General features: G+C 40.5%; 1 protein-coding gene and 1 pseudogene across 1 annotated transcript; both read right to left on the bottom strand.

Annotated features, from left to right (window-relative positions):
• Nucleotides 1-3,892: 3,892 nt before the first annotated feature.
• ZNF354C (zinc finger protein 354C) lies at nt 3,893-54,977 on the bottom strand. The gene is made up of 6 exons (XM_077138262.1): nt 54,792-54,977; nt 54,049-54,158; nt 52,569-52,655; nt 16,840-16,966; nt 16,352-16,453; nt 3,893-11,003 (listed from the first exon to the last, which is right to left on the bottom strand). The coding sequence occupies exons 3-6, from the start codon at nt 52,599-52,601 to the stop codon at nt 9,679-9,681; spliced, it is 1,587 nt and encodes a 528-aa protein (XP_076994377.1). The 5' UTR covers nt 52,602-52,655; nt 54,049-54,158; nt 54,792-54,977; the 3' UTR covers nt 3,893-9,678.
• LOC143664851 (ras-related protein Rab-2A pseudogene) lies at nt 28,425-49,172 on the bottom strand (annotated as a pseudogene).
• Nucleotides 54,978-72,089: the final 17,112 nt, after the last annotated feature.

Raw genomic sequence — 72,089 nt, forward strand, 5'->3', positions numbered from 1 at the left:
CCTATTTACAACTGAGCAGGACACTGTACATGGGGGTGGCCATAGGTCTCTGCCACACTGATTCTTTACCACACACTCCTAGCAATGGGGAAATGGTTAAATCTAAGTATTGAGTGAAGTGTACCCCTTGGTGGTTTCATTGGTTATTCTTGCCACGGGGGGAGCTACCATGGTGTTTTGGTTTGCTAAAGCTGCCAGAATGTAATGTACCAGAAATTGGCTTTTATAAAGGGAATTGATTAAGTTACACATTGCAATTCTAAGGCTATAAAAATGTTCAAATTAAAGCACCAACAAGAGGATACCTTCTCCAAGGAAAGCCAGCCAGTACCTGGAACACCTCTGTCAGCTGGAAAGGTGCATGGCTGGCATCAGCTGGTCCTTGCACTTGGTTCATTGCTTGCAGCTTCTGATTCCAGTGGCTTTCATTCTAAGCATCTGTGGGCCCTCACTTAGCTTCCCCAGTGCAAACTCTGGATTTCATCTCGTAGCTTAACATCTCCAAACATCTGTGTCTTGGTTTCATTTCTCTGCTCTCTATGTCAGTTCTGAGCTCTCTCTCTCTCTGTCTCTGTTCCTTTAAGAACTCCAGTAAACTAATCAAGACCTACCTTGAATGGGCAGGGCCACGTATTTCATGGAAATAATCTAATCAAAAGGTCCCACCCAAACAGTGGGCCTGCCCCCCCACCCCCAAACTGGATTAGGATTGAAAGAGTGTAGCTTTTCTGGGATAACAGTTTCAAACCAGCCATATGGTTGCTGAAAAGCATATAACAGCCTTAGCCAACTATACAGCTCACGCATTTAAGGAATCTTAAATTACCAATAGCATTGTCAAATGATGATTCCATCCTATTATGGAAACTGGTCTTACAAAATAGAATGGCTTTAGTCATTTTAACTGCAGCACAAGGTGGAACCTGTGCCCTTATAAACACAGAATGTTGTGTATATATTCCTGATCACTCACAAAATACTTCAGAAGATTTAAATCATATGCAAGAGCACATTTACAGTTTTGATCAATTATCTACTGAGTCCCTTTGTACTCAGTTTAATTCTCTTACTCAGCCTTGGTGATATTTCTTTATAGGATTATCTGTCTCCTATGTTGGATTACTACTATCCTGTTGTTTTTTATATTGCTGTGGTATATGAACACAATGCCTGCCCTATGGTAAGTGCACCCTGTTAGAGGGCAGTAAACTGTGGCGGCCCAGGCCCCAAGCCCTGTCCTACACAGCCCATAACAAACCTGCTTTAGCCAAGGACAAACATCAAGAAAGTAAACAATCTCTCCAGAGGGGGAAGAATGTAATCATGGATGTAAAAATGGCACTGATTTTACCTTACTGATAAATATCAATCCTAGTAAAACATCAGGTTTCAGGCCCTTTTAGTTTTTATACTAGAGACCCCATGTTCTCATACTATATGGAATGTGTTTGAAAATCATATACTAGTCCTTGCACATCTCCTGTTCCTTGCAGAACACTATTCCTCTCAACTGGCCACCACTGGAGAACCTCTTCTGTTCCTAAGTCACAATAAATCTGTTTTCTTCTGTGCCTGGCACGTTTTTCAGTCTTGCAGTAGCTCTTGCCCACGCTTTGCATGAAACCGTTCTGGACCTGAACATTTACAAATAATAAAATGACAGCCTTTACAGTGGAAAAAATGACAAACACGACTTTGACCAGGTCATCGAGGTTAACATCCAGTGTCGTCATGCTGCTACTACGCATCCATCAATATGATGCAATGAGGACACTTCACCTCTGTGTCATTCTCTCCTGAAAGCCGTAGCTCCCATCTAAACTGAAAAACATCAAACAACCCCAAACTGAGGGGTGTTCCACACAACATGTGACCGAAACTATTCAAAATACCACAGTAATGAAAAACACTAAGAGACTGAGAAACTATCACAAAGCCCAGGAGAAAGAAGGCATGACGATAATGTGACGTGGTGCTCGAGATGTGTGAGACACATCCTTCACATCTTCTGAGCTTTTTGTTTAAGTGCTCTGAGGCATCACTTTAGATCTTTCTGAAATCTTAAAAAAAAATTACTCATATTTGAGTTTCATCACAGGAGGATGACAGCCATGCAGTGGCCCGAATTTAATCTTTACTTAGAAGCTACTTAACTTTAGCATCTTCTGCTGTATTGGAGAGGTTGAGAATTTCCAAAACCATAAAGTCCTGGCTGCACTTTAACAATCTTTCCTGTGGTTTATATCTCTCCTCACATTGTACTATACGCAACAAGAAGTAAGGTGGCACCATAAACACTGCCTGGGTATCTCCTTAGCAAGATTCGATAGACACATTCTTCCCACATCACTGCAGGTGACAATGTCGCTGAACTGTCTGCCACTACATAATGAGGATTCTTCCTTCAGTTTTCTGAAGGAAGATTTACCTCACTTTTCTGCAAATTCTCATCTACAGCCTTATAAAAGACCCCAAGGCTTCTAATAAGTTTCTTCAAGGCACTTCATGTTTTCTCTAGCACACACCCACTTAGCTTGACACTACTGCTCTTCCTAAAATGTGTCATTTCTACATTTTAAGTTTTGGTTAAGGAAACACCACACCTCCAGTCAAAATAACACGTATAAGTCATCCATTGTTGCATAACAAATTACCCCAAAACTCAGCAACTGAAAGCATCAAACATTTACTATCTCACTATTTTATGTGGGTTAGGATTCCAGATGTTTGGCTGGGTGTCTCTGGTTCATTGTCTCACACATTGTGGGGTAAGCTTTTGGGTTGCAATCTTTCCTGAAGGCTCAACTGAGGGAGGATCTGCTTCCAAGCTTACATGATTATTGAAGACCTCAGTTCCCTGTTGTTGGTAGGGCCTTCAGTTCCTTCCACACAGAACTCTCTGCAAGTTGCCTGTCCTCATGATATGGCTGCTGGCTTCTCAAAGGATGAGTGATCTGAGAGTGCACAGATCAAATGGAAGCCAGTCCCCTTTGAACCAAGTATTTTAAGTGACATACCATCACTTCTGCCATATTCTATTCATTAAAATGTGAGTCACTCTGTATTTTAAAACTTCAAGTTCTGTGTGAGACCAAAGGAAGAGATGTTTATTTGGTGAAAAATTCATATCTTCTGCGGCACACTATTTTAATTTGTACAGTCTATTCGAACACCATAATTACATGGAGCCATGAATAGGGAGTGAGATCTTGTTGGTTTGTGCAGGATAGTGTGATGCCCCAATACATTCTAGAGTACTCTGGGCAGAAGATAGAAAAGTACTTGCAAAGTCCGTTTGAGGGACTTATGAAACATAATCCTGCAAACGAGACATGAAGACTACTCATGACAATGCCTGAGAGAACTCCTAGAGGACCTCTTGTTTAGATGTGGCCTCTAAGCCAACTCCGCAGGTAAATTCACTGCTCACCCCCATGTGGGACATGTCTCCCAGAGGTGTAAATCTCTTTGGCAATGTGGGACATGACTCCCAGGGATGGGCCTGGCCCTGGCATTGTGGGACTGAGAAAGATTTCTTGACCAAAAGGCAGAATCATAATGAAACAAAATAGAGTTTCTGTGGCTGAAAGATTTCAAATAGATCATTCTGGAAGTTATTCTTATGCATTATATAGACATCCCTTTTGAATTTTCAAAGTATTGGAGTAGCTACAGGGAAATGCCTGAAACCAGTGAACTGCAATCCAGTAGCCTTGATTCTCGAAGACTGCACAACTACATAGTGTTTTCAGTGCAACCATGTGATTGTGAGTCTTGTGAATGACTCACTCTCTCCGGAGTATGGACAGATAAGTAAGAAAATAAAGACAAAAAGTAGAAAAATAATAGGGGGCAAAAGGGGTATATGATATTTTGGGTGCTCTTTTTTATTTTTATTGCTTATGGAGTAACGAAAATGTTCAAAAATCAATTCTGATGATGAATGCACAACTCTGATGATATTGTGAACCACTGATTGTATACTTTGATTATATGGCATGTGAATATACCTCAATAAAATTGCATTTAAAAAAAAGTGAGTCACTAAGTCCAGCCCATGCCCCGTGTAGGGCATTAATCCCCATGTCTTCAAGGAGTCACATCAAATATCAGGATATCTGCTTAAACCCATCATTTTATTTCTACACTCTCTGTTCAATGGATCCACGTCAACAATATACACTGTCTTGATTATGCTATAAAATAGGACTTAAAAAGTTGGGTAGTTTTCCTTCAACTTTATTTTTTAAAAACTCGTTTTGACAACTGCAATCCCTTTACCTTCCCACATAAATTTTAGAATAAGCTTACCTGTATTTTTTGTAAATAATCTCTTTTTTTTTTTTTTTGGATGGGCAGGCACTGGGAACCCAATCCGGGTCTCTGGCATGGCAGGTGAGAATTCTGCCTGCTGAGCCATCGTCATACTGCCCTGTAGATAAATTTTGTAGCTCAAATTCCTATTGGAATTGCATTTAATCTGTAGATTAATGTGATAACTGAAATCTTAATTGTCTTTCAATCCATAAATATGAGATATCTTTGTCTTTAATGTCATTCATTAGGATTTACAGCTTTCAGCATAGAGACACTGAACTTATTTTATTACATTTTTACCTATATTTTTCATTTCCTTTCTTTTTGGGGAGTTATTACAAATGGTAATTTGTTTAAATTCATTTCCCATTGACAGTATATAAGTTAATTTTTCTGCATTGACTGTGTACCACATGAGCAAGCTAAACTCATCTCTTCTACGTGCTTTCTGTTGAGTGTTCTGTTGAGTGTTTGGATTTCCTAAGTTGACAATCATTTTATCTATGAATGGAGACTTTATCTTTTTCTTCCTAGATTGCACTGGCAAGGGCTTCAAGTATAATGCTGAATATGTGTTCAGAGTGGACATCCATCACTTGTTCTGGTCTTAAAAGGAAAGATTATTAATCATTGTTTATTAGGCTAGTTATGGATGTTTTGTAGATGCACTTTCTTAATTTTCTGAGTTTCTGCCATGAATGGATATTCAATTTTCTGAAATGCTTTTCCTAACATACATGGATATGATCATACTTTTTTTTCTTTCTTTTCATTTTGGATAATAATATATTGATCAATTTCAAGTTTACTAACTCTTCTGTCACCTTCATCCTGCTACTACCATTTCCATTTGGTTCCTTTTCTAATATTATCTATTCTCCTGCTGAGTATTTCAGTATTTCCATTCAAGAACATTCACATTTCTGGAAGCATTGTAATAATACCCACTTTAAAGTCTTTGTCTCTTATTCCAACATCTGTCTTGAGATTGGTGTCTGTTTTTTATCTTCATGAGTTGAAAACTTTGTTTTTCCACATCACATAATTCTGCATTGCATCCTGAATGTTTTGAAAATTATGAGACTGGATTTAATTCATCTTGGAGAATATAGACATATATATTATTTTCTTTTCAGCAGGCAACTGGCCTGCTTAGTTTAGTTTGCAACTTCCAGTCCATATTCCGTGGGCTGTAGTTTAGTTTTCAAAGCACTTGTAGTGAGCCCTATTTGGATCTACCCCATGTGGTCAATAACAGACCTGGGCAATGGTTTATCCTGTTAAGGTCTTATCTTTCCATGCATGCAAATTCTAGTCAGGGCTAGAACAGAATTTCCTATCAAAATTTATGATATCACTTTCCTAAGCTTCCTTTTCTAAAAGTGTCCACTCTGATACATTCCAGATCCTGGGGTCTGCTCCCCTTTCCTGGTTTTCTGGTGAGAAATCCAAGGCTTTCGATTCTCCATTTTGCTACACATCTCATGGACACAGCTACCTCCAGGTCCAAGCAGCAACATGGAAGGTGACGAGGAAAACAAAGGGGATTTTCCCGTGTCTCAGGCCCACAGATCCTCTGGACCCAGACAGGTTCCACTTACGCAAAGATTTAAGTACCTGCTCAGTCACCAGTCTTCACCCAAGGAATGCCTGGGAGTGCCAGATAACCTTTATTTCCAATTCTGGTTTCCTTCCCAAATTTGCCCATACCCATTACTTCTCAGGGTTCTCAGACAGTTGTTCAATGCATCTTTCTAGGGTTTTCAGTTACACTTGGTGGGAAAGATAAAATGGGGTAAGCACACTCCACCCTAAATTCATCTGGAACAGGACCCAAAGTAATTTTATTTCCAGTGATTATACCCCTAGAGAATTAATTCTTAGAAACTTTCTGAGAGTATACAGAATTATGACAGACTCATAATAACCCAATCAGTTTATGTCAACTCTTTATTAAACGTTTCAAAGACACAAAAAAAGCTCAAAGGATGACCAATGAACATATCTACATACTCCACAATGACTTAATAGTTGAATTATTTTTTACATGCTTGCTTCATGTTGGGCTTTCTCAGAAAAACTATTTGAAAATGTTGCACACATCATGAATTTTCAAACTTAGAAACTTCTACATGCATTTCCTAAGAACATTATCCTAAATAACCTCAATATCAATATCACTTCTAGGAAAACTAAGCATACAATATTATCCAACACTCATTTCATCTTCATATTTCCCCGATTATCCCCCATAATGTCTTTTGTATTTATTTTGTATTTTATGATTCAGAAGCCAATTAAGGATCACACCTTGAATTTGGTTATGCCTTTGAGTAACATAATTGGAAGAACCCATTTTTGTTTTATTACATGGGTTTTCAAGAGTCCAGATTAGTTGCCTTGCAGAATTCCCAAACTCTGAATCTGTATGGTTAGTTCCTTATGTGATTCTACTTGCTACTTGTATTTCTTTTAAACAGAAAGATAAGTATAGGAAAGATGCTTTGATTTATAGTCAGAATCCATCAGAGATGATGGTATATGCTCCATATTGCATCTCATCAGGATCCATAAACAGGTCCCACTATTAGTGAAACTTTGACTGCCAAGTCTCTCCATTACAAAGGTATATTTATTTTCTAACTGGTAAGTATCAGATCCTTTGACACTTTTAGTTTGCTAAAACTGACAGAATGAAATATACCAGAAGTGGATTGGCTTTTACAAAGGGGATTTATTAAGTTATAAACTACAACTCTAAAGCCAGAAAAATATCCAAATAAAGGCATCAAAAGAGGATACCTTCACTTCGGAAAGGCCAATCACCTCCAAGGTTTCTCTATCATACTGGAAGGCACATGGCGACGTCTGTTGGCCCTTCTCTCCTGATTTGGTCTTAAAATGGCTCTCATGGCTTCTGTGAGTTCTTCTTTAGCATCTCCCAGGGCATTCTGTCTCAAAATGTCTGCTGTCAGCTCTCCAAGCATCTGTGCTTTCTCCAAAATGTCTCCCTTTTAAAGGACTCCAGTAAGTGGATTAAGACCCACCTTGAATGGGCCGGACCACATCTCCATGGAGATAACCTAAAGTTCAACCCACAAATGAGTAGGTCACATCTCCATGAAAACAGCCTAATCAAAAGGTCCCACCCAACAAGAGGTCTGACCCCAGAAGATTGGATTAGAAGAAAAGGGCTTTTCTGGGGTACATAACAGTTTCAAACCAGCACAGACACCATGCAAGTATTATTCTCTAAAAATCCTTCACCTAATGAATTTCACCATTCACTGATAATTTTTTCCTGACTTACTTGCACTAAAGGTTGTAAAATGGTGATTTTTCTAAATCTATCATCCCATGTACATTAAAAAATGACATTCTTCAAATAATTATTATACCTTTCCTTTTCTTCTATTTTTATCATGTATTTATTTACTTCATGACATAATCCATTAGTTTCTTCTTATTCTTGATGTTTAAGCCGTCCCAAATTTGGCAGTGGCAGCTCCTTCAGGTTGGCTCCTCTGCTCTTCTGACATTATCTTAATAGGAGCTAAATGAAGTCTTCCTTTTTTTTTCATAAAAACATTCCAGGTACATTTGATGCTTTCACTATTCCACACACGGAAGTCATTTCTCCAAGTTGCCTGATGTGGAATATTATTTAGAAACCAAAATCAGGGTAGAAAGCATACTAACCGCAGCTGGATAACAAATATTTTTATCTACACTACCTTGCAAATGGCTGTATACATTGCTGAATAGTGAGGTCTTTTTAAAAGTTTCACTTTCCTTGTAAATATAATCAAACGTATAAAAAGATGCTTTCTGATGAATTAAAACAAATGAATTAGGAATTATATTATGCTGTACACTTGAGTCTATTTAATTCTAAAACCCTTCCTCAGGCAGAAGGCTCTATTAACCAAATTAAGATAATTTTTAAATAATACTAATTATGAAAGTCACACATACAATTGGAAGAAATAGGCCCAAATGGAATATGAAAGGTATCTTAAAGTGGTGGAAAACTTGGATAGCCAATTTGACCTGATGAATACAATGTTTAAAAATAAGGTATCCACTTATTTACAGAAAATAATTTCAGAAAGATGTATACCAAAACCAAACAAAAACCCAACCTTCTAATGAAATCCTTCAAAGCAATTACAGCATCTGGACTTCAGCTGGGTTTGAGGATACTAGAGCAGTTATAAAAAGAACAGGAATAAGCAGGAACTTGTAAAATAAAGGAAGGATTAAAAAAAATAATAAAGGATGGACATGGCTCTAATTCAATCATTATTATTAAAATGAGGAGAAAACCTCACAGACCAAAATATTAAGTCACTGCAATGGTTAATTTAACACAAAAGAATTGTTCTGGGACAAGAGGTTGAAAATTAACTTTAAATTACTGCAGGACACTGGAGCCTAAACTTAGATTCTAGCTTTTTCCATGCCCACTAAACTCAGTTTATTCACTGTAAAATGAAGAGCTAGTAACACTAAGCTAAAATCTCAGTTGGAGATTCTGTCAAATATATACATTTTGCAACAAATCAAGTGTTATCATGACAGTTTCTCCATTTGCTTCCTTACTGCCACCTTCTGTAATACATCAATCAATAAGACTCTTTCAGTAAGACAGGGTCGTACCAAATAAATAAATAGCATGGGAGTTGGAAAGAAGAGAACCGCCATTTGGGAAAATTTTAATTTTCAACAGTAAATTCAAGAAAAATGCATTTTTACTATCATCAAGGACTTTTGAAAACTGTACATACATTTCGACAGAATGTGTACATGTACACATATTGGCATGTGTATATATGTATCTCTATATAACTTGCTGATTAGGGGCAATGCATAAAAAGTGAGCTGGATTATTTTCATATGAAAAAGTTGAATTTAAAGAATTCTCTCTCTTTAGCTTCTCTTTATGAAAAGGAGTCCTTCCTATGCCTACCATTTAAAAAATAAGGCCCCACATGTATTTGCATTATTTATAATATCACAATGACTGCTTTTTAAAGAAAACTGACAAACAGTAGCTTACTTTTAGAATGGGAATAAATCTAATGAGAGAAAACTATTTTTGATGTTTTAAAGTTAGCTTTTACATTTTTTCTATGAATTAAAATATTTTGGGTTTTGAGAAATCATGGAATTTAATGGTTCTTATAAAAGGGTTGTAAGACTGTCCTCTTGGTATTTTCATCTATCAATGAAATCTCTTAGGAGTTGTGCCCTATTTATTATTTCCCTGATTATTCTTCAGTGAGAAGTCTTAGATTATTTGAAAGATGAATTTAAGTAAAGGTGGGGCTGTAGGTGAATAGTTTCCCATATTCCTTTCATTTATAAAGTTTTTTCTTCATTGTGAACTTTTTTGTGTCTAGAAAGGTTTGACCTATAACTGTAGGCTTTCCCACATTCCATACACTTAAAGAGTTTCTCTCCAGTATGGATTCTTTCATGTTCAGTTAAGAATGAATACTGGCTGAAAGTTTTACCACACTGACTACACTGATAGGGTTTCTCTCCAGTATGAATTCTCTGATGCCTATAAAGGTTGGATTTGCAACCAAAAGCTTTCCCACATTCTCCACATATATGAAGTTTTTCCCCAGTATGAATTTTCCGATGTTCATTAAAGGAAGTATACTGGTTGAAGGCTTTTCCACACTCATTACACTGATAGGGTTTCTGTCCAGTATGAATTCGCTGATGTTCAATAAGGGTCGAGATGCGTGTGAAGGTTCTCCCACATTCCATACATTTACACAACTGTTCTCCAGTATGAAGTCTCTGATGTTCAACCAAGGATGTAAACTGGCTATAACTTTTCCCACATTCATTACATCTATAGGATTTCAAACCTATGTGGGTCCTTTGATGTCTATGAAGTTTTGCTCTACAATTGAACGCCTTCTCACATTTGTCACATTTATACAGTTTCTCTCCAGTGTGAATTCTCTGATGTACAGTAAGGGTTGAACACTGGCTAAAGGCTTTACCACATTCCTTACATTGATAGGGTTTCTCTCCAGTATGTACTCTCAGATGTTTGATAAGAGCTGAACTACTGCTAAATGCTTTCTCACACTCCTGACATATATAAGGTTTCTCTCCAGTATGAATTCTCTGATGGGCAAGAAGGAATGATCTGTGGCTGAAGGTTTTCCCACATTCACTACATTTGTAGGGTTTCTCATGAGAATTAATTCTCGGGTGTTCAAGATGTAGGAGACTCTGGTTGAAGCTCATCCCACATTCATTATAAATATGAGGTGTTACTCCTGGGTAAAGTTGGAAGCATTTCATTAGATCAAAATTCTGTTCAAAATCTGTCCCAAAGGTATAATATATATTGGGTATCCCTTCTATAGGAATACTCTGCTGTGAAACAATAATTGTATTTAAAAATAAGCATTTCCCCAAGTCAAGACCTGCATGGTTTCCATTTCCAGAGGTGGCTCTACTGTGTAAGTCTATTGTTTGCCTGAGACAGTTCGTCTGTTGCTCCCGTTTTAACCAGGTCTCAAATTCCAAAGTTTCTCCAAATCTGATGTCTTTTTGACCATACTTAGTAGAATTTTTCGTTATTATTTCCTGAGATGTTTCTTCTATAACAATGTTCTGTGGGGGAGGAAATGCTTCTATTTCAGGCCAAATCTTGAAATCTGAAATGAATCAGAAGTATTAATGCCGTCCCGTTCTGGAAGAAAAAGATAGACTGATGTACTAGGGAGACAATGAAATTGGTAATAAAAGTAAAAGACTATTTATACCATCTGATCTCAAATAAGGGCTTGAATCCGGAGGACAAGAGGATGGAATAATGGAAAGACAAAGGAAAGGCTAAGTAAGTAGTGTGGGAAAGCGCACATGGCAAGTTAACACTGAAAATGAAGAGACTGCATCCTGGGAGAAATACAGTTTGACACAGAAGGACAGATGGAAGTGTATGAGAATACAAGAAGATGTAAGATGTAAAGTTCAGGTTGTAAAGCCCGTATGGTGGTACTATTGGATACTTCAGTTTATCCTTATTGCCCACTCTGAATGTACTAGGCAATGAAGTGGATACTTATCTTTACTTTCCCCTTTGCCTTGCTACTCACAGTTAAAATTCTGCTTTCTTATATTTTTTCCCATGCTCTTTCTAAAACCTAATACAAAACAATTGTGATTTCATGGTATGTTCTGTGGGAGGGGAAAGTGTTAAAAAGAAGATATTCAGTTTTTAAAAATTACAACATCCCTGAAGCATGACTACTTTGAGGATATCTGATCTAAATTTAAGATGCTGATTACATAGGAGAGGAAAAATATGGAATAAACACACCACATGTAACAATCTAACCCTTGTTATTGGAGGAATAACAATTTTTTCATACTATGCTCCCACCACTCCCCTGTTTTATTTGATCATGTGGAAAAATCATGTTCATGTCTTCTAACAAGCTCCTACCAGAAGGCTGAATTCTCTTTGTAGAAACCTTTGGAGCAATGAAAGTCTGCAAAGGCATTTGAAGTCAACAAGTCCTGAAGTTTTGAAATATGCCCAAGACCCAAGCTCACCTCTGACTCTAAAAGATTTGGCTTGAGCTGATTCTAAAGAACTTTAAAACCTGGATTTCATTAATCCATAACTGAAATAGATTCAAATGAGAGAATTATAATTAGATAAGTGTGTTTACATAAATAAGCTAGTGAACTGGGGTTATTACTGCTAATAAACTGTTGCTTAATCCAATCAGCTTTAGTAATTAGATATTGTATTGAGCTCTTTAATTGAAAAACTAGACAGGAACAAAAAAAAAGGATATAACTTCTCTTAGCTAATGATACCCATGGGATGACTGTTTGGATTTTCAAGGATTTATCCAGGTATTTTCACTTTTAAAAATCCAGTTAAGCACAATATGACCTTCTCTGCCCATCCAGAAATCTACTATAATATTCTAATCCTATTTTTCTACAAAAAACTTCTTAAGCTTTAAGCTCAAACTATCTTCTAATTACAATTTTTAAAACATTTATTTATATCACCCATTCTATTACTTAACTTACATATACAAGGTACGTTAAAATAATTAAAATGTTTGTTCAAGGAGAACAGTGGACATGAATTATGCTTATCTGGCAATCATTATGCAGAGGACAAGTATGCAGTCAAAATGTCTTAAACAAAAATGGAAAAGAACTAATGGAATAGGGTGATTTAAGCTGGGACAACTATTGTGAAGAGCAGGTAACCTTAGAGATGAACAGAAAAGTGATTCTCCTTTCTGACGCTGGACTCCTGAGACTCAGTCACTACTGAACAATCAGAAGCAACGAGACTATGAAATACATAAGTGACCAAACAATAATCCATTTTGCCATTACATGAAAAGCCTAGACTGTGAGCTTAGGTTTGAGGTTCAGAGAATTGGAAGATATTGGAAGATAGATATTGGAAGAAGAGATATTGGAAGAAACCAATATCAGCTACTTGTAAAGAATGGTTTAATGAAGGAGTTTGGACAGTAAAGGTGGAATGGATTTTGATAAAGAAAAAGAGGACCCAGTCAGGGAGACAGGAAGACAGTCTGATCAAGTCATCTGTGGGGAAAAACAAACCTGTTTTTTTGGGGGGGGGAGACAAACAACAGCCAGCTTTATTTCCACGCGCCAGGCATTGCTCTAAATGTGTTGCATGTTTTCTCTCATTCAAACCTAACCTCAGGGCTGTGAGGCTGGTAGAATTAACATATGCATTTTACTGATGAGGAAACAAGCCTGGGGAAGTAGCACTTTTGGGAAGCTGTCCTCTCAGGGGTCAATGCTGACCCAGCTGGCCCCTGAGCGAGAGGCCTGCCTGCCACTCACCCTGAACCCAGCCAAGGGCCGGGTGTCATCCCATGTGGGCTTTTCTCCCGTACGGAACCAAGAGAACCCATGACCCACCCAAGGTCCTACTGGGACTCAGGAGTCATGTTCCAGGGCCAGATCACGGGGTCCTCGCAGACTCTGACAACCCACCCCCCATGCACACCTCCATGGCTGTCAGGGGGGACCCTGATGGGACCCAGTTACAAGGATTCAAAGTGTTTTCCAGCTGTTCCTGGCAGAGAGACCCTCAGGACCCTGGTGAGGGGCAGGCCAGGGTGTCACTGAGTCAATTTTTGTTTCTTGATTTTGTAGACCCGGAAAAGAAAGGACCTTTAGAGACCCCTGGGGGCCAAAGTCCAGCTGCCTGCATTCTGGGCCAGTGGGTCTCCACCCTGCACGTTAGAGTTCCCGGGAAGCTTTTAAAAACATTTGATGCCCAACATCAAATACGGTCTAACAATCCCACTCCTGGAATTGAAAAGCAGGGACTCAAACAGATCGTTGCATCGCAATGTTCATGTGGCATTATCCTCAGCAGCCAGAGGGTAGAAACAACCCAACTGTCCATTGACAGATGAATGGACAAACAAAATGTGGTCTATCCATATGACGGGATATTATTTAGTCATAAGGAGCCATGAAGTTGTGAAATTATTCCACTTAAATGAAATATCTAGAACAGGCAAATCACAGAGACAAGAAGTAAAGTAGAAGTTCTCAGGGGCTGCTAGGGGGTAGGGCATGGGGAGTCATTGTTTCCTGGGTGCAAGGTTTCTGCTTGGAGTGACGAGAAAGTTTTGGTAATGGGAGGTGATGATAGCACAACACTGTAAATGTAGTTAATGCCACTGAATGTACACGTAAAATGGCTAAAATGGAAAATTTATAATAAATACAATTAAGAAAAGGAAAGTTGTAAAGCTCAGGCCCCAGCCCCACCACAGCCAAGAGCCACTCGTGGAGCTAGGGGAGGCTTTTGTGACTAAAGAAGGAAATCCAAGCAGGAATTAGTTAAAATTTTAATTAAGCAGGGTGAAGCCAAACTTACAGTTCCTGAACTACTGACAGAGGGAGAAGATAGAAAACAGGAGACATAAATCTGTGGGCAGATAATGAGAAGAAAGTAAATAGTCATGTTTGTAAAAGATGCAGGTGGGATCCGAGGACAGAACGGAGTCTGAAAGATGATGTGGCTCCACTAGCCTAGATGGACTGATGTGAGGCTCAACGACACTGAGGCCAATCATAGATGCAATTAAACCAAGTTCAACAAATCTTAATTAAATGCAATATATTAGATGCCAGAGTCACATAATCCAAACACTTGGTCTCTCCTCTCAATGGGCTCAATCTAATGAAGAAACTAAATATTGAAAAAAATAACTAAACTTCATTATGATAGCTACTGTATAATGAATGTGTTCAAGTCACTGGATAAATTGTTACACAGACACAGATGATGGAAAAATTAATGCTGATTGGGAAATGGGAAAGAAAAGGGTTACAGATAAAAGATGGAATTTTCCGGGCAGATGGATCTTGAAGGATAGTTTTCCAGTTTTCAAGATGGAGGAAGTAATTCAAGCTAAAGAAATAACATAAAAATGAGTACACAGCGTGGCCAGGACACGGAATTGTAGCTTAAGTGGCCAGTGATAAGGCTGGGAACAGGCGATAAAATATGTTTACTGCAACACTGAGGAATTCTACCTTACTCCATGGATAATGGGGAAACAATGAAGTCTCTTATGGATTAATATATGCTCAAAAAGATCATCCTGCTGGCACAGGAGGTGGATGAGGAAGAAAAGCTCCGAGAGGCTAAGTAACTTGTGTGAAGTCCTAAGGCTTGTAGGTGGTGTGGGTGGGCAACCAGACGTTAGGAATGCCTATATGCAATCCAGGCTCCGAGATGCTATGCTGGATGCCTATCTGGAGAAAACTGTATTTTAATAAAGAATGAGGGGAAAGAGATGCTAATGAAGGCAAGGCTCAAAGATTAAAGGTCAAATATCAAAGACAGAAGCAAAATATTGACAAATCTGGAAGTCACATGGTGAAAGAAATGGTACTGGTTATAAACAGTTACAGTGATTATATTTGGATGCTCTAGGTAAAATAATTTTAAAAGATAATAACTTAAAAAAAATAAAAGTAATGACACTGGTAATCTAGGTTTCCATCACTCTGCATTTTAGCTTACTAGCTCTGTGAACAAAGTATTTTAAACTCTCTGATTCTCTGTTTTTCAAATACAAAAACGATATCCAAATTTGGTAATCTTTAAGTGCTCCTCCAACTCTAACAATCTACAGTTTTATGTAAATATTGATTACATTAAGCAAGATTAGACTAGTATAGGTTAGAAAAGGAGTCAGCTAGCAACAGATCTGTGGGGCCAAATTCAGCTGCTGTACCAGTTCGTGTAAATAAAGTTTTATAAACACTGCCCTACCCTGTCACTTCAGTACTGTCTTTGGCTGCTTCTGTGCTATAAGGACAGGGGTGAGACCATATGGTCCACAGAGCCAAAAACAGTTGCTCTCTGGCACTTTATAGGAAAAGGTTGCTGGCCCATGGGCCAGAAAGAATACAGTGATTACTTTCCTGACATCTATCTGGTTGAATATAATTCTGGGAGATGCAAGCCCAATCTCTGAGGAGATAAGAAAAATGTGAGTTAAGAAGACAGAGATGATGATACTTTAAAGTATATGTCGATGAAAGAAATGAAAAAATAGTAAAGAACTCAAAATGTACCAACAGAGCATTTAAATGCGGAATATTTAAAATCTGTCAGACATGAACATGTGTGAATTAAGATAGAATAGAAACTGGAGAGCAAATGGTTAAAGATGTTAGAAAGAAAGTAAGTGAGGTTACAGAAAAAGGCAAAGGGATAGAGAATGCAGGAAGTTGTGTCAGCTAGATAAAACAAAAAACGCTTTGCTTCTCATTCTCAAGAATGGTATCAGAAAGATGCCAAGGTAAGAACTTTCTTGATGCATTATAACCAAAAGAGCTTCTTGCCAGGTGACCCTGAGCATTCCAGCAGGGCTCAGAATTTCTAAGAAAGTTCCCAGAGTGCTGTCTCCACATGACCTGCCCCTCTACAGAATGCTCATTTCTGCGGAGAGGTGCACTCACTCACCACAACAGGTGTCTCTAGGTATTTCTCTTTCCGCCACAGAGGGATCTTCTCCTTGCTCCAACTGGTAGATCAGCCTTGGCATTGACGATGGAATCTCTGCTCCTGAGGAAGGAAATGGAACGAGCACTTCAGAGGAGCTGCTGCAGCTTTCCAGGTGGATGTGGAGGGCGGGCAGGTTCAGTTCAGAAAGACCATAGGGCTCTGGCCACGAAGCCTCTAAAATGGGAGTTCCATATGTTTCTCAGAGTCTAAATTGGGATCTTGTCATTGGGAAACTGCAATGAACACATGTATTGGGAGGAAGGGCAGAATAAGGGGGGAAGTACAGTATTATGGGTATCACAGCAAACACACACAATCTTAACTCTACACAACTTCAACCCTTCAGAGGGGCACAGCAGGGTGTAAAACTTTCAGACTGTGAAGCCAAAAGAGGGAGCTAAGGTATTACTATAGCAGATTCTTCATTACAGACAAAACCACCTTACTCAATGAGATGAGGTTGTTGTAGTTTTCCAGCATCACCTCCCGGTACAAGGTTCTCTGGGCAGAGTCCAGGTGCAGCCACTCCTCTTGGCTGAAAAGCACAGCTACATCCCTAAATGTCACCGACTCCTGTAACAGCAAAGCCATTCCAAATCACCCAGGGCCATATTCTTACATGGCCACAGGCATACCCAGGAAGACGATGACAATGGAGTGCACAGTAAGCAATTTTGGAATGACTAAGGACTCTAAACATTTCATAGCAAGTAGTTAGCTATTGGGGATAGGGTCACCAATCAACTACACAGCAAATGTTTATTGAATACTGAAAGAGAACGAAGACTCATGTCAGATGTTGTGGGGGCAGGTAAAAAATAAGGCAAAATCCCTACCAATGGAGAATTTTAATCAGCCTGGAATCTTTTAAAGTGATGGAACACTTACATTTACTTCCCTCCTTCCACTGAAAATTCAAATTAAATGAAAGAAAAAAATAATATATTTAGAGCAATCCTGGAAAACTAGATAAAATACTATCAGCAGAATAGAAACAAAAGAATTTCTGAGGCATAAAGCAAATAAATATAATACCAGTTAACAATGAGTACATAAGTCTCATAACAATTCTATGAAGAAGATTATTTGTGCTGTCTTGAAATTGTTTTGTACCCCAGAAAAGCTCTGTTCTTCTAATCCTGATTCAATACTGTAGGGAGGGACCCTTTGATTAGATTGTTTCCATGGAGATATTTTCCACTCAAATGTTGAGTGTGACCTTTTGATTTGATGGAGCTGTGACTCCAACCACTCAAGGTGGGTCACTGATTAGTTTACTGGAGTCCTTAAAAGAGCTCATGGAAAGAGAAAACTCAGTGCTGACATAGAGAGCAGCTACCTAGACACAGACATTTGAACCTGCAGAAGGATATGCTCCAGGGGAAGCCAGAAAGTCTTCACAGGAGCTCAAAGAGCTGTTGTGAAACCAGAAGACAGGAAAGATGGATAACAGACATCCCTGTGTCCTTTCCCACGTGACAGAGAAACCCCAGACACCATCAGCCTTTCTTCAGGGGTAAGATATCTTTCTCTGGATACCTTAGTTTGGACATTATTAGGGCCTCAGAGCTGAGAACTTATAATTTAATAAGTCCCCTGTGTAGAAGCCAATCCATTTCTGGTGTATTCCATTTCCAGCAGCTTTAGCAAACAAAAATAGATTCTGATATCAGAGAAGTGGGGTGCCGTGTTCTTCAAATACCAAACATGTTGGAATGGCTTTTTACATGGCTAAGGGGAAGAATCTGGAAGAACTGTGAGGAGGTGAACAGGAAAGGCTTGGATTGCTTTGAAAAGACTGTTGGTGGAAATATGGACACTAAAGGTTCTTCCAATAAGGCCTTAGACAGAAATGAATGTGTTGTTGCAAAATGGAAGAAAGGTGACTCAAGTTTTAAAGTGGCAGAGAATTTCGCAAAACTGAATCCTAGTGTTGGATGGAAGGGAGAATTTGAAAGCAACAAGCTGGGATACTCAGCTGAGGAAATTCCCAAACTAAACGAAGCCTGGCTGCTTCTTGCACTCTACAGTAAAATGCAAAAGGAAAGGGATATGCAGAGAACTGAACTCCTGGGTACAATAAAACCAGAAACTGACGGTGTGAAAAATTCTGAGCTTCCAGAACGTGAGACTCCAGAGAAAAGTGCCCCATATGAAGATCTGACCAAACATGGAACCAGTCAGTCATTTCAGCACAAGCCAGGATTGGAGATGGAGTTATCCATAAGGGATTTGTGGAAGGTCCTACAGTCTGATGGTTGTGATCCCTGTGTGCTGCATGGAAAACCAATAAGTCTATTGCGAGTTCTGTATAAATGAAACCAAGGCCAGTCTGGACAGAAAGGGTGGGACCTTTTGATTAGATTATTTCCAAGGAGCTGTGACCCTGCCCATCCAAGGTGAATCTTAATAGTTTACTTGAATCTTAAAAGAACTGACAGAGAGAGTGCTCAGAGCTGATAAACAGAGCAGACATCTAGACACAGATGTTTGAAGATGTAGAAGAATGACGCCCCAGGGGAAGTCAGAAAGATGCGCGGGAGCTGAAAGAGCTGTTTGAAATGAGAAGCCAGGAGAGAAGAAAAGCAGAAGCTGCCATGGGCTTTCCCATGTGACAAGAGAAACACTGGAGGCCATCAGCTTTCTTCAGAGGTAAGGCATCTTTCTCTGGATGAATTAATTTGGACACTGGACATTTTTCATGGCCTTAGAACCGTAAACTTGTCACTTAATAAGTCCTCTTCATAAAAACCAATCCAGTTTTGGTATGTTGTATTCCACAAGCATTAGCAAAGTGAAACAGGTTGGGATTATGTTCAGTATCTATCACCGGACCTTGAGATGTAACTTGGCTCATTTACATGGAAAAGGGAGTTTTTAAGAAAAGTATGGAGTAGCACTAACGTCCCCGGGAGGGTGACATCACTAGTCTTGAAAAATGAAAAAAAGCAAAGGCAGCCAGGCAAAATTCTGGACCACAGCGAGTATCACCCTGGAAAACCAGACTGGTGAGAACACAGCTGCTGCTGTCACAGACGAGAAAGAGGTACAACTTTACCAGCACTTTCACTAGCACTAGAGAAACACTTCTTTTGCTGTTTCATTCCCCCTCCTTTCTCTAGAAATTCAAGACCACTACTGCCAACAAGCATCAGAGGTTACTGGACATTGTTCATTTCTCTGCACCCCTGGCTTCTGTCTCAAGGTCTATGGCATGCACAACTGACTGCCCATGCCGGGTCACACGTCTGTACCTCATCTGTAAGGGAGGCTGGGAAAGCAAGTTTGTGATGATTTTAGCTTCTAGAATGTGAGCTGGGCTATGTCTTCTATGAAGAGTCAAAAAGAAGGGAATTCCACAAACAAAGGAAGCTTGTTTAGATGTTAAGCAGTCAAAAAAAAAAAACTCTGATATACAGTAATTCCATATTTACTTGTATTTTAGGTGGGGGAGATGGCCTCTTTGGAAGAGCTGTCTGGCTCTGTTGGGACTAGAACAGGTGACATGAGATCCTGCTGTGGTAGTTAGGTTCAGGTGTCAACTGGGCTAGGTGATGGTGCCTAGTTCTGTTGCTTGTGGACTCATCTATGGCTGATTACACCTGCAGTTGGCTAAGGGGAGTACCTTTCGCAATGAGTGATGTTTAATTTAATTAGCTGGAGGCTTAAAAGAGAGAGGTCAGCAGACCGCTCAATGAAGCACAGCCATACCTCATCTCAGCCCTCCCAGCTCAGCCCAGACATTTGGAGATGCAGAAAGAAATAACCCCGAGGAAAGCTGGTGGCACCCAGAAGCCAGGAGAGAAGGCCAGCAGAGACCACCCTGTGCCTTCCCACTGACAGAGAACCTCAGATGAAACTTAGCTGCCTTTCCTCTGAAGAACCATAAGTTTTTAACTAAATAAATCCTCTTTTATTAAAAGCCAATCCATCTCTGGTGTGTTGCATTCTGGCAGCTTTGGCAGACTAACACAGATTTGGTACTGGAGAAGTGGGGTGCTGCTGCAGTTTGCAAATACAACATGCTGGAATGGGGTTTTGAATGGATAAGGGGAAGATTCTCAAAGAGTTGTGAGGAGCTTGATAGAGAAGGCCTGGAGTGCTTCAAAAGGACTGTAGACTCCAAAGATACCTCTGATAAGGCTTTAGACAGAAATTGATAGTCATGAGAATTCTGGGCTTCCAGAAAGCGAGACCCCAGTGAATAGGCCCCATGTGAGGTTTAAAGAAACCATGGAAGCAGCCAGCCATTTCAGAGAAAGCCAGGATTGGAGATTGAGTTATCCAGAAAGGATTTAAGCTCTGGAGCCAGACCCACACATGTGGAGAGGGTGAGTTTACCCTGGACGCAGAGGGTGGGCCTTCTGTGTCATTGTTCAGGAAATGTACCACCTCAGGCCTTAGAGAGGGTGAAGTGCATAAACTGGGGATTGCGGGGAGCCACCCCATTGCTCTGGAGGGGTTGAGTGTGTGCCCCAGAGTTGGCAGAGAGCCTGGGTGCAGGCCCAATGCTTGGAGAGGGTGGAGCCGAGAAAAAGGTGGTCTCTTCAATGTCCTTCAATGTTGCAAACTCCACGCCAGCATCTGGAAAGAGCAAGGCTGCCACACAGACCCTTGGAAAGGGTGGGACTGCCACTTGCTAAAGCCCTGACAATAAACGACTTTCAGACTTGCAAACCTAATGGAGTTTGCTCTGAAGGTTTTCAGAACTGCTTGGGTCTGGTGATGGCTGTTTTCCTTTTAAGTTTTCCCTATGGCAATGGAAACATGCATCCTATGACTACCCCTCCTTTGTATATTGGAAGTAGGTAAATTGTTATGAGTGTCACAGGTCCAGAACCAGAAGAAAATCTTTGCCTTAGGATAGACCATGCCTTTAACAGACTTTGATGAGATTTTGTACTGGTTTTAACTTTGTATTGTATTTGTATTGTAACTGAAATGGTTTAAGGCTTTTGTAATACTGTAATGGAGTGAATGTATTTTGTCTTTTAAAAAAACATGTCTTTTTTAGGGTCCAGAGGGTAAAATGTACTGATTTAAAAGTTTTATTACGTATCCTAGAAAATGCATTTTAATCCTGACCCAATCTTGAGGAGCAACCTTCTCTATTAATCCTGATTCAATAATGTAGGTTGGAATCTTTTGATTAGATTATCTCCAAGGAGACGTGACACGCCCAATCAAGGTGAGTCTTGATTAGTTTACTGGTGTCCTTTAAAAGAGGAAACATTTTGGAAAGGGTCAGATATGACAGAAACGACAGAAGCATTAGAGTTGACAGAGACTTCACAATAGAGCTGACACAGATGCAGAGCCCTGGAGAACAGAGACACAGATGTCCGGAGATGCTTGGAGCCCAGCAGACATAGCCATGAGATGTTAAGTAAGCCAGAGCCTGGAGAGAGCCAAGGGAAGTCAAGAGATGAAAGCCAGCCCTGGAGAAGTAAAGTGAGGAACCCCCACAGGAACAGAGGCTGAAAGCAATGGAACCCAGGAGCAGGGGACCAGCAGATGCCAGCACGTGACCGCCCCACTGACAGAAGTGTTCCAGACCCACCAGCGTTCCTTGAATTAAGGTATTTTTCCCTGAATGCCTTAGACTGTAAACTTGTAACTTAAATTTCCCTTTATAAAAGCCATTCCAGCTCTGGTATATTGCATTCTGGCAGCTTGCAAACTAATGCACTTGTCTCTGCCCAACTTGCACTGTAGGCTTGGGGAACTTGTCTCTAATCCAGAGTCCACACGGCGGAGAGCCTTACAGGGAGCGGCTGTGGAACTATGTCAAGTGTGACTGCACTCAGAGAAAGGCGGGAAGAGTAATCTCTCCCTAGAGCCAGATGAAACGGTTTCTAGATATGCCCTCTTCCTTATGGAAAGCATACATTCATCTCTATTTCTAGTCCCACCTGCCTCGGCATTATAACACTAACCACAAGATGACTTTTTCTTTTTAAATTTCATTAGCTATTTTCAAAGTACACTATGTACGAACTGTATGTGTGTACAGTTTTCTCAAAGAAAATATTTTTAAAAATTTAAAAAAAGAGATATAAGGTCTCCCACTTTGAATGCCCCCAGAAAACAATGATGGCTAAGAGAAATTATACATGTTCCTATTTATAAATACACATTATTATAGAATATACAGGCACAATTACAATTTATGAACAAAAACAGGGTTGAGCCATGTATCTGAACCCTGTTCCTGAATACACAGTTTGCAACTGCAGGGACAATTTACCTAGCTGTGCCACTTCACCGCCATTCTGGAGCGGTCACATGGAAGCTGTCCACTCCTGTTGAGCTCCCAGATATTTCCAATTATAAGGACAGAAATGATGCAGGGACAACTATCTCCGTAGCCTCGTTTCGCCCGTGTGCTCTCCTTTCTAAAGGCCTGATTCTCACCGCCCTCTATGACTTGGGGTCTATGGGGACAGACCTGGACATGGCAGCCGGAATGCATGACAGCCTCCCGAGGGATCTTTACTCTCTCCTGTCCCACCTCCCCCATTTTAAAGTTATGTGTGCTAATTAAAGACAAACTGGAATTTAAAAAGAAATTAAAATTGCATCTATTCCCATAAAAAGTTTTTTTAAGTACATAGGTTATAAATAATCACTTCAGAATAATCAGAAAATACTGAAGGCAAAAAGGGGAAATAATGTAAATCACAAACAAAACCCTACTGCTCAAACAACTTTTGCTCCTATTTCAATATATTCCAGCCTGTCGTCTCTACTTCCCCACACATGACTCCACCCAGGTCGGGAAGTGCCCAGAGGCAGCAGCCTCGGGATGGCTCCCACTTCCCACTGGGGACAGACTATAAAACCCTTCACAGCAGAGAGACAGCATCCCACCTACGCTCAACCAAAGACACAAGCCCAGAGGACCCACAGCAGGACCTGCGCTGTGAGGCGAGGTGGACACAAAGGGACGCAAAGAGGAGTTTCCAAAACGAAGCATCAGGGAAGAACTGCAAAATCTTCCTAAAAAGCAGCAAGTAGCCAGGAAAAAACATCTGAATCAACTGTTTTGGGATATGGGGACAGGGGAGGACATCTCAAGGTCCAGGTCATAGAAGGACGAGGAATCTGGGAAAACGTAGACAGAGATTGTGTATCCAGCCCTGGGTATGGGCGCCCATCCCTCACCCTGGAGGGAAATGGCAGCTGGAGGCCCCATTCTCGCCTGGGGGACAGCTGCAGACTGGGGAGCTGGGGAATACCATGCCACAAGGAAAGTATGCCCCACATTCAGCCAAATTTTGACCAGCGAGGGCCTAGGAACCCTCAGTTTCTGCCCCACCCTGTCAGATGCTGCGAGGGCTCCAGGAGATAGACAGCTTCTGAGGACGATTATGTTACTGGACAGCATTATCTGCTGGGCAGACCGGGAGCTCCAGGGGAGCTGCAGGGTTTTGCAGAGCTTCTCCACACCCTGTTCCAGTCCCATGGGGCTGGACTACTTACTGGCAAGGGTGTCGGGCCCTGCTCTGGCTGAGAAATACGGATGACCAAACTGTCAAAGCAACACCCTAATACAAACCAAGGAAATGATGAAACCTTAGACAAGAGAGAGAAATTCAAAACCCACCAAGATCTTCAGATCAGCAAAAAGCCACAAGGATCCTAAAACTCTCAAGAATAAATAACCCAATCAAAAGAACAGATCAAAATGTTGGAGGAGATACAGAAGCTAGAACTAATCAAAGATGTGCGAACCATCTCCAGAATCAATTCAAAGAAATGAAGGAAAATGTGTATAAAGAGATAAGGGATATTAAGAAGATGCAAGAAGAGCATAAAGACGTTGAAAGAATACATACAGAATTAATAGATTTAATGGAAATAGGTCACTGTTGATGAAATTAAAAATATACTACAGACACAACAGCAGATTTGATAAGAGAAGAAACAGTGAGCTAGAAGAAAGATCTACTGAATTTAAGCTAGGAGAGAAAAGTGAAAAATTTGAGCAGGGTCTCAGGGAAATGATTACAACACAAAGCACACAGATGTAATGGTGTCCCAGAAGAAGAAGGGAAAAGGGCCTGAAGAATACTCCCAGAAATAATGGCTGAAAATTCCCCAACCCTTATGAAAGGCATGAATATGGAAATCCAAGAAGTCTAACATACAAACAGAACAAATCTGAACAGACCCACTGCAAAACAGAGTGGGAATCTGGTTCTGGAAAGGCTTTTTTATTTCCACTTCTTAACAGCTCATTAGCTAGAAGTACCACCACTCTCAAGCTCCAGCACTATTCCAGGCAAGGGTGGAATTAAGGCATGTCTGAGAGACAAAGTAAATAGGTGAACCAGGTTAATTACCTAAAGCCTGTATCTTCCCCAAGAAAAGGGGGAGGAGCCTGGCTGAATTCTCCTTTAGAGAATTCAGGCTGAGGGTCTAGAAAACAGAAGTAACCTAAACCCTCAATCTACCTTGTCTCTGTCTCAACCACACCCCAGCACAGAGAGTCTGCTGAAGTTAAAGGCACCGCATCACTTTATAGTGGTGGGACCTGCAGGCAGACAAGCACCACATACCGGGTAGGACAGGAAAAACACAGAGTCTAGAGGCTATACAGGAAAGTCTGTCAACCTGTTGGGTCTCACCCTCAGGAAAACTGATGCAGGTGACTCTTTCCTCCTATGATGTGGGCCTACCTGGGCTTGGGAAATTTGACTGGGTGAATTATAACTGAGGAAACCCTCTTTAAAAAAAAGTTCCATGTAGGCAGGGCAAGAAAAAGAAAAACAAGAACTGAACAAGTCTGATCAGTTAAACAGAACCTATGTCGGAGGTCTAGAACACGCTAAACGGAATGTCAAAGAACAGATAGAGAACAAAGCCATCCAGCAACAAATCCTAGGTAAAAGAGTGAAAACAACCTCCAGAATAAACTAATTAAGGAAATCAAATGCCTAGTTGCCAGGAAAAATAATAATTCATAATAGGAAAATCAATGATATGGCCCAAAGGAACAAACCAACATTTCAAATGAGATACAAGAGCTGAAACAATGAATTCAGTATGTACAAACAGACATGCAAAATCCCATGAAAAATCAAAGAGTTGAGGGAAAATATGGCAAAAGACAAGATGTATATAAAGACGACACTGGGTGAACACAAAGAAGAACCTGAGGTTCATAAAAACAAATTGCAGACTGTATGAGACTGAAAGGCACAACGGGAGAGGAAAAAGACAATGGAGGGGGGGTGAGGGGGTAGTTCAGTGGTAGAATTCTCACCTGCCATGGGGGAGACCCAGGTTCGACTCCTGGTCCATGCACTCCCCCCCAAAAAAAACAGCAAATCAAAAAAAACAAACAAAAATTCAACAAATGGTGCTTCAATAACAGGATACTCACATGGAAAAATAACGGAATGCGACCTCGCCATGCAACATACAAAAAAAAAATAATAATAACCATGGATACCTAAAACAGTAGATTTGCAGAGGTAGAAGAAAGTGTCAGTGAACTAGAGGCCAGGACATCTGAAATCCTACACACACGAGAAGAGATATGGCAAAGAATGGAAAAACACGAGCAGGGTCTCGGAACCACATGACAACACAAAGCACGTGAATATAGGCATTACAGGTGTTCCAGAAGGAGGAGAAGGGGAAAGGAGGAAAAAGACTAATGGAGTAAATAATCACCAAAAATTCCTATCTCTTATGAAAGACAAAATTACAGATCTAAGAAGTGCAATGTACTCCAAACAGATTGTGAGGGAGAAAAACTGCCACCCAATAATTCTATATCCAATGAAACTGCCTTTCAAAAACGAGGTGGGGGGATTAAAATATTTTCAGACAAAGTTACTTAGAATTTGTGACTAAGAGACCAGCTCTACAAGAGATACTAAAGGGAGCACTAAAGGCAGACAGAAAAACACAGGAGAAAGAGGTCTGGAGAAGAGTGTACAAATGAAGACTATCAGTAAAGATAAAAAGAGAAAAAAATTAACATGACATATGTTTTAGTTTGCTAAACCTTCCAGGACACAACACACCAGAAATGGATTGGCTTTTAATAAGGGGATTTATTTAATTACAAACTTATAGTTCTTCAGAGGAAAGGCAGCTAGCTTTCATTCGAGTTTCTCTGTCACATGGGAAGGTAAACGGCGATGAATTCAGGCCTTCTCTCCTGGCTTCTGGGTTCCAGCAGCTTTCCCCAGGCCAGTTCCTTCCTGCATCTTCAAATGTCTGGACCGAGCTGCCAGTATTGAGATGAGGTCTGTTAAGATGCTGAGCTCTCTTCTGACCTCTCTTCTAAGTCTCCAGCTGATTAAATTAAACACCACTCACTGCATAGGCACTCAGCTGACAGCAGATGTAACCAGACATTGATGAGTTTCACATGCTGTGCCAGTCTGACTCCGCTGGGGACCCCAGAAAAGCCATATCCTTTAACCCTCATTTAACCTTGCTGGATAGGAGTGTTTGATTAGATGGGTTTCATGGAGATGTGTCTCTGCCCAATTAAGGTAGGGTTGCTTACTGGACTCCTTTAAGAGGGAATGATTTGGGGAAAAAGCTTGAGAGCCCAAGCAGCCAGAGACCTTTGGAGATGAAGGGAAACGCCCTGGGGGAGCCTCATCAAATAAGAAGCCTGGAGAGAAAGCTAGCAGATGTCGCCATGTTCACCATGTGCCTTTCAAGTTGAGAGCCAAACCCTGAACGTGACTGAACTTCTTGAACCAAGGTATCTTTCCCTGGATGCCTTCCTTAGATTGGACATTTCTATAGCATTGCTTTAATCTGGACATTTTCACAGTCTTAGAACATGTAAACTTGCAACTTAATAAACTTCCCTTTCTAAAAGCCATTCCGTTTCTGGTATATTGCATCCCAGCAGCTTGCAAACTAGAACACACCCTAATGATTCAAGTCCACAGCAATAGAAAGAGACACCATAACCTGGTCAAGTTGACATCAGAACCTAATTATCACAAAATATACAATTCAAAAGACAAAACTGTAGAAGAAAGTACTGACTTTACAGTTGTTTTATATGTAAGCTGCTGGAATGCAATATACCAGAAACAGAACAGTTTTCAAAAAGGGGAATTTATTAAGTTGCAAGTTCACAGTTCTAAGGCCATGAAAATGCCCAAATTAAGGCAAGGCTATAAAAGGGTCCAAATTAAGGCATCCAGGAAAAGATGCTTTGGTTTAAGAAGTCTGATGATATTCAGGGTTTCTCTCTCAGCTGGAAAGGCACATGGTGGCATCTGCAAGCTTTCTCTCCAGGCTTCTTCAATGGCTTCCCTGGGGGTGTTTTCTTTCTTCATCTCCAATTGTCTCTGGCTGTGTGCTCTCTGTTGGCTCTAAAGCTTTTTACAAAATGGTTCCCTCTTAAAGGGCTTCAGTAAGCAACCCCACCTTGAATGGGTAGAGACACATCTCCATGGAAACTAATCAAAAGTTATTACCCACAACTGGGTGGGCCACATCTACATGGAAACAATCAAAAATATCCCACCCAGCAATACTGAATGAGGCGTAAAGGACATGGTTTTTCTGGGGAATATAATAGCTCCAAACTGGCACAACAGTAATAACATTAAGTGTTAATAGATTAAACTCCCCAATCAAAAGACACACAGTGGGAGAATGGATTAAAAAACAGGACCCATCTCTATGCTGCCCACAGGAGACTCACTTTAAACCCAACGATAAAAAGATTCAAAGCAAATGTTGGAAAAACATATTCCCCACAAACAACAACCAGAAAAGAGAAAGGGTAGCTATGCTAATATATCCACAAAATTAGACTTCAAATGTAAAACAATTAAAAGAGAAAAAAAGGGAAAGTATGTATTAAGACAAGGAACAATTTAACAAGAAGATATAACAATTATAAATATTTATGCACTGAGCCAGAGCGCTCCAAAATACCTGAGGCAAACACTGACAACATTGAAGGGAGAAGTAGACACCTCTATCAAAATAGTTGGAGGCTTCAATTTCCAGCTTTCATCAATGGATACAACATCTAGTCAGAGGATCAATAAGGAAATAGAGATTTTTAATAATATGATAAATGAACTGTAGGAGCCAAAGGGTTAACAGAAAACCTGCGGAATTTATTGGGAGTGACTGGCTTCAAAGTGGCCTTGAGGAGGTCTGCTGCAAACAGCGAGCTCCCAGCCGTGAGCCTTATCTGGGGACAAAGGGAAAGAACATGGTCTGCAAACAGACTTGTTTTGTTCCTACTTTCGCACACGAAGTATGGAATGTTCCCTTTTTGCTACCCAGATATCCAGGAGGCTAGACTGAAAGTAACAAGAGAACAAGGGAGTAATATACTGAAAAAAACAGGCTTGGTCAGCAAAAGAGCTCTGAGAAATGATATAAAATAAAGCAGCTGGAGCTCTTCGGGGCTGCAGTCATCTTGTCTGTCTTCCGTGTGTGTCTGTGCGACCCATTCCGCAGGAAGTGTCCGCGTCCGTGTTTTTTATTTCGCAGGGTTGCTGAAACACGGCAACAATGAACTAGACTTAACTGACATTCACACAACATTGCACCCCCTGCAAAAGTAGGACACACACTTTCTCAAGTGCTCACGGATCATTCTAAGGATAGATCATACGCTGGGTGACAAAGCAAGCCTTAATAAATTTTAAAAGACTGAAATTATACAAAACACATTCTCGTTTCATAATGTAATGAAGTTGGAAATCAAAAACAGGCAGAGGACTAGAAAACCCACAAATATGCAAAGGCTAACCACGCATTCTTAACCAGTGGGTCAAGGAAGAAATTACAAGAGAAATCAGTAAATATCTCAAGGGAAATAAAAATGAAAATACAGCTATCAAAATTTATAGGATTCAGCAAAGGTGGTGCTCTGAGGGAAATTCATTGCCCTAAATACCTATATTAAAAAAGAAGAAACAGCAGAAGTTGAGAAGAAAGAACTTAAGTGTTCACCTGAAAGAACTGGAAAAAGAACAGTAAATTAACCCCAAAGCAAACAAAAGGAAAGAAATAACAAAGATTAGAGCAGAAATAAATGAAATTGTGACTATGAAAACAATAGAGAAAAATAAACAAAACTGGAAGCTGTTTCTTTGAGAAAATCAATAAAGTCAATGGACCCTTAGCTAGGCTGATGCAAATACATAAAAACAGAAATGGAAGAGGGGACATAAACACTGACGTGAAATAAAGAAGTAATCAGAGGATACTATGAGTATCTATCCTCATAAACTAGACAATGTTGATTAAATGGACAACTTCCTAGAAAGGCAGGAACAACCAACATTGACTTGAGAAGAAATGGACGACCTCAAAAGATCTATCACAAGAAAAGAGATTGAATCAGGCATTAAGAAGCTCCTTAAAAAGAAAAGTCCAGCACCAGATGGCTTCACAAGTGAATTCTACCAAGCATTCAAGAAAGAATTAGTGCCAACCCTGCTCAAACTCTTCAAAAACACTGAAGAGGAGGGAAACTAATTCATTCTATGAAGATAACACCACCCTGATACCTAAGTCAGACAAAAATACAGCAGGAAAGTAAATTTACATACCAGTCTCTTTAGTGAATATAGATGCAAAAATCCCCAACAAACAAGTTGCGAATCAAATCCAGCAGTACATTAAAAGAACTATACACCACGACCAAGTGGGATTTATTCCAGGTATGCAAGGCCAGTTCAACACAAGAAAGTCAACGAAGGTAATACACCATATCACCAAGTCAAAGCAGAAAAGCCACAAGATCATTCCAATGGATGCAGAAAAGGCATTTGAAAAAATTCAACATCCTGTCTGGATGAAAACACTTCAAAAGACAGAAATAGAAGGGAAGGAACTTCCTCAACATGATAAAGGGAATACACAAAAAACCCACAGCTAGCCTCATCCTTAACAGGGAAAGATCGAAAGCTTTCCACCTAAGATCAGGAACAAGACAAGGATGTCACTGTCACCATTGTTATTCAACATTGTGCTGGAAGTTCTAGCCAGAGCAATTAGATAAGAAAGAGATAAAAAAAAAAAAGGCATCCAAATTGGAAAGGAAGAAATAAAACTGTTTGCAGATGACATGATATATGTTGAAAATCCTGAAAAATCTACAGCAAAGCTACTAGAGCTAATAAATGAGTATAGATCAACACCCAATATCAGCAGTGTTTCTATACATTAGTAATGAGTGATCTGAGAAAGAAATCAAGAAAAAACTTTCATTTACAATAGCAACCTAAAGAATAAAATATTTAGGAATAAATTTAACCCTAAGGACACAGAAGACCTATACACAGAAAATGACAAGAAACTGTTAAAAGATATCATGGAAGACCTAAATAAATGGAAAGGTATACTGTGTTCATGGATTCAAAGAACAAATATAGCTAAGATGTCAGTTCCCCCAAACTGATTTAGAGATTCAGTGCAACGGCAATTAAAATTTCAATGACTTACTGTACAGAAATAGAAAAACCAATAACCAAATTTATTTGGAAGGAGCAGGGTGCCCCAAATAGCTAAAAATATCTTGGGAAAGAAAAATGAAGTAGGAGGTTTCACACTACCTAACTTTAAAGCACATTATAAAACTACAGTGGTCAATACAGCATGATACTGACTTAAAGACAGATAATACTGACCAATGGTATCAGACTGAACATTCAGAAATAGACTCTCTCATCTATGGTCAATTGACAAGGCAGTCAAGTCAACCCAACTGGGACAGAGCAGCCTCTTCAATAAATGGTGCTCGGAGAACTGCATATCAATATGAAAATGAATGAAAAAGGATTCGTATCTCAGACCCTCTACAAAAATTAACTCAAAATGGATCAAAGAGCTAAACGTTAGTGCTAAGACCATAATGTTTTAGAAGAAAACATCATACAGAACTTGTGATAGGAGGTAGTTTTCTAGACCTTATACCCAAAGCATGAGCAATGAAAAAAGAAATGATAAATGGAATGTCCTCAGAACTAAACTTTTGTGCATCAAAGAACTTTGTCAGAAAAGCAAAAAGCCTACAAAATGGGAAACAATATTTGAAAACTACATACCTGATAATGTTTTAATATCTAGAATATATAAAGAGATTCTACAACTCAACAACAAAAAGGCAAGCAACTCGATTAAAAAATGGGCAAAAGACTCGAACAGACACTTTTCAGAAGAGGAAATACAAATGGCTAAGATACATAAGAAAAATGTGCAACTTCACTGGCTGTTAGGGAAATGCAAAGCAAAACCCCAACAAAATATCATCTCACACCCAACAGAATGGCCATCATCAGAAAAACATAAATGACAAGTGCTGGAAAGAATGGAGAAAGGCACATTCATCCAATGTTGGCAGGAATGTAAAATGGTGAAACCACTCTGGAAAGCAGTCTGGCTGTTCCTCAGGAAGCTAAGTATAGAATTCCCATAAGATCCAGCAATCCCATTACTAGGCATCTATTGAAAAGAACTGAAGACAAGAACACAAAAAGACATTTGTACACTGATGTCTATAGCAGCATTATTTATGACTGCCAAGAGATGGAAACAACTCAAATTTCCATCAATGGACGAGTGGCCGAACAAGCTGTGGTGTATACCTGTGATGGAATATTATGCAGCAGTACTACAGATTAAAGTCATGAAGCATGTGATAACATGAATGAACCTTTAGGACACTATGCTGAGTAAAATCAGCCAGAAAAAAAGACAAATACTGCATGTTCTCACAAATATGAGCTAACACTAATGAGTGAACTATGAGAATTAAAGTTAAGGACACAGATTATGAGGAGATAGAAAGAGGGTAGAGATTGAGCATTTAGTGCTGAAGGAGTACAGAATGTGCAACAAAATTGATTGTAAAAATTCAGAAATGAACAGCACAATATTATTTGATGGTAGCACAACAATTTAAGTACACTGAATGAAGCTGAATGTGAGTACGGCTGAGGGAGAAGGACTGGGGGTATGTACGACACCAGAAAGAAAGAAAGAGGATTGTGCTGGTTTGAAAGGATGTATGTACCCTAGAAAAGCCATGTTTTAATAGTAATTCATTTTGTAAAGGCAGCCGTTTCTTCTAATCCCTTTTCAGTACTGTATATTTGAAACTATAATTAGATCATTTCCCTAGAGATGGGACTGAATCAAAAGTGGCTGTTAAACTGGATTAGGAGATGTGTCTCCACCCATTTGGGTGGGTCTTGATTAGTTTACTGGAATCCTATAAAAGAAGAAACATTTTGGAGAAAGCGGGAGATTCTGAGAGAGCAGAGAACGACAGAGCCACGAGAAGCAGAGAGTCCACGAGCCAGTGACCTTTGGAGATGAAGAAGGAAAACGCCTCCCGGGGAGCTTCATGAAACTGGAAGCCAGGAGAGAAAGCTAGCAGATGATGCTGTGTTTGCCATGTGCCCTTCCAGCTGAGAGAAAAGCCCTGACTGTGTTCGCCATGTGCCTTCTCACCTCAGAGAGAAACCCCTGAACTTCACTGTCTTTCTTGAACCAAGGTATCTTTCCCTGGATGCTTTTGATTGGGCACTTCTATAGACTTGCTTTAACTAGGACATTATCTCAGCCTTAGAACTGTAAACGAGCAACTCATTAAATTCCCCTTTTTAAAAGCCATTCCATTTCTGGTATATTGTATTCCGGCAGCGAGCAAACTAGAACAAGTATAAAGAGTGAGATGGTCAAAAAGAAGAGGCAAATACTTTCTCAATGGGAGAAAGTATTTGGAAATCACACATCGCATAAAGGTTTGATATCCTGTATACATTAAGAAATCATATAACTCAACAACAAAAGAACAAGCCACCCAATTATAAAGTGGGCTAAAGATACGAAAAAGCATTTTTCTGAAGAGCAAATACAGATGGCTAAAAAGCACATGAAGAGATGCTCATTTTCACTGGCTATAATGGAAATGCAGATCAAGACTACAATGCGATACCACCACCTCACACCTGTAAGAATGGCGCTATTAGACAAACAGGAAACTACAAATGTTGCAGAGGATGTGGAGAAATTGGGACACTTAGGCACTGATGGGAGGAACGCATAATTGTACAGCCACCAGGGAAGACAGTTAGGTTCCCCAGAAAACTAAATATCGAGGTGCCCTATGACCTGGCAAGACTACTACTTAGTATATACCCATAAGAGCTGAAAGCAGTGACACAAACAGACATTTGCTCACCAATATTCATAGCAGCATTATTCACAATCACCAAAAGAAGGAAACAATCCAAGTACTCATCAAAAGAAGAGTGGATTAACAAAATGTGGTATGTACACATGACAGAATATTATGCAGCAGTAAGACAAAACGACTCCTGAAGCACAGGACAAGATGGATGAGCCTTGAGGACACAATGCTGAGTGAAATAAACCAGAAACAAAAGATACTGTATGATTCCACTTTTATGTCCATGGTAAGGTAAAATTAGATGCTTATGATACAGAATATATAATACAGAGATACACAGAAGCTAAAGATGGGGGAATAATTAGCTAAAGAAGGTGAACTTAAATGTAAGGGAACAGACAGAAGTGAATGTGATTCAGCAGTGGATCTATAAGCAATATTACCATATTGAAGGCGAGCATCATTGAAAGGGGTTGTATAGACCTATATGTCCCAAGAATTAACACTACAAATATAAGTAAGTTCTTGCATGAACTGCTGCAAAGGTATAAATCTTGTACAAAGAGTGTATTATTTAAGGGTACAGGGGGAAAACTGCTATTGCACGCTATGTGCTGTCTTTAACAGTAAAACATCAACAGCACCATAGCAACACCAGGGGTAAATAATGGGGGAGGGACAAGAGTTAAGGGGAGATGTGGATTTTCAATTTGGTGAGAATATTATTATTGGCTATCCTTCTCTGGGAACAATGACATTATCTAAAATTGAGAGTGTTGATGGACTACTGACTTTGGACATTATACATGATGCCCAATGAATGGAGGTGGCTGAAGGATGTACTGACTGAGAAATAGATTGGTGAATGATGGTGTAGACATATGATTGAATATTGTGCTGCTACAATAAGGAACGAAGTTGTGAGGTGTGCAAAGATATGAATGAATGTGTGGGACATTTGATGAGACAAAATAGGCAGAAACGAATTTCTAAAATTTCTAAATGGTCTCATTTAGAAAATACTTGTAAGAAAATGGGGGCCTAGATCGTAAGCTCTTGTAACAGTCACATTTAGTCTGGAGTAGTAATTGTTATTTCTGGATTTTATAACCTGGCATTTAGAGATAAGAACGAAGGCAATCAGGTTGGGATTAAGGTAATTCAGAACACAGGGGTAAGGAAGACATTGTTTATATTTTAGAACTTCATCTACTCTTTGAGACCAAAGGAAGAAAGCTTATTTTATCCAGAACCTAAATTTTCTGTAGCACATAATCTAACTCAACCTGCCTGTATAGAACATTTAAACAATCCAAACACAGGGAACCCCGAATAAGAATGAGGGATTTTAATTCTGTATAGCTTAATAGAATGCCTGGATATATCCCAGAATATATTATGCAGATAATCAAAAAGTATATGCAGATCTCGAGGGGCCAAGATGGCGGCTTAGGAATGTGCGCGCTTTAGTTTGTCCTCCAGATCAACTACTAAATAACCAGAAACAGTACAGAACAGCTCCTGGGACCACATAAGTGACCGGACACACAGCGTACCCCAGTCTGGACCAGTTGGACTGGCTTTGAGCCCCCCCAGAACTGTGAGTTCCCCAAGTTGCGGCGGCTGGCTCTCCTTTCCCATAGGCTGCTTCCCAGAGGGGAAAAGAAAGAGACTTTAACAGTAGCAGGGGCTGAGCCCAACCAAACACCAATTGTGGCATTAATTAACAAACTATGACTACTAAAAATAGGCCCCCAGCTCAGGTGAACCTGGTCAAAGTGGAGGTCGCTCATTGGGCTGACGGAAAAAGAAAAAAGAAAAGAAACAGAGGTTTCTGTGGCTGTGTTTCTACAAAGGCTTGACTGCCTTTGGATACAGTAGGGCTTCTCAGGCTGCAACTGTCCCAGGCATAGGCAGAAACAAGCTCGTTTGAGGGCTTGTCTGGAGCCTGTGCCTTCTCCAGGGGAGGGGGTGGAGCCCAACTCAGGTGGAATCCCTCCCTTAAGGAACTCAGACCCCAGGGCTTGGTAATTTGAAGCCATTAAAACCAGCCTACAAACTCTCCTCTGTCTCCACCACACCCCCAGCAGAGAGAGTCTGTCAAAGTTAAAGGTACTGCATCATCTCATGCCAGTGGGAACTGCAGGCAGACAAGCACCACATACTGGGCAGGATACGAAAAACAGAGTCCAGTGACTTCACAGGAAAGTCTTTCAACCTGCTGGGTCTCACCCTCAGGGAAAACCAACACAGGTGACTCTTTCCCCCTGATAGGAGGACAGTTTGGTCTGGGAAAATCTGGCTGGGGCCTATAATAACTAAGTAGACCCTCCTAAGGGTGGGGTGGGGGTGGGGGGGAGAAAGGCACCATAGAAACAGGGCAAGAAACAAGAAAACAAGAGCCGAAAAATTCTCCTCTGTTACAAAAAACCTAAGCTAGAGGTCCAGAAAATGCTGAACTGAATGTCAAAGAACAGATGGACAACAAAGTCATCCAACAAGAAAACCCTAGGTAAAAGAAGTGAAAGCAATCTCCAGAATAAACTAGTTAAGGTAATTAAATGTCTAGACGCCAGCAAAAAATAACAAATCACACCAGGAAAAGTGAAGATATGGACCAGTCAAAGAACAAACCAACAATTCAAATGAGATACAGGAGCTGAAACAATTAATTCAGAATATACGAACGGACATGGAAAACTGTGGCATATTTCTCAGGGACTGGAGCCTAGCCAAACTTAAAATTTTTTAATGTTTCTCTCCCTCTCTAGGTTCACTCTCTGCCCCCCATATCTGTAACCTAGCTCACTGTTCCGCCCTTTCCCCTCTTGTCGTAGACCGCCCATTTCCATAGCCCACCACAAAACAACAGGCCTTCCTGTTATTCTCCATACTTCCCTATCCCCGAAACATACCCTTCTGCCTAGCAACTGCCTACTACCTTGCATGATTGGCTGCCTCAGTGTGAGGTGTAGACCCTTAGTTCCACCCCTCCTCCGAGTATACTTAAGCCTGTTGCTCGCCCAGCCCCGGGTCGTCGATAGAGCCCCGGAGTCTTCATACCCCAGAGGTCCCACTCTTCGGGTTCCCGGGTGACCCATCCCGGAGTGTAACAATAAAGGCTTAAAACCCGCATCTGGCCTGAGTGACGACTTCTTCGCGACCGCCGGCAGGGGAAAGACGCCGGCTTCGGCTTACCCAGGTTAATTTCCGCGAGCTCGCTCCCCAACCCCACCCGGTGTGCCAGCCGGCCTGACTGACTGGAGCTCTCCGACAGCAGAAAACCTCATTAAAAACCAAATCAATGGACTGAGGGAGGATATAAAGAAGGCAAGGAATGAACAAAAAGAAGAAATGGAAAGTCTGAAAAAACAAATCACAAAACTTATGGGAATGAAAGGCACACTAGAAGAGATGAAAAAAACAATGGAAACGTACAATGGTAGATTTTGAGAAGCAGAAGACAGGATTAGTGAATTGGAGGATAGGACATCTGAAATCTGACAAAAAACAGAAACTATAGGGAAAAAAATGGAAAAATACAAGCAGGGACTCAGGGAATTGAATGACAATATGAAGCACACAAATATACGTGTTGTGGGTGTCTCAGAAGGAGAAGAGAAGGGAAAAGGAGAAGAAAAACTAATGGAATAAATTATCACTGAAAATGTCCCAACTCTTATGAAAGACTTAAAATTACAGATCCAAGAAGTGCAGTGTACCCCAAAGAGAACAGATCCAAACAGACGTACTCCAAGACACTTAATAATCAGAATGTCAGAGGTCAAAGAAAAAGAGTGAATCTTGAAAGCAGCAAGAGAAAAACAATCCATCACATACAAGGGAAACCCGGTAAGACTATGCATAGATTTCTCAGCAGAAACTATGGAGGTAAGAAGACAGTGGGATGATATATTTAAACTACTAAAAGAGAAAAACTGCCAACCAAGAATTCTATATCCAGCAAAATTGTCCTTCAAAAATGAGGGAGAAATTAAAACATTCTCAGACAAAAAATCAATGACAGAATTTGTGACCAAGAAACCAACTCTACAAGAAATACTAAAGGGACACTAGAGACAGATACAAAAAGACAAAAGAGAGAGGTGTGGAGAAGAGTGTAGAAAAGAAGACTACGAGTAAAGGTAAAAAGAAGGAAAATTAGATATGACATATAAAATCCAAAAGGCAAAATGGTAGAAGAAAGTACTACCTGTACAGTAATAACACTAAATGTTAATGGATTAAACTCCCAAATCAAAAGACATAGACTGGCAGAATGGATTAAAAAACAGGACCCATCTATATGCAGTCTACAGGAAACACATCTTAGACCCAAAGATAAAAACATAGGTTGAAAGTGAAAGGTTGGGAAAAGATATTTCATGCAAATAACAATCAGAAAAGAGCAGGAGTAGCTATACTAATATCCAACAAATTAGACTTCAAGTGTAAAACAGTTAAAAGAGACAAAGAAGGATACTATGTACTAATAAAAGGAACAATTCAGCAGGAAGACATAACAATCATAAATATTTATGCACTGAACAAGAATGCTCCAAAATACATGTGGCAAACACTGAAAACACTGAAAAGAGAAATAGACACATCTACCATAATAGTTGGAGACTTCAATTTCCCACTCTCATTAACAGACAGGACATCTAGATAAAGAATCAATAAAGAAACAGAAAATTTGAATAATACAATAAATGAGCTAGACTTAACAGACATTTATAGAACATTACACCCCACAACAGCAGGATACACCTTTTTCTCAAGTGCTCATGGCTCATTCTCGAGGACAGACCATATGCGGGGTCACAAAGCAAGTCTCAATAAATTTAAAAAGATTGAAATCATACAAAACACTTTCTCAGATCATAAAGGAATGAAGTTGGAAATCAATAATAGGCAGAGTGCCAGAAAATTCACAATTATGTGGAGGCTCAACAACACACTCTTAAACAACCAGTGGGTCAAGGAAGAAATTACAAGAGGAATCAGTAAATATCTCGAAGCAAATGAAAATGAAGACACAACAGATCAAAACTTATGGGACGCAGCAAAGGCAGTGCTAAGAGGGAAACTTATTGCCCTAAATGCCTATAAATTTGATGACTGCCTTTTCCATTTCTGCAGAGAAAGTTGTAGGAATTTTTATTCGGATTGCAATGAATATGTAAATTGCTTTGGATAAAACTGATATTGTAACAATATTTAATCTTCCAATCCAAGAACACAGAATGTCCACTGACTTACATCTTGATTTCTTTCAGCAAAGTTTTATAGTTTTCTGTGTACAAATCCTTTGCATCCTTGGTTAAACTGATTTCTAGATATCTGATTCTTTTAATTGCTACTTTAAGTGAAATTTTTTTTGATTGCTTCCTCAGCTTGCTCACACCTATGCCTTGAAAAGCCACTGATTTTTGCATGTTGATCTTGTGCCCCATGATTTTGCTCAATTTTTTATTAGCCTTAGTCCCTCTGTTGTGGATTTTTAAGGATTTCCTATATACAGGATCATGTCATCTGCAAATAAGTAAAGTTTTGCTTCTCCCTTTCTAATCTGGGTGCTTTTTATTTTTTCATGTCTAAATGCAGTGACCAAAACTTCCAGTATAATGCTGAGGAACAGTGGTGACAGTGGGCATCTAACATCTTGTTTCTGATCTGAAAAGGGAAAGCTTTCATTCAGTCTTTTACTATTAAGTATGTCATCTGTGAGATTTTTGAATATTTTGTTCATCACGCTGAAAAACTTTCCCTCTATTCCCAGTTTTCTAGGTGTTTTTATCAAGAAGTGCTAGATTTTGTCAAATACCTTTACTGAGTCAATTGAAATCATGTCTTTTTTTCCTGAATTCTTTTAATGTGTTTTATTACTTTCATTGATTTTCTTCTTTTGAACCACCCTTGCATATCTGGAGATAAATCCCACCTGATCATGGTGTATAATTCTTTTAATGTACTATTGGATTTGGTTTGCTAGTATTTTGTTGAGAATTCATGCATCTATGTTCTAGTTTGTTAGCTGCCAGAATACAATATACCAGAAATGGAATGGCTTTTAAAAAGGGGAATTTAATGAGTTGCTAGCTTATAGTTCTAAAGCTGAGAAAATGTCCCATTTAAAACCAGTCTATAGAAATGTCCAATCAAAAGTATCCAGGGAAGGACACCTTGGTTCAAGAAGGCTGATGAAGTTCAGGGTCTCTCTCTCATCCAAGAAGGCACATGGTGAACTCAGTCACGGTTTCTCCCTGAGCTGGAAGGGCACATGGCGAGCACTACATCATCTGTTAGCTTCCTCTCCTGGCTTCCTGTTTCATGAAGCTCCCCAGGAGGGTTCTTGATGGACTCTCTGCTTCGTGCTGCTGCAGCATTCTCTGCTCTCTCTGAATCTCCTTCATTCTCCAAAATGTTTCCTCTTTTATAGGACTCCAGAAACTTAAAATGGGCAGAGACACGTTGTCACCTAATCCAGCTTAACAACCACTCTTGATTAAATCACATCTCCAGGGAGATGATCTGATTACAGTTTCAAACATACAGTATTGAATACGGATTATTCTACCTTTATGAAATGGGATTTTGATTAAACCATGGCTTTTCTACAGTACATATATCCTTTCAAACCAGCACACTATATTCCTAAGAGATATTTGTAATTTCCTTTTCTTGTACTATCTTTATCTGGCTTTGGTAAGGGGGTGGAATCAATCAGGGAGTGTTTCCTCCTCGTCAATTTCTTGGAAGAGTTTGAGCAGAATTGGTATTAATTTTTCTTGGAATGTTTGGTAAAATTCCCCTGTGATTCCCCAGATGGTTCTGGTCCTGGGGTTTTCTTTGCTGGAGATTTCTGATTAATATTCTATTTCTTTACTAATTATTTATCACTGTCATAAAGTGTTTCATAGTAAATTGGGCTTCTTGATGTACATATTCATGTCTTTTGCTAAGTTTGAGGAGTTTTCTGTCATTATTGCTTTGACTATTCCGTCTGCCCTTTTCTTTCTTCTCCTGGGACTGCCATAATGCATAATGCATAAAGCTTGATGGTGTCCTATGGGTCGGTCTCTTTAACTATGTTTTGCTTTTTATAATTCTTTTTTCTTTCTGCTCCTCAGTCTGATTCATTTCAATTGTCTTATCTGGCTGATTCTTTCGTCTGCCAGCTCTTACTTGCTGTTGAAATCCTCCTGGGAACTTACCATTTCAGTTTTTGTGGTCTTCAAATTTAGTAGCTCTGTTTGCCTCCTTTAAAAAATTTTTCTCTTTCTTGGGATTTTTATCCTGTTCATTCATTGCTTTACTGATATCCTTTACTTTTTTCCCTGTATTTTTCTTCATCTCCTTGAGCATAATGAGGATCATTTTTTTAAAGGTTTTGTTCAGTATGTTCACATTCATCTAGATTTTCATCCTCTTCCTTTGGATGGCCCGTCATTTCCTGTTGCTTTGCTTCTCTCTCTTTTTTTTCTTTCTTCACTTTTACACATAGGATTTTATTTTGTACCGCAATAACAATTTCACTACAAGCTGTTCTAATCTGCTAGCTGCTGGAATGCGATATACCAGAAACAGAATTGTTTTTAAATGGGGGAATTTGTTAAGTTGCAAGTTTACAGTTCTAAGGCAGTGAAAATGTCCCAATTAAAGCAAGTCTATAAAAATGCCCAAATTAAGGCACCAACAAGAGGTTACCTTCACTCAAGAAAGGGCGATGAAGTTCTGGGTTTCTCTCTCAACTTGGAAAGGCACATGGTGAGCATGCCTATGTCTGCTAGCTTCCTCTCCAGGCTTCTTGTTTCACGAAGCTCCCACAGGGGTGTTTTACTTCATTTCCAAAGGTCTCTGGCCGCGTGGGCTCTTGTGGTTCTCTGGCTCTCAAGCTTTTTCCAAAATGCATCCTCTTTTAAAGGTTAATACCCATAACTGGGTGAGTCACATCTCCATGGAGATAATCTAATCAACTTTGCAACCTACAGTGCTGAGCAGGCATTAAAAGAAATGGCTGCCTCCATGAAATGGATCAGGATTAAAACATGGCTTTTCTAGAGGACATAATCCTTTCAAACCAGCACAGGGCAAGGAGAAAAAGAAAAGGATAAAGCCACCACACTGTGTCAAGTACTAAAACCTTTCTATTTTTAACTAGTAGATCTATTGTCATATCCTCTTCAAAACAGACAAGGTGCTTACCATATTTTAAAGATTACAGGTTGGCACCAAAAGAAAATTTTTACATCGTCACTGTACATCAAGGTTGAAAAACTGTTCTGCATGAAAAATATACCTAGAAATCATGTGACTAAAAGAAAAAGAAAACATTATTGTGTTTAAGGAACTACCAAAATTCTGAAAATGTGCCATCTAAATGTGGGTACTCATTCTTCTGGGAGTCGCTTAGATGTAGGGATTCTTTGCTTCTGCCCTTTACACTCATTATACTGTTTATTTTATTTTTTTTGGCATGGGCAGGCTCCAGGAATTGAACCCGGGTCTCTGGAATGGCAGGTGAGAACTCTGCCACTAAGCCACTGTTACCTGCTCTATACTGTGTTTTTATCAACAGTATTGACTAAGGCAAACAAACACTTTTCTGAAGAGGCCTTAAGGAAACTGAGGACAAAACTGCAAACTTGTGGCATTAAAACAGTTTAAACACATACATAGCCTTTAGTAATGTATATTTAAGCATATTTTTCTTGGACTAGTAACAAGAAAAGATGAACATGCTTGTTAACAATGTCAAATAGTTTAAAATTCAGCGTTGAAACAATTACTAACAATGCTTCTGTAGCTTTAAGCTCTGCAAAATACAGAATTTATGCAAATGCATTAAAAAAATCAGCTTGGCAAATTCCACCCAAGCAGGATATTAAACTACATACACAGAAAGTAAATGATAAATAGAGAATTAAGAATCCCTTTGATTTTCCTTATAGCTATGAAAACCGACAAACTTTCTGAGGACAGTTCTATCATATTAAACATTAGGTAATATAGGCATTGGGAAACTTAACTACAACAAACTGATTTAAAATATTCAAGATGACTTGGTAGTGTTTAATACAATTCAGTTTGTAGTCAAGGGCACAAGACAACATTTGATAAAAATAATTACAACAACTGACCTAGAAATCAAATGCAAACAGATATGAATACAATCTCCAAAATCTGTTTTTTTTTAAGTGAATATTAACCATTTATTCAAAGTTATACAAGAATCTGAAGGATTAAAGTCTTCTATGACATAGAGCCATTTCAAATAGCTTCATTTCTCAGCTGAGCAGGAGAGAGGGTTGAAAGAACAAGTGAGTAGGCCCCATGGGCAGCTAGACAGTAAAATCAGACTCAGCAGCCTCCCCCAGCTTGCTGCCCTCCCTGATTGCATGCTGCGTCGCATTAGTAGTAGAATGCTGAGGGCCTTTACTGCCAAGTAAGACTCCTTCTTGGATTTTTTTCATAAATTGCTTTTGCTGTATTAATAAATGCCTCTTCTACATTGGAAGCAGTCTTCACAGAAGTTTCCATGAAGATAAGTGTATGTTCTTATGCAAAAGCTTCACCTTCTTCTTTTTTTACTTCTCTTCTAGATTCTAAATCACTTTCATTTCCAATAAGCATAATGAGCATGTTAGAATTGGAATGCTGGAGGGGCAACTTCTAATCCGGTTGTCAAGTGGTTGAATGTATCTCTCCTTGCAGTACAATACACTAGCAAAGCCCCTGCCATACCTCTGTAATATGACCTTGTGATGGAACACAAGGAGCCCTGCCCTGCCATATCCTGTATCTGAAGTATTTGTTTTCCATCTATAGTTATCATTTCAGCATGGAACACTACTCCAATAGTAAAGTCATGCCCTGGCTGATGCCTCTTGTCTGTGAACTGCAGCAATAAACACGATTTACCTACCTGAGTATCACCAATGATGTACCTGAAGAGGTAAGCACACGCCATGGCCGCGGCCACTTGGTGCCAGAGCACATGGCTCCTTCTCCATGCCCCTTGCTGCTCACCCTCAAAACTCCAGGCCACAGGAACTGCAGCCGTCGTCAGCTACCAGGAGCGAGGAGCCGAAGGGAAGCCAGAAGAACAGACACTGGCAAAGCGGACAGAGATGACACCCAGTGAGTCCAGGAGACAATAACCTCTTTATCTTGAAATCTTTTGATGCACACAGTGCATTTCAGTATTTTCAAATGTGAAGGCTGGTATTTATTCCATGAGATGTACATTTCTCGAGTTTGTAACCAGCTGGTGACATGGCATTTTCTGGAGCAGTAGCCCTCCTATGTGGAAAGCCCCTGAGGTGACTGCGAAGGTCAGGTCGTCCCTGTCATCTCTGAGCCTGTGTCTGGTCCTGGGCTTCTGCTTGCCAGTGGCCTTGAGTTCTCCTGTACAGGAGTCTGGATGCCTTCCTCGGAAGTAGGAGAGAGGCCTCCCTCTTCCAGGTATTTCACTGCCAGAATTAAAGTGGGCAGGCCTTGGCCCCAGACTGTCCCACTTCAATTGTTTCTTATACTGCTTTTGTTGCTCCAAGTGGCTTTATTTGGAGGGAAAATTCTGTGATGGGAAACATACTGGAGAGGAGTTTCGCAGGTCAGCATTTCCTAGCCACAATAAGGACAGGGACTCACAAAAGGTTCTGTGCTGGTTTAAAATTGATATGTACCCCAGAAAAGCCATGATTTCTTTCCTAATCTAATCTTGCAGGGACAGACTTATTGTTTAGGGTGGAAGCTGTGGATTGTTTCCATGGAGATATGACACATCCAGTTGTGGGTATACCTTTTGATTACATGGATGTGCCCAATTGTGGGTGTGGCCTTTTGATTAGATGGATTTGTGACTCCATCCATTCAGGTGGACTCACCCATTGATTAGTTTACTGGAGTCCTTTAAAAGGGGAAACATTCTGGAGAAATCTCAGATGCAGAGAGCCAACAGAAGCTAAACGGAACCAGAGCCAACAGAGACACAGACACCTGGAGATGCTTGGAGAGCCAACAGAGAGAGCAGATGCCTAGACACGGACATTTGGAGATGCAGAGCCCAGCAGACGTCGTCATGTGCCTTCCCATGATATGCTGACGAGCCAGAACCCAGAGCTGTGTCCTAAGGAGCTGAGTGATGCCCACAGACGCTTAGAGAGGAAGCCACTGGCACCAGAAGCTGGAAGCAATTGAACCGGGAACGAGAACCAGCAGGCGCCACCACGTGCCTTCCCATGTGACATCTTGAGTCAAGGTATCTTTCTCTGGATGCCTTAATTTGGACATTCTTATGGCCTTAGAACAGTAAACTTTTAACTTAATATATCCCCTTTATAAAAGCCATTCTACTTCTGGTATACCACATTCTGACAGCATTAGTAAACCAAAACAGGGACTATTAGTCAGCTCCAAACTACTCTGGAGACGAGACGAGGGAGGGGTTCAGAAGGTGCCATGAGCTTCTTCATCAGCTCCTCAATCTGACTTTCTGGACCTGCTCTGCAAATGCAGCCTTTCAGCTGTTCTCTGCAGCTTCTGAGCAAGCACACCATCTTTACATCTCCTCTCCTCTCCCGCCTTCCTCTTGGGCAGGTTCGGACAATGGTCACCCTTAGGGCCAGGATCCTGTGATCCAAAGTAGCTAATCAAAAGCTGTGATGAGTGATCAGCTCATACCCACCCTGGATCGTGGGGAAGTGAACTTTTAAGTACCTTTCTGGCACCTGGGAGGTATGCCGGGGGCCAGATTCCACTGGTGCCTGCTGCAAGAGCACAGGCTGGGTAATGCCTAACGTCCACATGGACGGGGAAATTTACTTTAATTTACCATCTTCTTCCTCCCACCTCTTTCCTGGATGAGGTACAGTGTTCTACTTGAGTTGCAAAATGTTTGATTCAGACAACTACTACCTGTTTAATATTGTTCTGGTGGAGGGACTGAGTCCTGAAGTTTCCTTTTCTGCCTTCCTCCCACAGTCCTCTTCTAGGAATACTCTGTATTTAAGCACCTGTACTACTAATGAAGTGATACAGCGTTATTTAAAAGTAGATATAAATTAGTTCTATCTTGCAAATGCTAAGGCAATAATAAAGAAAAAAATTTTTAAGACGTCTAGTGTGAAAAAGATCCATTGTTGCCAGGGTTTTAGGGGATTGAATAGGTGAAGCAAAGGGGATATTTTAGGGCATTGAAACTGTGCTGTTTGTAAACTGTTATGCTCCCCAGAAAAGCCATGTTTTTCAATCCTAATCCACACGTGTGGGAGAGGCCATGTTCTCTCACTCTGATTCAGTACCGTAGGGTGGGATCTTTTGATTAGGCTATTTCCAAGAAGATGTGACACACCCAATTGTGGGCGTGACCTTTTGATTAGATGGAGATGTTACTTCGCCCATTCAAGATGGGTCTTCTATTAGTTTACTGGAGTCCTTTAAAAGGGGAGACATTTTGGAGAAAAAACAGTTGCTGCAGAGCCGACAGAGACACAGATGTTTGGAAGTGCAGACACCTCAGGGATGTCAAGAGCTGAGTGCAGGCAGTAGCAAGACAGGAATCAGAGCCCAGCAGACACTGCCATGTGCCTTTCCATGAGATGCTAAGCAAGCCAGAACCTGGAGAGAGCCAAGGGAAGCCAAGAGAAGAAATACAGAGTTGCCCCAGAAAAGCTAAGAAAAGACCAGCAGAAGCCAGCCACGTGCCTTCCCATGGGACAGACACTGTCCTTTCTTGAGTCAAGGTATCTTTCCCTGGATACCTTAGTTTGGATATTTTTATGGCCTCAGAACTATAAGCTCGTAACTTAATAAATCCTGTTTATAAAAGCTGATCCATTTCTGGTATTTTTCCTTCTGGCAGCTTTAGCAAACTAAAATAGAAACTAGTCCATATGATACTATAATGGTGGATACATGACACTATGCACTTTTTTATTAAAACCCCCTGAATTTTACTACACAAAAGAGTGGACATTAATGTATCTAGAGTTTAAAAAAATCATTTAGAATATTTGGGAATCCCAGGATGAATGCAGACTGTGACAAAAGAATCTAAGTGAAATACAAATACATGAAACAGCCTTGTTGGAGTAGTTGTGAAGGATGGCAGTGGAGTTAGAAGGGTTACAAGAAGACTTACAGTTTTATAGGAGGAGTTAGTAGCCAGCTACAACTATGGAATACAGAGAACCAAGAGCCCAGCATTCAGAACTAATGAGCCACACATAAATTATACAAATTTGGAACTTATACTTAGGCCAACATCCTGCACTTGCAGTTAACTGCACCCTGCTTCTCTCAGAGAAGCTGGAGTCAGCCAACCAATTGTAAGCACAGACACAGAAGCCCCCAAACTGTCCTTAATTATTGACATAGCAAAAGACACACCCAGAAGTGGTGTTTTTCTGCCATTTTTGAACATGAAATGTATGAAATAGTATGTAGACAACATAGGATTATACAGCCCTAGGGATATGCTCATTAATTAGTAGTCAACAGATGATTACAGATGCAAAGGACACTAGCTTTATATAAAACACCTGGCCCCAAGCTACACAAGACTATATAAGCTAAGAACAGGACAGCTTAAGGTTTCCGATTTCTGGATGAGTATTGGACCCCTGTCTCTGCAGACACACATAAATTCTTTGAATCAGCTACTTTGAATTGTCATCGGCTCTCTCCAAAGGATGGTGGTTTTGCAACCTAACAACTTCACTGAAGAGGGGGTTGGGGGGAGGGGCACAGGTGCTGACCTAAGTAACTCTGAAAGTGAGTGGTATCTGTAATAGTAAAGGTAAAAGGAACTCAAATAGCACTCCACACTAGGTGATAACATTTTTTCCCATGGTGGTATAGGTTAACAATTCAGATATTGCTATACATGTAAACTGGAACTAAACAACAGAGTAAATAGATGGAAGATGGTAGACACCAGGTTGCTTATGTTGGAGGAGGGATTTACAGACAAGCAAAGGAGGACTAGAATGACCTATGTGATAACGGGTTAAAGGTGCAAAGAGCAACATAAACTCAGCTTAGCTTAACACAGAAATGGATGATTACACATATAAATATTTATAGATGTGTGTGTATATATGTATACAAATGTATATATACATAATTTCCTTGTCCTGTCAAATGAGAAGGTACCCCAGTAGCAAGGAGCAAACTTGGGGCCCAGATTTGTTTCCGAATACCATTCTCCAAGAGAAGGACCCAGGCTCTTCAGAGGAATAGATGGTTCTAAGGAAGATGAGTGTGGAGCAATTTGTAATGGCAGAAAGTAATGAAGCATGCAAACAAAATACAAAACAAATGTTCTAGTTTGCTAGCTGCTGGAATGCGATATACCAGAAACAAAAGTCTTTAAAAGGGGAATTTATTAAGTTGCAAGTTTATACAGTTCTAAAGCCATGAAAATGTCCAAATTAAAGCAAGGCTATAGAAATGTCCAATCTAAGGTAACCAGGGAAAGACATCTTGGTTCAAGAAAGCCCATGAAGTTCAGAGTTTCTCTCTCAACTAGACAGGCACATGGTGAACATGGTGACATCTGCTGCTTTCTCTCCAGGCTTCTTGTTTCATGGAGTTCCCCCAGGGGTGTTTTCCTTCATCTCCAAAGTTTCTGGCTCTGTGGATCCTTGTGGGTCTCGCGGCTTTTTCCAAAATGTTTCCTCTTTCAAGACCCACCTGGAAAGGGTGGAGCCACATCTCCCTCTGAATAAAGGTTAATACCCACAACTGGATGTGCCACATCTCCATGGAGACAATCTAACCAAGTTTCTAACCTACAGTACTGAATAGGGATTAAAAGAAATGGCCACTTCACAAGACAGACCAGGATTAAAACATGGCTTTTCCAGGGTACATAATCTTTTTAAACTGACACAGCAAACCAACCAAAAATTCCCACACTGGCCGGGTTATGTCAGAAGGACAGAAGAGTCAAATGGAAGAGTTCCCAATTGCCAAAGGTGAAATAATTTGAGCAAAAAGTAAAATATTACTGGATTATAACCAAATAAAATAAATATTCATTAGTCCATGCTAATATAAATTACTGAACAAATAAATGGGGAGATGAGGCAATTCTTTTGTGCAGAATTCCAAATAATTTCTGTAGATACTGTACCCTTGAGGATGTGGAGCGTAGCTCGCTACTCCCTGAGCGTGAACTAGTTTGTGACTTCCTTCCGATAAGTACAACACATGGGAAAGTGGAGAAAGAAAGTCTGACAAGCACAATCTCAGCCAGGCTATCAACTGTAATATCAAAGTGATAAGCCGTGTGTGGTAGTTAGATTCACTTGTCAACTTGGCCAGGAGAGCGTACCTAGTTTTGTTTCTACAGACATGAGCCAATGGTACGTGAACCTCATCTGTTGCTGATTTACATCTGCAGTCGGCTAGGAGGCGTGCCTGCTGCAATGAAGGACATTTGACTTAATTGGCTGGTGCTTAAATGAGAGACTGCAACGTAGCACAGCCTAAGCAGCTTGGCATTCCTCATCTCAGCACTCAGCTCAGCCCAGGCCTTTGGAGATACAGAAAGAAGTAACCTCGGGGAAAGTTGTTGGAACCCAGGGGCCTGGAGAGAAGACCAGCAGAGACCACCCTGTGCCTTCCACATAAGAAAGAACCTCAGTGGAAAGTTAGCTGCCTTTCCTCTGAAGAACTAACAAAATAAATTCCCTCTTATTAAAAGCCAATCCGTTTCCGGTGAGTTGCATTCTGGCAGCTAGCAAACTAGAACACCGTGTTACTAGTTTACAATTTTGTAATGAGAAAAACACTGGACAAATTCTAATGAAGGGGCATTCTACAAAATATCTGACCAGCATTCCACAAAACTGTCAAGGCCATCAAAAGCAAATAAAGTCTGAAAAACCGTAAGTACCAATAGGGAGAGCCTAAGGAGACATGACAATTAAACATAATGTGGTACCCTGGATAGGATCCTAGACTAGAAAAAGGATGCCAGGTAAAACTAAAGAAATCTGAGACTAGACTTCAACTAATAATAGCATATCAATACTCGTTCATTAATTGTAAGAAAGGAACATTAATGTAAGATGTTAATAATAGGGAAGTTGGGTGTGGGGTGTATGTGTTCAGCACTCTGTACTATATTTGCAATTTTCTGTAAATTCTAAAAAATAAACATTGTTTAAAAACAGAAACTGTGGGCGGGCCACGGTGTCTCAGCAGGCAAGAATGCTCACCTGCCATGCCAGAGGACCCGGGTTCGATTCCCGGTGCCTGCCCATGTTAGAAAAAAAAAAAACAAAACAAAACAGAAATTGTGACAATACCAAAAAACATTGCAGGGAAAAGAGATGTAACTCACAATCTATAACTATAAGCAACCAACTATAATCACAAGTTCCTTTTTCCAAAACTATAATCACAAGTATCTTTTTCCAAAAAATCATACACTACAAATTATATTTGTAAAATATGTGAAGATTCTACTTTTTCCAAAAATTATGCTCGATGACTAATGTTTCTGACAGAGTACAGAGGCGCATGTGCCCCTAAATGCCCTGAATGAGGAAAGAAGTTGAGACTGGACCCTGATCACTGAATTAATTCAAATGGGTCAACTGTGAAAAATAAGACCTGGGTTGCCAAGAGACTTATTCTGAAGAGTTAGAAGCAAACTACATTTCCATAAAAATTGGCTCTGGGTTGCAAACACTTCTCATCTGCCTTTTGCTAAAATCAAGCTGGTTCTTTCCAGTCTGGCGTGCTGGAAAGCTCAGTGATGAGCCCTTCCGCTGGGCAGCGGGGAGCCCAAGTAATAACTGTGGACGCCTCTGCACTGTCTTTCAGCTGCTCTTTATCTCTGGGTCTCCTGAAATCGCCATCTCTTTATAATTAAAGAATCAAAGTTAAGTCTAGCCAAGAGAGGAGAGGCCCAGTACATTTTGGCAAGTCCTAAAATAATGCTGCTGGTTCTACTATAAAAGGAGCAGCTAGCATTTATTGTAACCTTAATTTGTACCATGCTTTGTTCAAAGCACTTTACATGTACTTTCTCAGAGCATAATGCCAACAGCACAGGCGAGCCTGTCCAGGTGCGAAAGAAGCTGTGACCCTAACCAAGTTCCTTGCTTCTCTGTGCCTCAGTTTCCTCCTCTGTAAAATGCAGATAGCAATAGTACTCTAGTAAGGATTAAATGAGTTAATATACGGAAAGAATAAATATTTTTGTATATAGTAATATACAGCATCTGGCACCCAGTAAATATGCTTCTGATTACTAATTTTATTAACGTTCACACCAATTCTATGACATATGCTTATTACTAACCCTGCTTACAAACGAGGCACAGAGAAATTAAACCACCGAAGGTCCCACTCAAGGCCTGGGTTTGAACCCAGAGTCAAGCCCCAGAGTCTGCATTTTTACCCAGTGGGCTACTGCTACCTTCTGGGAAAGTAGCCAATGAACAACAGTAAGTCAGAGATTATATTCCAGAAGCTTTCAGATTGGCAGAGAGGAAAATCCACAGAAAGGACGTAACAAGGAAAAGGAGCTACTGTTAGGAGAAAGGTGGGACTTTCGTGTGGAAATGCTTAATAAGGTAGACAGAGTAAAGCTCTGGGAAAACAGATTTGGGAGAGCCCCTCAGAAAAGCAAGGGTTAAAGTAATGGAAATGAACATCCAAAGAGAAAGAGTAGGAAAAAAAGGGTCCTGGAGGGCAGTTTGAAGTAGCAGGAAAAAAAGAATCCAAAGAAAGTGATAAAGGCACTGGTTACAGGTAAGAGGGAAACTGGACACTTTAACAGCGTGGGGGCCTGGCGGAAAGGAGCGCCCAGAGATGCAGGAAGACCTTGGCGAAGCCCCAGCCCTGTCCTCTTTGGGCTGAGCCAAGCTGATCTTCTGGAATGTCCTTACTCTTCTCTCTGATACAACCTTCAGTTTCAGCTCAAAAATTACCCACTTATGAAAGACATACGATAAAGACTGAGATGGCATAATCTAGGAATGCCTAGAGTGCATAATGATAGTGACTAAATGCACAAATTTAAAAATGTTTTGCATGAGGAAGAACAAAGGAATGTCAATAATGCAGGGTGTTGAAAATAAATAGTAATTAATATTTTAAAGCTTTAACTTTTGTGTGAGAACAAACAAAAAATGTTTGTGTGGTACAAAATTTGTATTTCGACTAGTGCAGTTCCTAATATAACTTATGTGGACAGTTTAATTGAACACCATAAGTACATGAGATTTTGTAGTTTTGTCCAGAGTGATGCCCCGATAAATCCCAGTAGGATTTGAACAGTGAATAAAAAAGTACTTGCAAAGTCCCCTTGAGGGAATGGTAAGAAAGGGGGAAAATTCAACTTCCCCAAGTGGAATTCTTATTCTCACAGGCAGTGGGGACAACCAAAGCATGATGATGAATATACAACTATGTGATGAAAAAAAAGAATGTTCATATTGTATGTTGACTGGTTTTATTGATTAAAAAAAATTTTACCTATTTCTAGGATGTTTTCTGCAAATCTTCTTGGTTGTGATTCAATAACCATTTTTCTTCAGGTTAGTACCGTGAGCTCCCTAAAGATGAAGTGACAGCTGTCTTCTGTACACCCAGCCTTGCACGGCACTCACGACACATGTGCTCACAAAGTGTTTGCTGAGGGTCTCTTCCGGCCCTCCTGGGTTTTTGCCCCAGGTGAGACCACAGTCCTGTGAAGACCAAGGCTATGTCTACTCCTCGGTACTCCTCACCCAAGCCCTCACTGCAGCATGAATCGTGTGTTCAGAGTCGATTCAAGTTTTGTCAAGAAGTGAGTCTGGAGTGAAATGAGAGTGGCTTGGGGAAATTAGAGAGACATTCCTCAGCAGTCCCTCCATAAGCCTAGAACCTAGGATAACTTGCACGGCTCTGGTTTCTCCACAGTTTCCTATGGATAGAAAAGTACCTGGACAAAGAATGGGAAACACGTCCACCATCTCCAAACTCAGAAGGCAATTCATGAAAAAGACAAACTTCACTTACTGTCACCTGAGCAGGTAGCAAGTCCACGGCCATCTCCTTTCTTCTTATCTTCCTGTTGAGGGACAGCAGAGTGCTGACAAGGAAGGTCTGGAGAGGAAATCGGACACATGGGGAGTTCTGGTGTCAAGGGACGGCTTGGGGAGAGAAGTTACAACTGCTCATGATGTCCACCAGGTCCCAATAAAGCCAGTCCACGAAAATAACGTAAAGCAAGTAGGAATAGTGCATACCCAGCCCACGGAGCTCCAAGGCAACATACTCACCTCCATCTCCTCCCCTTACAGACTGGTGCTTTGCTGCCCCTTCTAAACACCAATTCCACACAACCTCATACCATCCACAGCGAATGACCCCCTCTCCCTAACACGCGATCCCAGTTGAGAGGGGTGGCAACCCCACCCGCCCTACAGCGAGCAGCCAGGCAGGTGCCAGAGAAGGCCTTGGCCACAGCTGCTTGTGCTGGCTCTGCATGAGTTTGCAGTGGGCTCATCAGCAGAATCCGGCAGGAGAGTGCGGCAAGCTGTGCATGCAGGGGGATCTGCTGCCGGCCCCACCCAGCCAGCAAAGAGTAATACAGATTTATAGGACACTCATTTCCTCCACTCAAGATTCTTGTGTGCTTTTCACATATGATTTCAATCATCACAACAACCTTAAAAAATACTGCTACCCATTTTACAGATGTGGGTGAAACAGAATCAGAGTGTCCTGGTTGTTACCGGACAAAGATGGCAGAGTCTTTTGCCCAAAGCACTCATATGGCCAATTCTAAGACACCAGGGTCTCAAAGAGAGAAAGAGTTTAGCATTAGGTGTGCAGCAAGAGAGCAGATGGCATTCCAGCCCAAAATCTGTCTCCTGGAATTCAGCAATTCTGATTGTTTTAAAGTATTAGAAGACGGGCAGGTTTTAGGATAATGATCACGGTGGCCCCACATGCAGTCATTTGAGGTGATCCAATTATTGAGCACGTGCAGGGTGATTACACGCTTAGTCAGGGAACACATGTAAGAACACAGCGGCCTTCATATGATGACGGGTGTGGTTTTTCGTATTACAATGAGGTACGGAGGACTTGCACGTTAAAGTCTAGAATGCGGTGATGTCAGGAGGACCCATTGGTCACATCCAGCTTAGGTTATGTAAGATAAACTTGAACTTGGGGTGGGTTAGTTCTGCTCTGAAGCAGGACCCTTCATTTATAAACATTAGTGGCTGTATTTAATGATCACAAGATTCCAAAGTAAAAAAACTGGATAAAAGGTACAAGTGAAGATTAGTCACAAGGTTTTTAGGATCATAGGGGCAGAGGCTATACAATCATCAGCAGAGTTCAAGGCAGCTGGATTACTGTCCGGAAATTCCAGCTATTTCCCTCTGATATACTCCAGTACAGCAGACAGCAAAAGGCCTAGCGACACAGTGATCCAGTATTCACCATCACCCCTTAGGTCCCGACTCCTCGGTTACCGGTGACTTACCCAAAGTCACAAAACCGTCACTAGTACAGGCAGGAAGGGAATCCGGGTCCAAGCCCAAGGCCCCAGCTGAACGTCAGCAGCTCAGCCGGCCTGCTGTGCTGTTTCTTCACCTGCAAGTGGTACACGGACTCGCTCGCTAAGCTCCCTGCGCCTGAGAACTGGGCGAGTTCACTTCTCTCGGGCGCCTACCCAGGTTAAGTTCCCTCCAGGCATCCGCCACTGCGCTGATTGTAGGGTCACCAGCAGTAAGGGCCACCCGAGGCTGCGCGGCGCACCTGGCAGGGCAGGTCCACGCCATTCCGGCCCGGCCCACCCAACCCGCACTCGCCGCCGCGCCTCTGCTGTGCCCACGCGCATCCTGCAACCCGCCGGGCCCGCCGGCTTCTCCGCGGTGGTCGCGCGAGGCCCGCGCTGCGCAAGGCCTTCCCCGGTGCCCGCGCGCCCCCCAGACCCGCACCCTCTGACCTGCCGGCTTCCCCACGGTGGTCGCGCGAGGTCCCCGCTGCGCAGGGCCTTCCCCGGTGCCCGCGCGCCCCCCAGACCCGCCGGCTTCCCCACGGTGGTCGCGCGAAGCCCGCGCTGCGCAGGGCCTTCCCCGGTGCCCGCGCGCCCCCCAGACCCGCACCCTCTGACCCGCCGGCTTCCCCACGGTGGTCGCGCGAGGCCCGCGCTGCGCAAGGCCTTCCCCGGTGCCCCGCCGCGCCCCCTCCCCGCGTCTCCCGGGTGCCCAGAGCCCCACGCACCGCCCCACTCATACGCAGAAGAAGCAAGCGGAAGCTCCTCGACCCGAGGCGGGCCCAGTCGGTGGATCCTGGACGCCAGCCCCAGCGGTCCGGGGAAAAGCCCCGCGCTGCACCCGCACGCCCACGAGCGCCAGAACTACGATTCCCGGCATGCCTCAGGCCCCACGCGGACTACCCTTCCCAGAGGGCGCCGCGACTTCCGGGAGGCGAACGGCCCCGCCCTGGCGAGTGCCCTGAGGGGCACCGGGGCGCGCGGTCAGCCGGACGCTACTGTCCTGAGCGGCACAGGGACGCACTGCTCCCGGGCCGGGCTGTCCGTGGGGCCGCTGCAGGGGCGCCTGGCCGCGGAGGATGGCAGGCCCCAGAAGTCACGGGACGCGGCGAGCGTGGGCGCCGCTGCTGGTGACGGCCCACTGGCGGCCCCGAGCGCGTGGGTGCCGGCGAGCGAAGGGCACGGACGGCGGAGAGCCGCGCCGCGTCTGCGCACGGCCACGCTGGGCCGCGCCGTCGGGGGCGCGGATGGCGGCCAGGGAACCGCGAAGCGGCCGCGCGCTGGCCCTCGCGCAGAACCGTTCGCTGGCCTCCCCCCCGAGCGCCCCGCCTAGAGGGGCCCGTCGGGGAGTTAGGCCCGCCCTCCCTGTCCTCTCCCGAGCTGGACCGGCGTCGCCCGCAGCCTTGTCGGGAAGCTGAACTAGGGACTTGCGGCAGGTCACCTGGATGTGGCCAGGCCTGTCTGCACGGGGCGCTGAGGAGTTGTCAGATGGCGGGACCTCTGGGTGTGCCTTTTTCTAAGTTGTAACTCCGCGTGGGCTGTGGACAGGGACCGCACTGCTGCAGGACGAGCGTATTTTCCGATCCTGTTGTTTTCGTCCTGCGGTACTGTACGGGAAACGTTTCCTTTTAGTGTTACTTGGTTTTTATACTTTGTTTAGCCACTTAAAAAAAAAATTCACTTAAAGCATAATTTACTTCAAATCCACTCCAAGTTGTATATTTATTTTCCAATGAAAAATTATAATTTATCTCCCAAAAGTATAGTGTACCGTACACAGAAAAGTTAAATAATAATAAGAGGAAAAAACATACCCAATACTCTGCCTACAAGAGAAGGTAACCAGAATTGCTGACTCCTTGCTGAGGTTGATGGTTACCTCCTGTGTATGTGTCCCTAAACAACAGATGGCTATTTTTGCAGGTTTTCAATCTTTATATAAATGGAATCTGCTATAAGTGTTCTGTGACTTCTTTTAGTGCCTCCACATGGACACTTTTTAGATTCCTCCATCTCAATCCATGCAAAGTTAATTCATTTTCACTGTTGTATCGGATTTCATCATCCAGTCATTCAAAACAAAATATACTGAATACCTCCTTGCCCCAGACATTGTTGTAGATGTGAGCAAACCTGGCAAAAACCTCTGCAGGTATGCAGCTTAAATTACACTGGGGGCAGGAAAGAGGGGCAATAAGCAAGAATAGGAGGTATGTTCTTAGTGAAGCATGCTCCCAAGAACAAGAAGGAACAGGAAGTGGGGTGGGAAGTGGTGTTAAGAAAGGATTCACTAGAGGATGAGCAGAGCTCAGTCCGTGCCTGGCAGAATGCAAGGCCCTCAGGTGAAGATTCCTGTCCTGTCTGAAGAACAGTAAGGGTACGTCGTGGAAGCAGAGGGCAGGGGAGAGGAGGCCAGACTGCAGGCCCTTCACTGGCGGGCACCAGAAGGGAATGCCCTGGGCAGGGGAGGCCCGCCTGTGGCTTCCGTTTTAAATGACCACTCTGCTGCACTGAGCAGCGTCCAAGGAAGGTGCAGACAGCCGCTTAGGAGACGTCAGTCGGGATCTCTGAGGAAAGACAGTGGTCTAGACTGAGTAAAAGTGGTAAGAAGTGAGATTCTGGGTATTTTGGAAAGTGGAGTTAATGTGTAGTGTGAAAGAAAGAGAGGAGTCAGAGATGATGCCAAAGTTTTAGACCAGAGCAATCTGAGGAAGGAAACCGCCATTAGCAAACTGGGAAGACTATGGGAAGAGCAGGTCTGGAGGGGCCGGAGTGGGTAGTTGGCTTGGAGAAAGATGTAACCACTGACTACAGTGGTTTTACTTCTAACTGTAGTTCTGTTAACTGAGAGGTTTATAACCTTGCTGTAGCCAGAGGCTTTCCTTCATAGCCCCTCAGGTGCACTCCTCATTTATAGTCAGCGTGTGCTTACCCCAGCTGGCTTTTGTCAGCTTTCAAGGGTTTCTGTGCCCAGGCCCGCACATGCCTTATGTTACAAAACATAAGCATTCAGCAGATGCTTACATAAACAATGTTAGCATCTCCACCTCCCTTTAAATTCTATAAAAACCCTAAACTCTTTAGACCCAGATTTGAGCAGTGCCTCCTGTCTCATTGCTGGTCAACCTTGCATTAAATTTTTTTCTTTTCTCAAAATCCTGTTGTCATGACATTGACCACTGTGTGTATCAGGCAGCAAGCCCTTGCTTGGTAACAAAGACAGCAGAAGATCAGTTATGGATATGTAAAATCTGAGATACCTACTGACATCCAGTAGAGATGTTACAGTCAATTGTATATATGAATTTAGAAATCAGGACCGAGGTCAGAGCTGGTGATATAAACTTGGTCCTCATTCACATTAAATGGTATTCAAATCATAAGATTAGAAGGGTAGGAGCAGGGAGGAAAAAGACAAAAACCGAGCCCTTGAAGCACTTTCTAATTTAAATATCAGGAACATGAAGAGGAACCAGGCAAGAAGAATTACAAGAAAATGTTGGAAAAATATGGTATCCTGAAAGCCAAGTACAGAAAAGTGTTTCAAGGAGGCGTGATCCACTATGTGAGATGCTGCTGGTATGTCCAGCGAGGTCTAAGAATTTACAATCACAGTGCTTTCAAACTTTAACATGCATGGAAGTAAGGATCTTGTTAAAATGCAGATTCTGAATCATTTGGTCTATGTTAGGGCCTGAGATTTAGTATTTCTTCCAAGTTCCTAAGTGATGCCATTTTGCTGGTCCTAAGACCACAGTGGAGTAAAAATAGACTCCTGGATTTAGCAATGCTGAAATCATTGGTGTCTTTGACAAGAGCAGTTTTGGTGGAGTGGTGGAGGCAAAACCACCACTTGTCTTTGACAAGAGCAGTTTTGGTGGAGGTGACAGGAAAAGGTTCAAGAGAGAATAGGATTCAGAAAATGAGAGACTGACAGACAAACAATGATACTGCAAAGATGGCAAATGTTAAAATTGGTAAATCTCAGTATCTGGAGGGTAGGGATGAGGGTACGTTGGAGTTCTCTATGTGGGGGTTGTATTATTTTTGCAACTTTCCTGTAACTCTGAATTTATTTCAAAATAGAAAGTTTTTAACAATGAAAGAAAAGGAATAGGAGAAAAATTGTGGGACAGTAGAAATAGACAACTCTTTCAAGGGAATTATTGTAACTTCCTTGAAGTGAGACTAGCTGGAGGGGGATGGGGCAGAAAGAAAATCTTGTTCTTAAGAGGGGAGAAATGACAACATGTTTGTATCCTAATGAAAGTAACTCAGAAAGGAAGGAGAAAATGAGATGTACCACAAAAAGGGAATAACTGCTGGAATAATGTCCATAAGTTTTAGCAAGAGGGGTTGGAACCTGAAGCACAAATGGTTGAGATGGCCTTAGAGAGGCACAAGGACAGTTCAGGCAGGTGATGAGAGATGAGCTGGAATCAGGGGCACAGATATAGTAGGTGGGTAGATGTGGTGAAAGCCTCGTGGATGTTCCCTTCTGATGTCTTCTGTGACTGCAAAATTTATCAAAGTCATCAGAAAGAGTACTGATCAGCATAAGGTGTTGGGTGGATGTTTTCATTCTTGGCTTCACATTGAAAACAATGGCGCGCTTACAGAAATGACATCTGGTTTTATTCTACAGTTTTTCAGATTTAATTTGGGCTCCGCTATGGTGTGGGTGTCAGGGTTGTGGGACCTGGCTCCAAATGGGGTCCTTGACCCACCAGCAGCATCACCTGGGAGCTTGCTAAAAATCATGTCCAACCCAAGATCTGAAACAGAAACTGCAGTGTAAGAAGATGATCAGGTAATTTGTATGGACATTGAAATTTAAGAATCACTAAATATACATGAGACTGTAATCCACATTTTCAACTTTATTAAGTAATGCCAAGTTGTTCTCAATAATTGTTAACACCAGTGTTGGAGAATTTTTTTAATTGGCCACTCATTTTTCTTCTTATTAAATGCTTCTTCATGTCTTTAGCCCACATTTTAATCGGATTGTTTATCTTATTTCTTTGTGGACATTCCTTATGTGTTCGGGTTGCAAATACCCTCTCCTAATTAGAAACTTTATTTTAAATCTCTTTATATTTTGTTGAAAAGATCTAAGTTTTATTATGATTAAACTGATAAATCTTCTAATTTCTGATTTCTAATTTCTGAGCCCTGTGTATGAAATGCTTCCCTAGCTGAGTTCATAAAAATTCTCTACTTTAATTTTTTTGAAAACTCACTGAATTCCAACCAATAGAGCACACAAGAAGATTTTTCAGCCCAATATATATCTTGAATGCTTACCTATATTTAAAAATGAATATCAAAAAAAAAAGAATATCTACCCAGGAATGCAAGAGTGGTTTAATATAAGAAATTCAATGAATATAATGCACCAAATTAACAGACAAAAGAAATAAAAAACACATGACTATCTCAATAGATGTAGAAAAATCTTTGATAAAATTCAACACCTTTTCATGATAAAAACACTGAAAGAAACTAGGAAGAGAAAGGAAACTCCTTAACATAATAGAGAGCATTTATGAAAATCCCAGAGCTAACATCACACTCAATGGTAAAAGATCCCCTAAGATCATGAACAAGAAAAGGATGCCCTCTTTCACCGCTGCCATTCAGCATTGTACTAGAGGGCCTATCCAAAGCGATTTGATATAAAAGGCATCCAGACTGGAAAGGAAGAAGTAAGACTATCTCTTTAGACAGATGACAGTATTCAATATATAGAAAATACCATGCAATTCACAAAAAATCTACTAATAAGTGGAATTCAGCAAAGCTAAAGGGTACAAGATAAATATGCAAAAATCAGTTGTTTCCATACACCAGCAATGAACAATCTGAAAAGGAAATTAAAAAACAATTTTAATTTTAATAGTACCCAAAAGAATAAAAAAACTAGGAATAAATTTTATCAGTGTGAATTATTTGTATAGTGGAATCTACAAAATAAAGCTGACAGAATTAAAGATGACAAATAAAATGGACATACACCTTTGTTCATGTATCAGAAGGCTTAACATTGCTAGGATGGCAATACTCCCTGAAGCAATCGACAGGTTTCTTTATAGAAATGGAAAAGCCAATACAAAAAATTCACATGGAATGGCAAGGGGCTGCAGATATCTAAAACAATATTGAAGAGGAAAAACAAAGTAGGAGGACTCACACTTTCTGATTTCAGAACTTACTACAGAGCTATAGCAATCAAATCGGTATAATACAGGCATAAGAAAAGACATACAGACCAATGGGATAGAAGTGAGAGCTCAAAAATTAACACAAACTTCTATGGTTGTCTGATTTTCAAAAAGGGTGCTTAAGACATTTCAAAAGGGAAACAACAGTTTCTTTAACAAACAGTGCTAGGACAAGTGGATAACCACATGCAAAAGGGTACGGGACCCTACATACCTCCACGTACAGACACTAGAACCAAATGGATCAACTAACTCAATTCAGGGGCTAAAACCATAAAACTATAAGAAAACATAGGGATACATCTTCATGACCTTAGATTGCAGTGATTTCTTAGATTTGACACAAACAGCATAAGCTACAACAAAAGAGTTAAATGGACTTATAAAAATGAAAAGTAGTTGTACACTGAAGACATGAAGAATATGAAAAAGACAACGTAGTGGGAGGAAATATTTGCAAATCATATATCCTACAAGGATTTAGTCTACGAATTACATAAAGAACTCCTAAAGCTCAACAACAAAAAAGACAAACAACTCAATTAAAAATAGGCACTGGGTTTGACTAGACATTTCTCCAGGAAAGATAAGCAAACGGCTAACAAGCACATAAAAAGATGCTCAACAATGTTGGTCACTAAGGAAATGCAAATCAAATCCACAATGAGATATCACTTCACACTCATTAGAATGGGTTTAACAACATAAAATTTTTTTAAAGTGGAAAATAGTATTGGCAAAGATGTGGAGAAATCATACACTGATGGTAGAGGGTAAATGGTACATCTACTTTGGAAAAGTTTGGCAATTCCTAAAAAAAAAAAAATACTGTATCCACAGATATATACCAAAGAAATAAAAATATATGTCCACACAGAAGCTTGTACACAAATGTTTATAGCATTATTCATAATGGTCAAGAGGTGGACACAACCCAAATGTCCATCAACAGGCGAATGGATAAATAAATTGTGGTATATACGTATGACATATTATTCAAGCATAAAAGATTGAAGTACTGAAACATGCTACAACTTTGATGAACCTTGAAAACACTGTGATAAGTAAAAGAAGCCATGCCACAGATGCTGTTTTCTTTTATATAATATATCCAGAATGGCAAATCCACAGTGAACAGAAAGTAGATTAGTGGTTATCAGGGAATGGGAGGTGGGGGGAATTTGGAGTGATTATTTAGTGGACATGGGCTGTTTTTCTAGAGGGATGAAAGTTTTTAGAGAGCAGTGGCCACTGCACAACAGTGTGAGTACACTAAATAAATCTGAATTGTATTTTAAAATGGTTAATTGTATTTTATGTGAATTTCACCTTAATAAACAATACCCAGTCAATAAAATTATGAGCTATGATCCTGGGACTTTCACATTTGGTTAAGATGGAGAAAAAGCAGATAGATTTACCCTCCCACTTTTAGCAACTAAAAAGCTTGGCAAAAATACATAAAACAATTATTCTCAAGATGTTGGACATGAAATAACAAAGGACAGTGATCCTTGAGAAACAGGAGATAAATGAAGTGAGTTCTATTATTGCTCCAACATGATGGTTAATTTTATGTCAACGTGGCTAGGTTATGGAGTCCAGTTCTTTAGTCGACCACTTGTCTGGATGTTGCTGTGAAGTTTGTAAATATAATTAGCATCTACAATCAACTGACTTTAGGGCAATTACCCTTGATAATGTGGGTGGGCTTCATCTACTCAGTTGGAGGCTATAAGAATAAGAACTGTGGTTTCCAGAAGAAGAAATTCTGCCTCAAGACTACAACATCTACTCCTCTCTGAGTTTCCCACCTTTTGGCCTCCCCTTCGGAATTTGGACCCAAGACTCTAACATCACTCTTAACAGAATTTCCAGCCTGTTGGCCTGTGCTGTGAATTTCAGACTTGCCATCCCCCACAATCACATAAGCCAATTCCTTAAAATAAATCTACAGGAAATAGAGAGTTTAAAGTGACAGGTTTAAAGCTCATTAAAATAACAAATACAAAACACCATAACACACAAAATCTTTTATAAGCAAGATCTAAATTATTGTGAAGGAGACCCAGTGTGCCAGTTTGAATCTGTTTTGGACCCTAGAAAAGCCATGTTTTAATTCTCATTCAATATTGCTGGGTGTGAGCTTTTTGGTTATTCCCATGGAGATGTTACCCACCCAATTGTGGGTGGGAACTTTTGATTAGATGGTTTTCACGGAGCTGTGTCTCCACCCATTCAAGCTTATTGGAGCCCTTTAAGAGGGAAAAAGCTTTAGAGCTCATGCAGTGAGAGACTTTTGAAGAGGACCCTCGGGAAGCGTCATGAAACAAGAAAAGGAGAGAAAGCTAGCAGATTTCACTGTGTGCCCTTCTACCTGAGAGAGTAACCCTGAACTTGATTAGCCTTTCTTGAGTGAAGGTAACCTCTTCACTTACCTTCAAGAGGTTTACCTTAATTGGATATTTTCAAAGCATCAGAACTGTAAACTTGCAACTTAGTAAATTCTCCTTTTAAAAAGCCATTCCGTTTCTGGTATATCACATTCTGGCAGCTTGCAAACCCAGCATTTGTCATGTATCAGAAAATAAGTAAAATGAAGAAAATTTATTCTTCAAGTTAACATAAAAGTATATGTATTCAAGATTTTTGTTCCAGGGGTGTTCTAGTTTGCTAGCTGCCAGAATGCAATATACCAGAAATGGAATGGCTTTTTTAAAAGGGGGAATTTATTAAGTTGCAAGTTTACAGTTCTAAGGCCATGAAAATGTCCCAATTAAAGCAAGTCTATAAAAATGTCCAAATTAAGGCACTACCAAGAGGCTACCTTCACTCAGGAACGGCTGATGAACGATGAAGTTCATGGTTTCTCTCTCAACTGGAAAGGCACATGGCGAGCATGGTGACATCTGCCAGCTTTCTCTCCACGTTTCTTATTTCATGAAGCTCTCCTGGGAGACTTTTCTTTCTTGATCTCCAAAGATCTCTGGCTGCATGGGCTTTGATTCTCGTGGCTTTCTCACTCTCATCATTCTCAAGATTTCTCCAAAATGCTTCAGTAAACTAATCAAGACCCCCGGAATGGGTGGGATAATCTAATCAAGTTTCCACTGTCTAGTGCTGAACAGGGATTAAAAGATCCACCAGATGGATCAGGATTAAAAACATGGCTTTTCTAGGGCATATAATCCTTTCACACCAGCACAAGGGGTAACTGTGGAAAGTGACAAATGAGATAAAGAGAGGAGATGACAAAATTAGCCAACTATATTGTTTTTCTTAAAATAATGAAAAAGCCAAAAGTATCCAAATTTTTTAACTTATGCTTCTAAAATAAACAAATATTAGTAATAATATTTTGAAAACCATAAATTTTATTTTCTTTTATCATTTGATAGCAAATTATTTGAATTCCAAGTTTCTATAATTAAATATAGGCTTATTATAATAAATAAATTCAGTTATAAAAAGAGAAATATAACATTTGTTATATTGGCCCTCACTACCTAATAGACATTACTTTTTGATGAATTTTCTTTTTGTGATAATTCCATGTATATACTCATGTACATAAACACCAATGCACACATGAACTCACAGTACATTGAAGGGCTTGTTATTTCAAGCAAGCCCTGGGTTTCCATTAACACCAAGAACAACAACAAAAAAGCTTGAGAGCCTCAAAATTCAAAATATGGAAACAAAGAGAATTTTAACATGTGAACATTTGGAATACAATATCTTTCTAACTATGAAGTACATCTATTCTTTTAAAATAGTCCTGGTGGTTATACTACATTTTTCAGAATACTAGATATGCTCTACTTTTCTAATTATAAAAGTGGAGTTAATTTAAATCTTCAGACTTTCTTTGTACATTAAACCAACTGCACATTTATTTTACTTTCTGTCCCATTAGTTTCTAACAGTATGAGCAAACAGACCACTATCATTAGCACCCAACTTTAATACTTCCATTTTCCATTTCTTCTCTCAGCTATTGTGCTGGTTTGAAAGGATGTATGTCCTCTAGAAAAGCCATGTTTTAATCTAAATCCCATTTTGTAAAGGCAGAATAATCCCTAGTCAATAGTGTATGTTTGAATCTGTAATTAGATCATCTCCCTGGAGATGTGATTTAATCAAGAGTGGTTGTTAAACTGGATTAGGTGACGACATGTCTCCACCCATTCGGGTGGGTCTTGATAAGTTTCTAGAGTCCTATAAAAGAGGAAACATTTTGGAGAATGAAGGAGATTCAGAGAGAGCAGAGAATGCTGCAGGACCACGAAGCAGAGTCCACGAGTCAGTGATCTTTGGCCATGGAGAAGGAAAATGCCTCCCAGGGAGCTTCATGAAACCGGAAGCCAGGAGAGAAATCTAGCAGATGACACCGTGTTTGCCATGTGCCCTTCCAGCTGAGAGAGAAGTCCTGACTATGTTCGTCATGTGCCTTCTCACTTGAGAGAAACCCTGAACTTCATCGGTGATGGAGAAGCCATAAAATATCACTAACATGGCTGCCGTGGCTGATGCAAGGCAACACAAAATGGCCTAGCCCACGACCAGCTTTCTTTCCAGAACTGGTGGTGGTTCATGCCAAAAGCGCTAACTTTAAATCTGCCCTCTGCCCTAGCAACAACGGTGACCAATCCCAGCCCGACACGAGTCCCTGCATGCTCCCAGCCTATATAAGCCTGTGCACTTCCTCAATAAAGCGGAGGCCTTCCACTCACCCCTGAGGGTTGTCTCCTGAGTCATGTGCTGTGTGCTGTGTGTCTGTGTGACTGACTCAGTTCGGCCACTTACCCCCAGCCATCAGCTAACCAACACATCGGCCTTCTTGAACCAAGGTATCTTTCCCTGGATGCCTCTGATTGGAATTTCTATAGACTTGTTTTAATTGGGACATTTTCTCGGCCTTAGAACTGTAAACCAGCAACATATTAAATTCCCCTTTTAAAAAGCCACTCTGTTTCTGTTATATTGCATTCTGGCAGCTAGCAAACTAGAACAGCTATGAATTTTAGCAGTTTGAGCTTATGATTTATATTTATAATTAAATATATATTGAATTTGTTTCTTTATTGGCCATGAGCACTTCTATGGCATCTCTTCCCTAATTTTCTTCTTTAGGGTTGGTATTCCATTCCTTTTTCACATTATCACAGCCTAGTTTTAATCAGTGCTATTTTTCCATAGGCCTCTTGTACTTCATTTTCTGAAGAAATCTAAGGCCAGTTTGATTTTTCTTCTATTGTAGGTGACCTTTTTCATTTCCCTACATTGATTTTTGTGAAGTCTTTTTCTCCAGCTCCTGAATTTTTACGTCTCTTTTTTCTTATATCTAGCAATTGATCTCCATTATTTTTGTCTGAAACACACTCACCTGGTCAGCTCTGAATGTTTACATCAGCTTACAGCCAAGAAGCTTTTCTGCTACAGGTCTAAGGGTAAGACTTCTGCTCTATTTTTTCTGCTTTCTTCATTGGCAACATATTAAAATATTAGACTTGGTCTAGCTTTCCTATCTCTGATGTTTTATTCTTTGCTCTTTCTTCTGTGTTTTGAGAAGACTTTACAGACTCCCATTTTTCAAGTAATTATTCTACTTTCCCACTCCAATGTAGTTTTTCACTTTAAAAAAATCTACTTTATTTGAAAATACGTCTAAACTACACAGAGCAACCTTCTAGCAGTGAGCAAAAACCACTATCCTGATCCAGTAGGTTGACAGCAGTGTGGAATTTGAGTTGAGCAGTTTTTTGGTTCTTTTACAACGAAGGAATAAAAAGGGAAACTTGTAGGAAAAAAGAAATGGGAATTATTTCTAACTAGCACTCAGCAGTTGGCAAGGCTAAAATGAAGTATATGTATAGTGTTTAAGTTCAAATGACAGTTCCTCTTCAATCCCGTTCTTTTAATCAGCTGATCTTATCTGTCACTGTATAAATATGGAATCAGGGCTGTTGGACTAGTTATATTTGGACACAAGGGCACACTGTTTAAAATATTCAGACATTACTGCACACCTGAACGTCATGACAGAAACATGCTGTACACTACTTACTTTTTTTCAGTCTATATAAATTCACTTAGTTTAAAGAATATTAGAACTGTATAAACACAATTGAGACAGAACATATGGCTGCTTACGAAAAGGAATACAATTGACATAAATGAGATGTGCCAACTGAATGGTGCTGAAAGCCCAAAGGAGAATTTTGGCTGGGTGTTTCCAACATGACCCTACAAATACGTGTGGCAAGTACTGAAAACCGGTAAACAATTGCTTTAAGTGTGTTTAATGAAGTTATTCTAGTTTATTTTTCTTCATCCATATCTTCCTATTGAAGCAAGATCCCAAAGCAAATGCTGGAGATATGGCCGCTTCTAGATCTCATGCCACAGGCATGACTAGGGTTTCTTTGTATTTTTTCCTGTTTTAGGCACAACTAATTTCTTGGAAATGGTACATAGTAGTATTTAAAGAATGTTTTTGGAATAAAGAAAAATAAAATTGTGGTATTTTGCCCTCAGCGATGATTTGTTGTCTGGATAACTAAAATGTTTCTCCATGTAATTCTTGTTTGGCTGAGGCAGTGGTGGCAGTATAAAAACTTCACATTATATAATTTGAAGTGAAAATAGAGTATATAGAAGAGAGGACCTCTAAAACCTCTCTGCCTCCAGGTACCTGAGATGCCCATGACAGTCAACATGAAGACTTGAGAAATGGGGTCAAAAATCCCCCATCAAGTAAGAAATCCTTCTTGTTCAAAAGGGTGAAGAGAGAAATGAAAAAAATCAAATTTCAGTGCCTGAGAGATTTCAAGCAGAGTTGAGAGGTTATCCTGGAGGTTATTCTTATGCATTATAAATATCCCTTTAGTTTATGATGCATTGGGGTGGCTGGGGGAAAAATATCTGCAAATGTTTAACTGTGTTCTAGTAGCCTTGATTCTTGCAAATGATTGCATAACTATGTAATTTTTACAATGTGACTTGTGATTTTGAAAATCTTTTGTCTGATGCTCCTTTTATCCAGGGTATGGATAGATGAGTAAAAAAACTGATAAAATAAATAAATAAATAATAGGGGGGATAAGGGGGAAAAATTGGGTAGATTGAAATACGTGGTCAATGAGAGGGAGGAGTAAGAGGTATGAGAGGTATGGGGTATTTCTTTTTGTGGAGTGATGCAAATGTTCTAAAAATGATCATGATGACAAATACACAGCTATGTGATGATATCATGAGCCACTGATTGTATACTTTGGATGGACTGTATGTGTGTGAAGGTATCTCAATGGAAATATTTTTTTTTAAAAATCCCCATCAGTCCTGGATCCCCTCTATGAAGGAGACAGAACAGGGGAGTGTCAGTTGAGCTAACTTATGTGTCAGCAGGTCACTTCTGGAGAAGACAGTAATGAAGGCCTGAGCTTGTATCCAGGCCCTTGTATTGAAAAATATATCTATCATCCCCAATCACAGATGTCCCATTTACAAAATACAATGGTTGTTTAGATAAGGAGCTTTCTGGACCAGCTAAAGACACTTGCTCATTGTGTATTATCAAACTAAGACTTTTCTATTTGATTCTGTACACCCAATTAGGACTTTAAAAATGAACGCAAACTCAATGTGTACATATTGTCAGGCTGGAAACTGCAAAATGTGGTGTAATAAGATGACAAGGTGCTAGACTAGGTTGTCAACTGGTGTAAATATTTCTAACTTACTTTCCAAGTTAACAATAATGGTATTCAGAACGGAGACATAATTATAGTTGATAGCACTGTATGAATAATAATGGTGAACTTGGGAGCAAAAGGGCTTAAGTTTTGCTTTGTTGTTGAGACAAAAAAACCCTGTCTTGACAATGTCTTATTGCAAAAGAAAATCCTGGATCACTTTATATTGAGCTAACATGTTTCCATATGTATGTGCATGTGTATATATATATATATATATATATACTACATTCTATATAAATGCGTATTTATACACACACACACATATATCCATTACAAAAACCTGAGTACACGCTGACACCAACACTCGAGTGTTTATCTTACTCTCCTCTTTCCATATTCTAACTCCCTTCTCTGACAGTGAGATACCTGACTCCCATGATCTACGTTTACTTATCCATTTAATCTGTCAGCCATTTTGCAGAGGCTGAATTAAGTTCATCTTCTTACAGACTGCTCAAAAAGGACTCAGGGATATAATTCCCTAGTCTCTTAGATAGTTTAAATGTTTTTCCTATACCCTAGGTACTTAAAGGCACTTTGGCTAGATATAGCATCCTTTGTTCACACTTTCTCTCCTTGACTTTTTTCCAAATGCTGCTTCATTTTTTTTCTTTGTACATTATTTGTGAGAAGTTACATACAAGTCCAGTTCTCTTGATCCTATAAGTTGATATTTTTACCTGTAAGCCATGAGCATTATTATTTGTTTAATCCTTCAATCCTCAGTTTACAAAACTGTAACTTGCAGCTGTAATTGTGGGAATTTTTTGTTCACACTGGGCACTTTCAATATATAGATTCAGGTCTTCATTACCAGAAAGCTTTATATATGGTTTTAAACATTAGTTTGTTCCACTGTTTTAGCTTTTTCAGATAAATTTAGTCTTCCCTATCAACAACTTGCTGAACTTTGTCTTCTTTATTTACTTCATTATCAAATTATTTGATTGCCTTCTCAGTTTGCTCCAATGCTACTTAGGTTTTTTTCTCCCAAATTATTCTTGAGTAGCTTGTTATACAGACTTTACTGCTGACACAATTTTTCCTTTAGTTCAGTCAACTTGTTACAATTCTATTTTTGTCAATTCTACTCTATTTTTATTTAAATTCTGATTCAAATAAGTATATTTCATTCAGTTTGGAATATTGTATTGGAGTTTTCTTTTGCTTTATATTAGAATTTGGGGGAGGGAATTCAACAATTGAATTTAGATTCTCATTTCCTATTTTATTTTTGTAACATTTTAATCAAAGAAGACTGTTGACAGAGTTGGTGGTTTGGGGTTTCATACAAGATTTGTAGTTCAAGTTGTACCTACTTCTGTCAGTGTTACACAATATTATTTCTTTGCCAGATTACTTTGGGGCTGGGGGTGGGGGGACTTCTTGGGTTTTAAATGTTTCTTTTCCCTGCAGAATCTTGTTTCCTCTTACCAACTTTTCCCCAGGACACATGGTTTCCACACCTCTACTTTTCAGTTAATGCTCTTCTTGCTGTGAAACATTACCTCCCCATAGCTGCCTCCTTGCATTCTCTCATGCACTTTTAGGTTCTTCCTTATATTTAGTACTGTTTTTTCTTATTTTCATATGTAGAGCAGACTTTCTCTTCCTGGTGATTTTCTACCCATTTTTAGGACCCCACTGGTTCTCCTTTCTTCCACATCCTTTATTGTTATTTTAAAGAATATGGCTAGAGTTTTAAATTTATGCCAGCATCTGTTTTTGAATATTGGCTTCTAATTTTCCTTTCTGTACTTGCCTCATTTTGTTACTAGATTATATTAGCATCCTTGCTCCTATACATTATGTTCTCTGAAAGACTGCCTAAGACACGAGTGACCTGTTACTCTGATAGACCCTGACTTAAACATAACTGGACCTAATGTTTTCTTTGTAGGGTTTATTAAAATTTAAATTTTTGGATGATTTTAAGACTAATGGTATTTTCTTATTTGGGGAAGTTACATTTTCCAGAAACTTTCCTATTTATGTTTTACAACTTATTGGAGTAAAGATGTTCATAGTAGTCTCTATCTTTTCACATTTCTGCTTTAGCTGTAGGGCCCCTTTTTATATCACTAAAATTGTTTTTGGAGTTCCGGAGAAGATGGCGGCTTAGTAAGACGCGCGGGTCTTAGTTCCTCCTCCAGAAAAGCAACTAAAGAAACAGAAACAATACGAAACAGCTCCGGAGCCACGACAGAGACCAAAAAGACAGCGTACCCCATTCTGGAACGGCTAAACGGGCAGGGAGAATCCGCTGCGGTGAGATACCCGAGGGGCGCGCGTTTTCCCGGCCGGGGCGGCTGGTGACTGGGGTCCCCTCCACGCACGTGGCTCTCCGGTCTGACTGGGAACGTTGGATAGCGGGGCCCTCCCGCCACGCTAGGTGTCTCGGGCCAGCTGGGCAATTTGGACCGGCACTCCCCCAAGCCGCGGCGGCCGGCCATCCCCCTCCACGCGCGGTTTCCCGGGCCAACTGCAAGATTCGGATTGGCAAGTTAAAGGAGCCACAGTATCTTTTACTGGTGGGCCCCGCAGACAGACGAGCGCCATGAGCGCCACCTACTGGGCAGGAAAAGAAAAACAGAGCCCAGAGATTTCACAGAAAAACCTTTCAACCAGCCGGGTCCCACACCCAGGGAAATCTGATCAAATGCCCAGACACCAGCAGAAATAATGGATGACGCTCGGAAAATTGAAGATATGGCCCAGTCAAAGGAACAAACCAATAGTTCAAATGAGATACAGGAGCTGAAACAACTAATGCTGAATATACGAACAGAAATGGAAAAACTCTTCAAAAACCAAATCAATAAATTGAGGGAGGACATGAAGAAGACATGGGCTGAACAAAAAGAAGAAATAGAAAATCTGAAAAAACAAATCACAGAACTTATGGGAGTGAAGGACAAAGAAGAAAAAATGGAAAAAACAATGGATACCTACAATGGTAAATCTAAAGAGACAGAAGCTACAATTAGTGAACTGGAGGATAGAACATCTGAATTCCAAAAAGAAACAGAAACTATAGGGAAAAGAATGGAAAAACTTGAGCAGGGGATCAGGGAACTGAATGACAATATGAAGCGCACAAATATACGTGTCGTGGGTGTCCCAGAAGGAGAAGAGAAGGGAAAAGGAGGAGAAAAACTAATGGAAGAAATTATCACTGAAAATTTCCCAACTCTTATGAAAGACCTAAATTTGCAGATCCAAGAAGTGCAGCGCACCCCAAAGAGAATAGACCCAAATAGGTGTTCTCCAAGACACTTACTAGTTAGAATATCAGAGGTCAAAGAGAAAGAGAGGATCTTGAAAGCAGCAAGAGAAAAACAATCTGTCACATACAAGGGAAACCCAATAAGACTATGTGTAGATTTCTCAGCAGAAACCATGGAAGCTAGAAGACAGTGGGATGATATATTTAAATTACTAAAAGAGAAAAACTGCCAACCAAGACTTCTATATCCAGCAAAATTGTCCTTCAAAAATGAAGGAGAAATTAAAACATTTATAGACAAAAAGTCACTGAGAGAATTTGTGACCAAGAGACCAGCTCTGCAAGAAATACTAAAGGGAGCACTAGAGTCAGATACGAAAAGACAGAAGAGAGAGGTATGGAGTAAAGTGTAGAAAGAAGGAAAATCAGATATGATATATATAATACAAAAGCCAAAATGGTAGAGGAAAATATTATCCAAACAGTAATAACACTAAAAGTTAATGGACTGAATTTCCCAATCAAAAGACATAGAATGGCAGAATGGATTACGACCCAGCAATACCACTGCTAGGTATCTACTCAAAGGACTTAAGGGCAAAGACACAGACGGACATTTGCACACCAATGTTTATAGCAGCATTATCTACAATTGCAAAGAGATGGAAACAGCCAAAATGTCCATCAACAGACGAGTGGCTAAACAAACTGTGGCATATACCTACGATGGAATATTATGCAGCTTTAAGACAGACTAAACTTATGAAGCATGTAATAACATGGATGGACCTAGAGAACATTATGCTGAGTGAGTCT

Source organism: Tamandua tetradactyla, chromosome 20, assembly GCF_023851605.1.
Source record: "Tamandua tetradactyla isolate mTamTet1 chromosome 20, mTamTet1.pri, whole genome shotgun sequence".
In the NCBI taxonomy this organism is placed as follows: Eukaryota; Metazoa; Chordata; class Mammalia; order Pilosa; family Myrmecophagidae; genus Tamandua; species Tamandua tetradactyla.

Coding starts and splice junctions, on each gene's coding strand:
- ZNF354C (XM_077138262.1), bottom strand. CDS start 52,601: ATGGCCGTGGACTTGCTACCTGCTCAGGTGACA. Junction 16,967..52,568: donor TGCTACCTGCTCAGGTGACA/GTAAGTGAAGTT, acceptor TTGCTGTTACAG/GAGTCGGTGACATTTAGGGA. Junction 16,454..16,839: donor CAACAACCTCATCTCATTGA/GTAAGGTGGTTT, acceptor TTCCTTCCTCAG/GAGCAGAGATTCCATCGTCA.